This window comes from Lissotriton vulgaris, chromosome 9 (assembly GCF_964263255.1).
Source record: "Lissotriton vulgaris chromosome 9, aLisVul1.2, whole genome shotgun sequence".
Classification (NCBI taxonomy): domain Eukaryota; kingdom Metazoa; phylum Chordata; class Amphibia; order Caudata; family Salamandridae; genus Lissotriton; species Lissotriton vulgaris.
In genome coordinates, this window is record NC_141697.1 from 449,388,304 (window position 1) to 449,460,392 (window position 72,089).

Here is a 72,089-nt window from a genome sequence, read left to right on the forward strand (position 1 = left end):
ACATTATACCTGATGCAGGTATAATATGACTCAGGGCTTTACAACGTGACGCTTCTCCTCTAGATGCGTAATTTTGTAAATTTGTAGCAAGGTGGCGCATTGTTTACGATGACGCTGTCTCACAGAAGTGCCGTCCAGTGGTACAAATGTGTTGCAAGGGGCTTGTAAATCTTCTCCCCAGGTATATGGTATAACTTGAAAAGGGACTTATAAGTAAATATGATAGGTTGAAAAGATGTAACCCAATTATACCATGATTTAGGGAAGAGAGCACATGCATTTTAGCACTGATTAGCAGTGGTAAAGTGCTCAGAGTCCGAAAGTCAACAAAAAGAGGGTCTGAAAAATAGGCGGAGGAAGGTAAAACGTTTGGGGATAACCCTGCCAAAAGAGCCAGGTCCAACAGGCAGCTTAAAAATGTTTAGCTTTTACAATAATAACTGCATTTTTCGGGCATCGACAAAGCCCATGTTGTCGCATTTTAAACATGCTGCATAAAGAAGTGTCTGGCTTTTTCTCGAAGCGCACGCGATAATCCTGACTGAATGATGTTCGCTCACTGAATCTCTGTGGTCGCAATTTTCAGAAAACGTTGCCAACTCAAATTCCCCAGAACCAACACCTAGGGATTGTGATCATAAAACCCAACAGCTGTTACAAGCTGTTCTTTTTCCTTTGGTATTTATTCAGACTGTTTCTCTTGATCTGCCCAATTGAACACAAGGGGCCACCTGTCCGTCATAGGTAATGGTTGTAGGCTGAAGCAACCCGTGCTTTGAACTACAAACATGTCTCTGATTTATCAAAAACACAGTATAAACTAGCTGTTTTCTTTTGAAGTAGAATACATTATGTCACTAGAACAATCCATAGTGTAATAATGTTTCAAGTTTAATCATACAACTGAACTTTTTATTTCATGAATATAAAATCGTGTCCGCCCACACTGCTTTTCATTAAATTACACCATTTAATTTCATTTCTTTATTTATATCATTAAGTTTCACTCCTGCTAATTGCAATGCTATCATGTAGAGGAGCAAACTATTGGGTGAGTCATAAAATCATTTTTAACCAACGGAAATTACTTTTATGTCCCTTAGTGAGTTTTTTTTCAGATCGATTCCTAAAACTCCCACCTTCCCATTAATATTGAAAGTGCAAAGAGAGCACAGTCTTTGTTATTTGTATGAAATGCATATGAATGCTTTCAGAACACTCTTCCAAATTGTAATCTATTTTAGATGTTTAGAGGCCAACTCACAAAGCAACATAATAGAACAGGGCCCATATTAACCAATGGGCGTATTTGGACTGTTCGCACGACAGCTCATCTTAAAATAGATGTGCCAAGTACAAACAGGTAAAGTGCACCCTATTGTGGTGAATGCACAGCCCTCAGGGAAGCCACAAAATCACGCAGCCCTGGAGGCAGAGCATTCAAGTGAAGTTCGTAGCGGCTGCTTCAAAGCCGCTCTATGTTTCACAGTGCAGGCGGCACCTGCCTGCACTTTCAAGAGAGATTAGAGAGCCCTTTGCAGGCAGGTGCAGTGAGTAAATTTACCTCCCTAAATGGGAATGTCAGGGGAAGTCTATGTGGGTTCTATCTCCCCTCCAGAGGGCTGCCTTTAGGAGGCACACTTTCAGTGACCTCCTTGTCTCTGCGCCCGTGTCCATAATATGGCACAGATGCAGAGACAGAGTGATTCCCTCATTTGCGTATGGCCATGCCCCCATGCAAATGAGGGAATGCCCTTTCAAAATAATGCTGGAGCTACATGTGCGCCAGCACTATTAGTATTGTAGTAGGGGCCACACAAGCATCTGCTGATCCTCCTGTAATACCGTAGTACCCCAGTGTGCAACAGATACTTTCTGTAATATGGCCAGAGTATTAATGTATTACTCCAAAATATTGTTAACTTTCATAACCGCAGGCCACAGTCTTCAACGAGAAAAACTTGGGACCCTGGCTCTTTATCTTTTACAAATGAAGCACTGCCTGTATCGTGCATCATCCTCATTATCTCAGATATGCAGTGATTTGTGTCAAATTCTTCTGTGTGTATACTTGCATTTTATAAATAGCAGAATCCCACTCATTCCCAAAAGATGCTGAAAGTCTTACCAAAGCACATTGCCCCCATGATACACTACACAGTGGGTGGCAGGATGGTGGTTAGCAGAGCTACCTGCAGCCATGATGGAAGTACAATGAGGTAACTGCACTGCACATTCAGTCTGATCCTCTATTAATGCAAGCTCCCCTCAAGAACAGACCACATTGATGCACCACCTCTAAAAAGTGGGGCAACTAAATGTAGCAAATGGAAATTAGGAAACTGCCCAACAGTGAGAAGAAGGATCCAAACCAACCAGTATAAGGCAAGGTAACATGCCAACAATATAGAGCCAAGAAACTGGAATGGCATTCCTGACAGTGTTGAAAGGTGCTCACTAATAACCCACGGTCAGCTCTGCAGCACATCAGACATTCTTATGGGGTCATCTAGGGCAGCTACCAGGGGCTTATCCTACCCATGATAGGCTTAAATAAATCCCTAAATTACCTAAAGGTAAATTATTTATTTATTATGGGTAGATTAGTGGGGAAAGAAGGAAAAACATGGGGAGGACAGTGGAACTAAAGCTAGAGCCTCAGGCATCATGATTCTTAAGAGGGGTATCACATCCCTGCTAAGCACAGACTAAATTTCCCCGAGGAGAGTGAGCAAAATAGGAGTTGGCAAAATGGAGTAGACATATCACTTGTATGGCAAGTGGACCATTTTCCTCAATTATAGTTTTAACAAGAAAAGCATTGATCTCACGGAAAGTTGGATTCTATAGCTGAATCCTTTATTTCTAATATGTGAAAGAAATTAAAAGTTCATAGCATAGGTCAGAAGGATTACGGTTTAGACTGTGGATACATTCTCCTGTTTTCCTGCATTTGAGTTGGTTCCACACCTTCCATTATGTGGTTTAGATAGTATACCGATATCATGTACTTGCCTTGACTTTAGATCAGCATGTATGTTCATATTTAGAAGGTATTTGTGTAACACAAATCTAGCAGCGGAGTGTATACAGGATTTAAGGCAAAGTTACAGTCAATAAGTGACTGAAAGGGTAGCAGGTATTGAGGTTCTTCGGTTTTCCGACTTCGTCCCGTATTCGGCCCCCATTTTGTGCCCCGACGCCATTTTGTATTGCCCTCACTCAGGCAGCACGGCGAACGGAGTGTTTTTGCCTTTTCCAGCTGCTACGTGTCTCTTCTGTTAAAAAGTAACCCCCTGCTCTTGTTTACAAAACCAATGTCAGGGTCTGGCTGAGTTCACTAATCCATGTCTGGGTTGATTGATCCCCGTCTCAACTGGCTATTTGGCTTCCCCTATTCTTTCCTTACTTTATCTTATTTGACTGGCCTTTGCTAGTCTCTCCTTGTATTCTCTTGTTACATAACCATCCTTTGAGGCACACAAATACGTCCTGCCACCTGCAAATTGGATTGTAGGCACTAGTACTGATTAACTTGTGGGGAGGGGTGATACACAGGGTCTGAAAGAAGGGCGTATTTTGGACACCTGATAGTTTGTTTTCCAACTTTTACTATTGGCTAGCTTTTTATGCATTGGGAGTATACGATGTAAATATGTGTGCTATAAAAGATTGTGCGCCACGGAATAAAGTGGCAGTCTCCTGAGAACCTACTCTGTACTTCTGGGACAACTGTGCTTAGCTGCAGCTAATAAACCTGGTTTTCTACGCCTAACAGAGTGTCTCATGTCTCTGTCTGACAAGGCAGGTGAACTCGGGGATTTAAGGCGTACCCTGCACCGCCAGGCCCAGAAGGCCCAGTTCTCCAACTGGCGCCCAAAGTGAGGTTCCGTGACAATTGTAAGTGGTGTTTTCGACTCGCCCGAATATGGTCGAGTCTGGTATCTATGAACCGCAAATGACGAGTTTAGTGGGTGTACGCGTTTTCGCTGTGCTAGCCTAAACCGTTCGTTTGTTTCGTGGGTTTCTTCATTTGAACCCACGGGTTCCATTTTAGATACGGCATCCATTTTGTTTCTTGCCCTCAAGTAGCCAGCGAACGGACGCTGTCCGCTTCGTGCCCCTGGGATCCCCAAACTCTTGCGGAAGACACGTGTTCCTTTGAGGGTGTCTTTATGATGAGGGGGATGACACTGTAAGGCAGATGGCCCCGCTCGAGGCTCATCTTGCCGTGCCGGTCTATTGTCTCAGTTGTGCATTCATTAGGCACGTCTCTTTTGATCCCTGCAATCGTGTTTCCTGATACCACCCCTTTTATACTCTCTTCGATCTGTTCGCTATCCTCGTCTTCCTCTACACCTGTTTCTGTTTTTTCCTTGATTCGTTTACAGCCGAACGGAATGTACTAATGGTGGGAAGATGTACTTTTACAGTTGGGAACTGCCAAATGCTACTGTAATTATGTTCCGGGCTCTGAATACATGAAAGCGACCCCCTATGACATTTACTGTGGGAACCAGGTTGTAATCTTTTGTCCATCATGTTACCCTATGACAGAAAACTGCATAAAAAGAGCGATCCACAGATACAATTCGAAGCAGTCTCCTCGAACCTACACGTGTTGCACTTCTTGTGACTTCTGTGTTCCCTGCAGTAATAAACCTCGAATCTTTGACGCCGCTGGAAGTGTCCCGTCTCTCTGTTATTTGTACGCCGGAACAGGTTACCCACGAAGGTTTTAGGTGTTATCCCTGGCACCGCTGGGTCTTAGAAAAACCCAGTCCTTCAGTTGGCGCCCACAGTGGGGCTGCATCAGCGGTACTGGTCCAAAGCCCGACGATCGTGAGGAACTTCGTGTGAAATCTCCGAGGGAAGGTGCACCCCGCTTCATCGATCCTGTTGTCGAAACAAGTGGCCCGACGACTTTTTCCACGAAGATCCCCGCCTCCTGACGGCTGCGACGGACTGCTGCCCTGACTGTAGACCTGTTTTGGCGCCTGGCGTAGACCTTGGTACAGCGAGACGTTTGACGGGCTTTCCTGGTGACGCCATTGATCCTTGAGTTAAGTATTCGTGGGTCGCTCCCAGAGTCCTTTGTTGTTGTGGGTACTTAGTTGTTGCATGGTTCCATTGCATTTGTGGTTCTTGGTATTTTGTTCTTTGTTGTGCTATTTGACGTCTGCAGTCGCCAAAAACCGAGGGTTTTTGCACTTTTGCAGGGACATTGTAATCCTATAACCCTTGACGTTTGTGAAACTCAGTTAGTGTGCACGATGCCTGGCTGTAGTACTTTGTTCAGTTACTTTAGAGGTTGTGGTGCGGATTCCCGGCTGGAGGACTCGTGTCCGATACCTCCGGTTGGAACTCCAACTTACGAATTATATAGTCGACATGGTTTGGGTCCAATCACATTCAATGAGTGTTGGGTTCGCTACACCAAAAAAGACGGTGTCCTTAGTTGGCCACCTCATGGTAGTTTTGAGGCCCCGATTTTAGATAATCTTGAAGCTAAATTGTTCCAAAGAAAAGCAAGGCCGGCCATGTTTGATTCCTTTCGGTTGTGGCGTAAAGAAGCCAAGCAGAAGGAAATCAAGCAGCTTAAACGTAATAAGAGAGAAGGTATTGTTACAACAATGAGAAATGCAGAGCAGTTTCAGCGAGATAAGGAGGAGAAGGAAAAGGAAGTTTTAGATAGATTGCAGCGCATGACAGTCGATAAATGTTACCCCGCTTTACCGACGGGTACGGATAAGAAGAACCTCCATATGCACAGGATACCACAGTTCCTGTGGTTCCTCCTGTTCCTCAGCCTGTTCCTGTTCCTCAACCCGTTCTTGTTCCTCTACCTGCTCCTGTTCCTACTGCTCCCCCGTCTATACCTTCTCATACTCCTGTTCCCGATACTTCTACTGTTGTGGTTACTCCTGCTGTCCCTTCTGTTTCTGACTCTTCTATTGTTACCCCCTTGCTTCTCTCTTCTTCCTCGTCTGTTGGGCGACGCATTCCTCATATCGCTGCCAACTTTTTCTCTTCTCTTGGACCAGTACTTGGGTCCGCGGGTTCTGATGCTCCCCAAAGACGAAGTCAGCTCCCTGGTGGTAGGGAACGTGATACGCTATATAATATGGCGACAAATTGGATTCGATATCCCCTTAGGAATCCTCCACGCGTGGTTGCTGATACGTTTTCTCAATTCAATGAGCCGACACAACGATTCGTGTTCGAAGAAATGTGCAAGCTCTTACGTGATCAGATATCAGTTGATGCGGCTGATGATGTATTAGCTGCTTTAACTGACCTTCAGCTTCAGTTTGCGAGCGGAATACTTGTAGGTAGTAATGTTCGACGTGCAGTCGAGCAGCTACTGTCTTTTCGTCCCACTATGACACCTCGTGCATTGTTTTCAGATGAAACTGAGGGACTGATAGCAATGCCTGGTCAGTATCCCATGCGCGAGGTTCCACCAGTGTGCATGCCAGGTAATCCTGGTGGAAATCCTGCGGTCCTGCCACATTTCCAAAGAGTGTGGATACATCTTCTGTGGAAACGATCAAAAGTTTTGCAGGTGAAGCAATCTTTGCCCGACCCTCGCAAAAATCCTGCAGGGTACTATAAAGAATTGTCACAGCTAGTGGATGCTACGATAATGAATCTTGCCGACATCGATATGCTGTTCGGCAATGTCGTACTGCAACCGGTATGGGCAAAGATTCGTCAGCAGGATCATGCAGCAGAATTAGGTGGTGACTGGGCTGCACTTAGAGCCGCAGATGACTTGCAAGTCGGTGGGGCTAAGCCTGACCAGCTCATTTCCGATCTGCCACAGAGAATAATTACTCTTATGAAAACGCTTATGCCAGCTATGAAAGTTAATTGGGACAAATTGTCCGCTTGCAAGCAGAAGAAAGATGAGAGTGTCTGTTGGACTTGGCCCTTAAGGCAGGTTCACCCCTAATCTTTTTGCTTTTAATCTGTGAGATGCGTGGATGATTTTCTGGTCTGTGCGCACTTTTTCTCTGTGTCCCAGAGTAAAGTGCGTGCATGTAGTGAGGCTGGCCTGCTCTCCCATAGGGATGCATGGGGAATGACTGTGTCCCTAGTAATTCCTGATGTGTGGGGAGTGCATGCTCGAGTTTGGTATGTGCGTGTTCGTGGGAATGAATGCTTCGCAATGATGTATGTTGCGTGAGTGTGGCATGTGTAGAAATGCCATTTCTGGGACTTGGCATATTGCTGTAAAATATGCCTGCAGTGTGATTGGCTGGAGCCAGCTGGTGAGCCTGGCTCCAGGAAGGCTGGATGGGTCTGCCCAGTGGTGAGTGCGAGATCAGCATGCTTGATGGCTTGGGAGGAGTGCACTTGGTCCCTGATGGGCCTGGACTTTCCCCGGACAATGCTGGCTCCACCCCCTGTAGTGCGACTGATGGCCCTAGCCCTGCCAGTGAATAGAGAGGGTGGTTGGGGTAAACAGAGTACTTCAGAACCAGCTGCGACTGGTTTTCCCCCACCCTGCACCCTTGAGACAAAGGGTTTGTCTGTATAAGAAGGGGCTGTGTCCCCATACAATTTGTCCTGTTCTTGGTTCTGCCTAGGATCTTGCCAGAGGGGGCTGCTGCTGCTGCAGGGGCCAAGAGGACCGCCACTTGGCTGTCTCCCTGCCTGGAGACCCAGTGTGCTGGCTCTGGCCCTGCCTTGCCCCTCTGCCTGCCTCCAGACCCTGCTGGAGCTGTTCTTGTGCCTGGAGGCACCCTGATTGTGAATTATAGCGCTAGGCGCGCTTTACTTTCCTTGAAGCGCCGAGCGCGCTTCCCTTGGCGCTTGAGAGCGCTGTGCCTGGCTCCCAGAGCGCTGGGGAGCTCTTTACTTGCATTGCCGGTGCCCATCCGGCTTTGGAGCGATTCGCCGATTTTTAGGCGAGCGAGTGCCCACCTCACTTTATCTTTCATTTGAAGGCCGGTGCCACCCGGCATTGCCCCGTACTTTGATTTTATAATTACCACGAGGGAGCCCACTCCTCGGGTACTAGGAGCCAGCCTGCCTGCCTAAAACGGGCCGCCGCGCTGCCCGCGACGACCCGGAAGTCCCGCCTCCTGACCCCCAGGGCCGCGCTGCCATTGGCGGCCCCGGCGGAAGTCAGGCGGAGGGAGAGCGAGACAAGGCCAGGCGGGAGGCGAGAGGAGCAGCCGGCTCTGTCCTCGAGGCTCCCCGAGTGAAGGAGAGCCTCGCGCCGGCCGCCGAGGAGACGCCTCCAGCCAGCCGACACCCGGTGAGTGCCGAGGAGGGAGAGGGGCCGCGGGACACATTGTCGGTGTCCGCCCCTCCCCCGTAGCGCGATCTTGCGCGCATTGCTTTAGGAAGCCTGAGGGCTTCAGGGGGCATTGTATTCTTCGAGCCCTGAAAGGCTCGTGGGCATTTTTCCTGATCCTGAGTCCCCCGTGAGGGACTCCAACGCACCCATTGTGCTGTGCGAGCCTGCAAGGCTCTGAGGGGCCATTCTGTTCTTTGAGCCGGAGAGAGGCTCCCCCTGCCCAATTGATTTGTGAGCCCCGAGAGGCTCCAGAGGCCACAGTCAATCATTGCCCACGTCGAGTGAGAGCCCTGAGAGAGGCTCTGGGGCATTCTGATTACATTGATTTAGAGCGCTGAGCTCTATTGGCACATTTAGCTTGGTGAGCCCCTGAGAGGCTCCTTCCCCACCTTGTTCTTGAGCCCTCCTGGCTCCAACGTTGTGCATCTCTTATTTACAACTGTCCAGCACTTAGTGGACAGTTGCCACGTTTAGGCTTTGTGTTCTGTGCTGCCTGCACAGACCCCCTGACACTGAGACTCAGGGCATTCCGCCCCTTTCGAGGCCAGTTGGCCTGAGGGACCCTTTTGAGTGTTGTGCTTTGTGCACCCCGCGCATTGTAATTTCTGGTTATGTAATTCTTGCGCATGTGTTCTAACCTGTACCTTTTCTAAAAGTAACCTGATTAGGTATTCTTATGGTTATCCCTCTTTGCTAAAAGTAACCTGCATAGAGAAATGTTGATTCCGCTTACCTTTTCTAAAAGTGACCTGATTAGGTATTCTTATGGTTATCTCCTTTTGCTAAATGTGACCTGCATAGAGGATTGTTTATGTTTATCCATTATGCTAAATGTGACCTGCATAGTAGAGTGTTGATGGTTCATTTCATGTTAGGTTTCCTTCCCTTTGCTAAGAGTGAATTGCTTAGGTGTTGGTATTCCTTCCTTAGGTCCTAGTTACCTGCGTGATTTCCTACGGTGTTTTAGGGTTGCGTAGGAGGTCCTTAATGTTCCAGTGATTACTGGATGTGTGTTGCATTTATAATTTTGGTGCTACTCATTCTATGATTACTACATAAGTGTATATCTACTAGTATTATTTTCTAACAAGTGCCTACCCCTGACAGTGGTCCATGTGGCCCTGTCCTGTACATAATTCCCCTTGTAAATTCTGCCCGTGCCTCTGGCACATTGTACAGTTTGCGTGTGTTATCTAATGTGTTTTGTTTATTATAAATACAAAGGCTATTTTTGATATATATCCTTGTGTAGAGTCTTTCTTTGTGGTGGGCCTTGGGTGTTGTTGCTGGGGTGCGTGCGCAAATACTTAACTCATACCGCCTCCAAGTTTAGCCTAGACTGCTCGCGCCACGCTACCTAGAGGGCGAGTGGGGGTTGCCTTGGTGTGTGACTCCCCTGCCCTGACTTTAGAAATGGTGATCCCTGACTGACCTCGACGCGAGTCTTGGCTGGCCAGGGTCCAGTTTCTAACATTGGCGGCAAGCGGTGAGGATAAGGATTTGTGTTTGCGCTGTACCACAGTGGCGACAGGCCACACTTCAAAGCTCTGCATTTTTTAGATAACCACATTTTTGGGAATTATTGTTTTTTAGGGAAGTTCAGTTTTGCTTCTCCTGAAAGGTGTCATTTGTATTTTGTCCAGTACCTTGTTCCCCACCCTGCTCCCAGAGTTTGGTACCTGTGTCACTAGTGGTCAGGTTGAGAGAATCAGGGGTGGTAGAAACTGCCTTACCAGTCCGAGGGGAGGGTTGTGTGTGAATGAGTGTGTGTTACGCTGGACAGTGGAGTGCAAGTTCTCTGATAGGAATCTTGCTGAATTGTGATTGTAATCTCCTGTTTAGCTCAGACCCCCAGGTTCCCTGTGTCAAACTTTTCCCGAGAACGTCCGCCAAAATGGAGCCAGTTTTTGATCTCTGTAGTCTGTTTAGGTACAGTAGGTTAGAGCTGGTCAGATTCTGCGAAAAGGGAGGCATAGAGGTGAGTGAGTTGGATACTCAGTCCCAGCTTAGGGACAGCCTGATCCAGTGGCAAAAGGGTCAGTGGGATCTCGAGCACAGAGAGAGAGATAGGGCCCCGGCCGCACGCCATGAGGGTGGTGAGTCTGTGGGGAGCCCTGAAGATTTTGTTGATGAATGTGAGTTGGATGGTGATGACAGTGGATGGATGTCAGCAGAGAGTGATGACCCCATAGATAGGGAGTCCCTTGCTGAGTCCAGTGTCAGTACCAGCGCCCCATCCCTTTCCCTGTCCCCAGAGGAGTGGTTGGATAAGAAGGAAGAGAGGGAACATCAGCTAGCGATGGAACAGCTCAGGTTGGAGCTTGCCAAGCTAGAGGCTGAGAGGGCCTTGTTCAGGGAGAAGGTAGCCCAAGAGAGTAGGTTACCCCCTGAGTGCATGTGTAATTGTCTGGATTCCCCAGGGAGGGTGGAGTCCAGTGGTGGCAGCTTTTTAAATGTTGGTGTTGACAGTCCCACTCCCAGTTCCCCGAGTATGGTTCCTGGTTCCCCCGCAGAAGAGTTTGGGTTGAAGTTCAGGAGACTTAGGAAACTGCCTCATCAGTCTTGGGAAGACTTTGAGGATGAGTGTTGTGGAGCACTGTTTGATTGGGAAAAGGCTCACGTGAACGACAAGTCTGGCGGATTGTTTTGCATGGTTGTCACAGAGCACCTGCTCAGTTATTGTGTGCCAGAGTTGCGCCAGCACCTGTTGAAGTTTGGATCGTTTAGTGCATGTGAGCTTGCAGAGGAAGCAGACCGATGGGAAGGTGCAAGAGGTTCCTTAGCGCCGCTAGTGAGTAATTCCAATAATAGTGGGTCAGGTTTTCTCCAACCCAGCGTGGTGGAGGAGGGTGAGAGTAGCCCAGCTAGGTCTCAGTATAGTGAGGAGGGTGTAGGGGCTTGCTGTCTGTCTCAGTGGAGCGGAAGTGAGTGTGAGACCGAGAGTCCCCAGATGCCCGAAGCCCTGCCTCAGAGCCTGGATGGTTTCTTTAGGGAACACCAGGGTGGGGACCTATGCTTTCCTGTTAGTCAACTTGAGGGAGATCTCCTAGTGTGTGGGGGACCTGGAGCATCTGTGAGCGGAGCTTCTGTAGTTTTGGAGTCTAGCAGTACTGCTCCAGGAGGGAGAGTACAGAAGTCCAGTGAAAGGAGTGATTTGGGAGTGACCTGTGAGTCCTCAGAAGTCCTGGAGTGCCAGGCAGTGATTCCACCAAAGGTTCTAGACCGGAGGTTGGAGGTCCAGGTTCAGGGTTTACCTGACCTGAAGGGTGGGAATACTGTAAACAGTGTCCTAACCAGTTCTTTCTCCAGAGGTACCGCCCCGGTTGGGAGGGAGCAGGACTCTGGAAGGGGGTGCAGAGGGTGAGAAAGCCCACCTCTGACCCCGGTACCACCTGAGGGGTTAAACCCTAGGTTGGGAGAATGGTGTTTAGAGGGTACCCCTCGCAGGAGGAGGAGGAACCCTAGGAGAAGAGGTAAGGGGAGGAGAGCCTTCCCTGAGACTCCTGGTCCACCTAAGGTTGTAGACCCTAGGCTGGAGAACCAGTGGCAGTCTAGCCCTGTCTTGCAGACAGGAACAGTGGAAAATGGCTGTTATGTGCCAGGGGTTACTACCCCCCACTTGGTGAATTGGCAGGATCCAGTGGCACCTGGGTGGCCTAGGGCCTGGTCCTCGCCGAGGGCAGCTGGAGAGTACCAGTGGGGTAATCCAGTGAGTCCCTACAGTAGCTTTAGAAAGAACCCCAGGGGTTCACAGTGGCATAAAACAGGAGGGTGTCCCTGCAGTTGCGGGCCCGCGTCCGTGTTTTATCGCCCCAAGCAGGGAAGTCCATCACGGTGGTGATTGGTCTGCCCTGCGTTTTGGCTGGAAGGGGGTTGTGTTGGACTTGGCCCTTAAGGCAGGTTCACCCCTAATCTTTTTGCTTTTAATCTGTGAGATGCGTGGATGATTTTCTGGTCTGTGCGCACTTTTTCTCTGTGTCCCAGAGTAAAGTGCGTGCATGTAGTGAGGCTGGCCTGCTCTCCCATAGGGATGCATGGGGAATGACTGTGTCCCTAGTAATTCCTGATGTGTGGGGAGTGCATGCTCGAGTTTGGTATGTGCGTGTTCGTGGGAATGAATGCTTCGCAATGATGTATGTTGCGTGAGTGTGGCATGTGTAGAAATGCCATTTCTGGGACTTGGCATATTGCTGTAAAATATGCCTGCAGTGTGATTGGCTGGAGCCAGCTGGTGAGCCTGGCTCCAGGAAGGCTGGATGGGTCTGCCCGGTGGTGAGTGCGAGATCAGCATGCTTGATGGCTTGGAAGGGGTGCACTTGGTCCCTGATGGGCCTGGACTTTCCCCGGACAATGCTGGCTCCACCCCCTGTAGTGCGACTGATGGCCCTAGCCCTGCCAGTGAATAGAGAGGGTGGTTGGGGTAAACAGAGTACTTCAGAACCAGCTGCGACTGGTTTTCCTCCACCCTGCACCCTTGAGACAAAGGGTTTGTCTGTATAAGAAGGGGCTGTGTCCCCATACAATTTGTCCTGTTCTTGGTTCTGCCTAGGATCTTGCCAGAGGGGGCTGCTGCTGCTGCAGAGGCCAAGAGGACCGCCACTTGGCTGTCGCCCTGCCTGGAGACCCAGTGTGCTGGCTCTGGCCCTGCCTTGCCCCTCTGCCTGCCTCCAGACCCTGCTGGAGCTGTTCTTGTGCCTGGAGACACCCTGATTGTGAATTATAGCGCTAGGCGCCCTTTACTTTCCTTGAAGCGCTGAGCGCACTTCCCTTGGCGCTTGAGAGCGCTGTGCCTGGCTCCCAGAGCGCTGGGGAGCTCTTTACTTGCATTGCCGGTGCCCACCCGGCTTTGGAGCGATTCGCCGATTTTTAGGCGAGCGAGTGCCCACCTCGCTTTATCTTTCATTTGAAGGCCGGTGCCACCCGGCATTGCCCCGTACTTTGATTTAATAATTACCACGAGGGAGCCCACTCCTCGGGTACTAGGAGCCAGCCTGCCTGCCTAAAACGGGCCGCTGCGCTGCCCGCGACGACCCGGAAGTCCCGCCTCCTGACCCCCAGGGCCGCGCTGCCATTGGCGGCCCCGGCGGAAGTCAGGCGGAGGGAGAGCGAGACAAGGCCAGGCGGGAGGCGAGAGGAGCAGCCGGCTCTGTCCTCGAGGCTCCCCGAGTGAAGGAGAGCCTCGCGCCGGCCGCCGAGGAGACGCCTCCAGCCAGCCGACACCCGGTGAGTGCCGAGGAGGGAGAGGGGCCGCGGGACACATTGTCGGTGTCCGCCCCTCCCCCGTAGCGCGATCTTGCGCGCATTGCTTTAGGAAGCCTGAGGGCTTCAGGGGGCATTGTATTCTTCGAGCCCTGAAAGGCTCGTGGGCATTTTTCCTGATCCTGAGTCCCCCGTGAGGGACTCCAACGCGCCCATTGTGCTGTGCGAGCCTGCAAGGCTCTGATGGGCCATTCTGTTCTTTGAGCCGGAGAGAGGCTCCCCCTGCCCAATTGATTTGTGAGCCCCGAGAGGCTCCAGAGGCCACAGTCAATCATTGCCCACGTCGAGTGAGAGCCCTGAGAGAGGCTCTGGGGGCATTCTGATTACATTGATTTAGAGCGCTGAGCTCTATTGGCACATTTAGCTTGGTGAGCCCCTGAGAGGCTCCTTCCCCACCTTGTTCTTGAGCCCTCCTGGCTCCAACGTTGTGCATCTCTTATTTACAACTGTCCAGCACTTAGTGGACAGTTGCCACGTTTAGGCTTTGTGTTCTGTGCTGCCTGCACAGACCCCCTGACACTGAGACTCAGGGCATTCCGCCCCTTTCGAGGCCAGTTGGCCTGAGGGACCCTTTTGAGTGTTGTGCTTTGTGCACCCCGCGCATTGTAATTTCTGGTTATGTAATTCTTGCGCATGTGTTCTAACCTGTACCTTTTCTAAAAGTAACCTGATTAGGTATTCTTATGGTTATCCCTCTTTGCTAAAAGTAACCTGCATAGAGAAATGTTGATTCCGCTTACCTTTTCTAAAAGTGACCTGATTAGGTATTCTTATGGTTATCTCCTTTTGCTAAATGTGACCTGCATAGAGGATTGTTTATGTTTATCCATTATGCTAAATGTGACCTGCATAGTAGAGTGTTGATGGTTCATTTCATGTTAGGTTTCCTTCCCTTTGCTAAGAGTGAATTGCTTAGGTGTTGGTATTCCTTCCTTAGGTCCTAGTTACCTGCGTGATTTCCTACGGTGTTTTAGGGTTGCGTAGGAGGTCCTTAATGTTCCAGTGGTTACTGGATGTGTGTTGCATTTATAATTTTGGTGCTACTCATTCTATGATTACTACATAAGTGTATATCTACCAGTATTATTTTCTAACAAGTGCCTACCCCTGACAGTGGTCCATGTGGCCCTGTCCTGTACATAATTCCCCTTGTAAATTCTGCCCGTGCCTCTGGCACATTGTACAGTTTGCGTGTGTTATCTAATGTGTTTTGTTTATTATAAATACAAAGGCTATTTTTGATATATATCCTTGTGTAGAGTCTTTCTTTGTGGTGGGCCTTGGGTGTTGTTGCTGGGGTGCGTGCGCAAATACTTAACTCATACCGCCTCCAAGTTTAGCCTAGACTGCTCGGCCCACGCTACCTAGAGGGCGAGTGGGGGTTGCCTTGGTGTGTGACTCCCCTGCCCTGACTTTAGAAATGGTGATCCCTGACTGACCTCGACGCGAGTCTTGGCTGGCCAGGGTCCCGTTTCTAACAGTGTCCCTGATTTCTTTACGAGATTTGAGGAGGCATTCATTGATCATAGTGGTCAAGATATGGGAACTGAGGGAGGTCAGAGGTTGTTCGTGGACAAATTTGTGTCGAATTTGTTACCGGACCTAAGCAACAAATTAAAGAATTCAGAGAGTGCGTGGGCTTTTCCACCTCTGCTCAGATATTGGCTACGGCCCAATATTATGAGAATAGAGAGAAAGAGGAAAATGATCGTGCGGACAAAAAGACGAAAGAGCTCAAAACAAAAGTGTTGTTGCAACAAGCGTATCCCCGCATTCGAATCAGAATGATTCGCAGCAGCGGAATTGATCGCAGTCTCAGTCAAATAGGTCACAATCACGAAATGACTCTTCTTCGATGAGATCTATGCTTGGGTACAATCAGTGTGCCTATTGTAGAAACGAGGGTCATTTGAAATTTGATTGTCCAGTTTTGCGTGACCGAAATAGTGGTAAATCATCTAGAGGTGGTCGTAGTGGTCCTCAACAGGCTTCACGAGGTAGAGGTCGTGGTGTCACGCAAAATCAAAATGATCGTTCTAATAATTCTTCTGATTCTAATAATTGTTTTGATCAGCGTGGATCATCGCAAGGCAGATCCGCACAGTACAATGTGGACGATTATTACGTTGATCAGGAAACTGATGACGGTAATTACTAGGACAGCCATAGACAAGGAGAGGGAGTAGTATCAGTTCCGGTTGATCAGAGAGGGCCTTACGTCGCAGTTGCCACCTCGGGCGTAGTTGAGCCTTTTCTGTTGGACACTGGTGCAGCGAAAAGTTCCATCATGCATTCGAAACTCCCTGGCGCACCTTTGTCTGGCTTAACAAATGTTTCCGTTGGATTCTCTGGCGCCCCTGTTAGCAATCTGGTTTCACGCCCTTTGCCCCTTACAATTGGGCCTCGTAAGCTGCAAGCTCCTTTGATTTTGACTACTGGTTGTGGTGAAAATCTTTTGGGTCTGGATTTGCTGAAACGTCTGTATGCGACTCTGTATTGTTCTCCTGCGAGAGTAAAGCTTACATTGGGTGAGAGAGTTATCTCTCCTATGTACTTGTCCATTGATAAGCTCCCACCGGAATTGAGTTCTCTTCCTGCATCTTTGTGGGCAACAGGTCCCAATGACGTGGGCCTGCTTGACATCTCCCCTTATGTTGTTCACCTGAAATCCAATGTGCATTTACCACGTATTCCCCAGTATCGTATCTCCCTTGATGGTGAGCGAGCGTTGTTAGCGATCATCTACGATTTGATCGAAAAAGATGTTATCGAGGAGACTCGGGGAAACGTGTGTAATAGCCCTGTGCTGCCCTTTCTGAAACGCACTGATCCATCTAAGCCTCCTGTTTATCGTTTTGTCATCGATTTACGGGAGGTGAATAAAATTGTGATTCCTCAGTTCCCTGTGGTGCCTGACATTACGGCTTTACTGACTCTGATTCCAGCATCTGCGTCCTGGTTTTCGGTGATCGATCTGAAGAATGCTTTCTTTAGCATTCCGATTGCTGAGGAGAGTAGGGACCTTTTCGGTTTCTCTCTAGGTGGCCGCAGCTTTAGGTTTAAACGCGCTCCCCAGGGCTACTGTGAGAGCCCATCGATATACAGCCAAGCCTTGAAGAGCCAACTTGACGCGTTTGTGCTGCTGGCCGGTGCGGCCTTGATCCAATATGTCGACGACTTATTGGTGGCTGCGGACACACAGGACATTTGCAAAATTGCTACGGTGTCGTTGTTGCAGCATCTCTGTGACTTACATCACAAGGTGTCACCTTCTAAACTGCAATATTGTTGCCAAGAAGTAACCTATTTAGGTCACTTATTGTCAAAGGAGGGAAGAAGGTTGACCCCAGAGAGAATTGCAGCAATTGCTCGAATGACTGTGCCAACAACTCAGAGAGATGTGCGTGCCTTTTTAGGTATCACGTCATACTGCAGGCAATGGATTCCCAATTTTTCATTGCTAGCGAAACCATTGGTGGCTCTTACGTGCAAGGATGTTCCAACTCCTTTACCATGGACGGAAGAATGTCAGAAAAGTTTTTCTGAACTGCGTGATGCGTTGTGTTCGGCCCCTGTGTTAGGTTCTCCTGACTACAGTAAGCCGTTTACACTATACGTTCACGAGAGGGAAGGGTGTGCGTTGAGTGTTTTGACGCAACAATTCGGTGGTAAGCAACGTCCATGTGCATATTTTTCCTCGACCTTGGACCCAGTAGCTAGAGCATTGCCGAGTTGTTTGAGAGCAACAGCGGCAGCTGCGGTGTCCATCCGACAATCTGCAGGATTGGTCATGGATAATATGCTTACGGTGATGGTTCCGCACGCAGTTGACACTCTCTTGAATCGTACGAAAACCCAACACCTGATGAGCGCAAGGTTGTCTGGTTATGAGTTGACGCTTCTGGCAAGTCACATTCAAATAAAGCGCTGTAATGTCCTAAACCCGGCGACTTTGTTGCCAATCAATATGGAATCAGATGAAGTAGCACCCCATGACTGTTACCTACAAACTGAGGAGGAAACAAAAGGTCGTGTTGACCTGAAAAACACTCCTTTGGAAGACCCCGATGGTACCTTGTACGTGGATGGTTCATGTTTTAAGTTGCCGAATGGTGATGTGACGACTGCGTATGCTGTAGTAACGTTGAGTACGGTTGTGGAGACTGCGAGATTGAATCAGAATTCTGCACAGGCAGCAGAGCTGATTGCCTTGACCAGAGCGCTTGTTCTGTCGAAAGGGAAACGGGTGAATGTGTTTACGGACAGCCAGTATGCGTTTGGTGTTGCGCACAGTTTTGGACTTTGTGGCGTGAGAGAGGTTTTATGACATCGCATGGTACGAAGATTCAGCATGGACAGCTTGTGAATGATCTTTTGGATGCACTTACATTTCCCAAGCAGGTGGCGATTATTAAATGTAGTGCACACCGTAAGGTGACGGATGATGTTGGTCGTGGCAATGCGTTCGCTGATGAGATTGCTAAGGAGACTGCAAGGAATCTTACAACTAGAATGTATGTGACGAGTTCAGTAAGGTGGCCTGCAGAAACTGGTATGTGTGAAGACACTATTGAGAGTGTGAAAGCGATTCAGAATGAGGCCACCGAGACTGAAAAGACCAAGTGGAAAGAGAGTATGGGAAAGCTGGATGCGAATGGCTGTTGGATTGATTTGTCCGAAAATAAGAGGTGGATGTTGCCGGATGCGTATGTGCTAGCTGTTGTGACGATGGCACACGGCTTGTCACATATTAGTGCGAAAGGTATTTGTAAATTGTTGTCCCCTGTATGGAAGAATGATGGTATTGCTAAGTGTGCTGAGAGGTTGGTCAAAAATTGTATGATATGTATGATGTACAACCCTGGTAAGGGAACTCCTACACCCCCTGGCCATTTTGCTCCTCCTTTATGTCCCTTTGAGGTGATCCAGTTAGACTTCATCCATATGGAGCGATGCAATAACCTGAAATACGTTTTAGTTGTGGTTTGCGCATTCTCCCGATGGATCGAAGCCTATCCTCTTAAAGACAATACTGCCCTGTCCACTGCGAAAGTCCTGCTGAAGGAATACTTTCCTCGGTATGGAATGCCACGGATTGTATGGTCGGATAACGGAAGTGAGTTTGTGGGGAGTGTGATGAAGAGTGTGTGTAAGGGCCTTGGAATTACACAAAAATTCCACAGCGCCAATCATCCCCAGTCAGCAGGTTTGGTTGAGGGGTACAATGGTACCCTCAAATTGAAACTCGCAAAGATTCAGGCTACGACTGGTCTCTTGTGGCCTGACGCTTTGCCCTTAGCTCTTCTGTCAACTAGGGCGACTGTACACTCTCGAGTAGGGCTCAGCCCATATGAGATTGTGTTCGGCCGTCCTGCCAATGTTTGGGGGGTCCCTAGACCCAGTGTGTTTTCAGATCTTGAGTACCCAATGTTGATCGATTATCTTCATGATCTGACTGCTAAACTGAGGTTAATTCACCAACAGGTCTTTGAAGCACTACCGACGCAGACGGAGGGTCCAGGCCACCAGCTCCAGCCCGGAGACTGGGTGGTGACGAGGAATTTTGGCCGAAAAAGAAATCTTGAGCCAAGATTCACCGGACCCTATCAGGTGCTCCTTGCCACGAGGACTGCTGTTCGTTTGGAGGGGCGCAAGCACTGGGTGCATGCCACCTACACCAAGAAGGTACCTATACCTTTGCCAGCAGACTCGTGGGTGAGGAAGGGCATCGCCTCGTCTGAAGCTGAGGTTGTACCGAACTTTGTCCCATTCAGTGGCGCTCAGCTTGTCGGAGATACCTCAGTGCAGCCGGATGATACTATTGAACATTTGTCATTGGAGAACTCAAGATCTGAACAATTGTCTGGTCGACAGGATTCTGTTTTATCATCGGACCAACTGTTTGAAGATCAGACACGTCCTGGGAGAAGCAGATATTTTCTCCGTTCCAACACCAGAGACAAATAAAAAAAATATTCTTGCTTTCTCCCCTGACATTCACGTTACCCCATTATCACTCTTCACTTTGAAAATTTTTGAATAACTGTAATTCTCAAGCTCAAACTGGCAAAGATTCAAGCCAGCACGGGCCTTGCTTGGCCCGATGCATTTCCTTTGGCACTTTTATCTACGAGAACAGCTGTACATTCTCGTTTAGGACTCACCCCATACGAGGTCGTTTTCAGGGCGCCCAGCCAATGTCTGGGGAGTCCCTCGACCTAAAAAGTACTCTGACATTCCGTATCCTATGTTGATTGACTACTTACAGGTTCAAAACCCTTTGCCGGAGGCCTCCGCAGATCCAGGTCATTCCATCCAACACGGAGACTGGGTTTCCTGAAGAATTTTCAGAGGAAAAAGAATTTAGAACCTCGTTGGGGGCCGCCTCAGCAAGTTCTACTGGTAACATGTACAGCAGTAAAAGTCGTCGGAAAGAAGAATTGGGTTCATGGCGTGCACTGCAAAAGGGTACCTCTGCCTTTTAACCAGTGGGTCCGCAAGGGTATAGGTGATAGTGAGAGTGAAAGGGTCCCTCGGTTGGTACCTTTCAGTAGTGCACGTCTGGATCGAACGAGCTCTGAAAAAGAAGATGACGATGTGTTACAAGAAGCTGTACCATCACATTTGCGGTTGAATACAACAAATTCAGAGACTTTGTTTCAAGAGCAAATGGTACCTGATAAGACCCGGTACAACTTAAGACCCAGATCGATTAAGAACAATTGAACTTTTTCTTTTTCTGGTTATATTTTTTAGAGACATTTTCTTTTCACTATCCATCAAGTTGCAGGGTCACGGTAGGAGTCTTAGGCTGTGACCTGAGTAGTGACAGTAGGTCTGCAGGACTTGCAGTGTCATAGGACGGCTAAAAATCACAGCTAAGTGATCTAGGAAGATTACCGTGAGCAACGGTTTAGAGAATAGATATTAAAGTGGAAAAGAATGATAAAAAGCAAGAAATGAAAAGAAAATATAAGAAATTGTTGTTTAGTCCATGTGGCGTAACCTTATGTATCTTAATATGTTCATGTATTTTATTGGCTTGTGTGAGTTGAGTTGTTCACACTATGCAGCTGTTCCAACTTCTGTTTCCTTGTCTTTTCCTACTACTTCCTCCCCGCATCAGTTCCATACACTCCCAGAGCACGAGCACATTAGGAGAACAGAATACTTCAACAATTCATTTATTCAGTTGTTACATCAGCATCAAATGTTAGTCAATACTACTGACTGTTGGGTTTGTGGGCTCATGCCCCATAACACAGAGAGAGGGATGCCATATTTAGTCCTTCCGTTTTCTTACGAAGGTTCCGCTTGGGCCTATTTGGCCATGTTTTCTAATGTATATCAGAACCAACTTCGATATCCTCCTGGTGATCCATATGGTGGTGGAGCAGATTTTAGTCATAGTTCTTTGATAAAGGGAATAGTGGCCATGGCTAGAATTGCTGAAATTGGTAAGATTCCTATTGATAAGAGACAAGCTTATGATGGTTGGAACGTGACTCGTTATGTTACTAGCCTCACAGATAAGGCTAGACCAAGGAGATCCCCCCCAATTTGGACCGTACCTCATCGAGGTAATTTATGTCTGCAGATAAATGGCCAAAATATTAAAAACCAACAGGAATAGAGTGTTTGTTCGCATAAATACATCTCTTCTCCCCAGATTTCTTCACCGTTAGTGCCATCTCAAGGCAAATATTTTGTCTGTCATGACAGAGCCTACACGTGGCTTGCTACCTACTTTTCAGGAACTTGTTATGTGGCTTTTCTTCTCCCTCCGACAGACACTGCTCCTTCAGGTCATCATAGAAAAAGACATGGCAGAGGGGTTATCGATTCTATGGACATAGCAGGACAAGAAGGAGGTGACTTTATCAAAGGGTTACTTCCTTTCTGGGGCCCAATGGCCAATAGCAGAAACATTAGACAGTTCATGTTGTTGAGGCTACCATAAATGTAACTTCTGGAGCCTTGAGTAATCTAACAGCCGAACTTCATGCGGACCGCCTTATGACTTTGCAGAACAGGATGGTTTTAGACATTGTCCTTGCAGATTGTGGAGGAGTCTGTAAATTGATCGGGTCTAGTTGCTGCATTTAATATTCCTGATAATGCCCCTATGGTATACCAAGCCATCTCTAAATTGCACGTAATTTCCGAATCTAAACACCAGGACACAGGAGATTGGTCTGTGATAGGATGGTTTTGGGGACTACTGTCCACATGAGTATGGAAGGTATTAACCTTCCTTGGAATGGTTTTGGCCATCATTTTCTCTTGTTGTCTTTGTTTACAGTGTGGCCCTGCCATCTGCGGTCTTTGCGCCACCATGTGTGTCCCAAGGCCTGTTTCTCAGTAAACAGAGAACATTAAAATGATGTTGCAGCACCTCTTGACGATCTCATGACCATTGACATCGACTCAAACTAACTTGAGTCCTTTGTGTTTTGCATGAGTAATGGCAAAAGGAGGGTCTGAGGTTCTTCGGTTTCCGACTTCGTCCCGTATTCGGCAGCCATTTTGGGTCCTGACGCCATTTTGTGTTGCCCTCACTCAGGCAGCACGGCGAACAGAGTGTTTTTGCCTTTTCCAGCTGCTACGTGTCTCTTCTGTTAAAAAGTAACCCCCTGCCCTTGTTTACGAAACCGATGTCAGGGTCTGGCCGAGTTCACTAATCCATGTCTGGGTTGATTGACCCCGTCTCGACTGACTATTTGGCTTCCCCTATTCTTTCCTTACTTTATCTTATCCGACTGGCCTTCGCTATTCTCTCCTTGTATTCTCTTGTTACAAAACCATCCTTTGAGGCAAACAAATACGTCCTGCCACCTGCAAATTGGATTGTAGGCACTAGTATTGATTAACTTGTGGGGAGGGGTGATACGCAGGGTCTGAAAGAAGGGCGTATTTTGGACACCTGATAGTTTATTTTCCAACTTTTCCTATTGGCTAGCTTTGTATGCATTGTAAATATGTGTGCTATGAAAGATTGTGCGCCACAGAATAAAGTGGCAGTCTCCTGAGAACCTACTCTGTACTTCTGGGACAACTGTGCTTAGCTGCAGCTAATAAACCTGGTTTACTACGCCTAACAGAGTGTCTCGTGTCTCTGTGCGACAAGGTAGGTGAACTCGGGGATTTAAGGCGTACCCTGCGCCGCCAGGCCCATAAGGCCAGGTTCTCCAACATCCAAGAGTCAAGATGGACTGCTACTTGGTCACGATGGAGTGTTATTTAAAATGGAGTGTATAGGTCTTTAATGAATTATTATTATTATTATTATTATTATTATTATATTTAAACTTCTATGGCGCAACAGCATCCCGGAGGTTTCCCGACGCCTACGGACACATGCCAAGAAGAGGAATCACCACTGGAGCTCACTGATTGAATAACCATGTCTTGATGCCTTTCTGAAATCTGACATAGTTATGCTCATGACGGAGTCGGAGTGGTAAAGAATTCCACAATGCAGGGGCAAATTGAACAAAAGAGTGACCACACATCTGAGCCAGCCCTGAATCACAAACTTGGCCTGCTTGGACGAACGTAGATGACGACTGGGGATGTATTGTTTAACCAAAGCACTAAGGTAGCTGGGCGCCGTCCTGGCGTTGATTCTGTGCATAAAGCATAGTGCTTTGAACTTAGATCGATTTTCGATCTTTAACCAGTGTAGGTCACGAAGGGACCGGGTGCTAGGGGTCGTTCTGGGGAGCTGAAGTAGGAGTCTGGCTGCCATATTTTGGACCACTTGCAGCCTGTGAATGACATCCTTATTGGCCCCTAGGTATAAGACATTCCCATAGTCCAATCTTGACACAATCAAGGCCTGGACCACCGTCTTTTTTGGCCCCCCAGGCAGCATTCATAGAAGCTTTCGCAGCCATTTCAAAATGGCAAAGCATGTAGAAGTGGTCTTAGCTGCTTGTTGGCGCATCTATAGTTGGTCATCAATAATGATGCCTATGTTGCGAACAGATTGTGATGGCTGGGGAGGGGGACTCATTTGGAGCGGCCAATGCTGTTGGCCCTAAAGTTCTTTACTACCACCAAGGATGAGGAGCTCCGTTTTTCCTCCATTCAACTTCAGTTTGTTAGAATGCATCCATTTGGTTATGTTTTGTAGGTCTATTTGAAGAGATGACACCATAAGCTTATCTTCTGTGGATAAAGAAAAGATAAGCTGAGTGTCGTCTGCGTAGGATTATATTGTAAGCTCAGCATCTTTTGCTATGGCTGCCAGGCGACTAATGTAGACATTAAAAAGCAAAGAGCTCAAAATAGAGCCCTGCGGAACTCCATGAAGGGAGACATGAGAACTGGAGAGATTGGTCTTTGAGAAAACCTGGAATGTGCGATTGAATAGAAAGCTCTTCAACCATTTCAGGACAGTACCACCGACACCCTTAGATATAAGTATTTCAACAGGGATTTCATGGGATATGGTATCAAAAGCAGCACTCAAATCCAACAGGATGAGTGCCACTGTGTTGCCCTTGTCTAACCGCTGACGGGTGGTTTTCGTAACTCCCAGGAGTGTTGACTCGGTTGAGAAACCTGTTCTGAAACCGGATTGAGACGAATGCAAAATGTTCTGGGAGTTCACAAATTGAGTCAGTTGGTTATTGACGTGCTTTTAAAATATTTTGGAAAATGCGGGAAGCAGGGAGACCGGCCGGAAGTTGGAGAAGACTTCAGGATCAGCGTTAGCCTTCTTCAGCAACGGAATATTCATTGCATGTTTCCAAATGGCAGGCACTATTGCTTCCTCAATAGAGGCATTAACCCCTTCGCTGCGGCGGCTATTTTGGCGAAGCGCTAAGGGGGCGGGGCGGCCGCGCGGCGGGTCCATGCTGGTGACGGAACCGCTCCGTCACCAGCCGCGGTTGAGCTGTGCTGATGACGGAGCGGTTCCGTCATGGCCCCGCCCGCTCAATAGAACGCCCAGCACAGGCGCGGAATCTGCGCCATGCAGGCGCGTCGGGCGGGCCAAGACGGAACCGCTCCGTCATCAGCACAGCGCCACCGCGGCTGATGACGGAGCGGTTCTGTCATCAGCATGGAAAAGGTTAAGAATTTCCAAAATCTCTTTCAGATCAGAGGGTCTAATATTTTTTTAAAACGTGAACTGAGAAAGGATCCTTCGGGGAGCCTGACTTATTGCTATTCAGTATGTCCAAAAAAGAATACATATCTTAAGGTAGCCATCTATTAAGTGTGCTCTCCAAAGATTCTGATAACCCACTATGAGGGGTGAGCTTTGCTGTCAATTGATTAGTCTTAAGATGCTGTTCTCCATTTAAATTAAGTTATCAATTTTCTCATTGAAATACATTGCTAGATGGTCGTATTGCATTTTTGTTATCTTTGGGCGTTCTGATTGATGTGCGGCACCCGACAATTCTTGCACCACCTTGAACAGTAGTTTAGGATTATTTGAGATGATAAGATATTATTATTAATATGCTCAACTCGAGCCTGATAGACTTTAAAGCTTGTTTGTAAGTCCGCCTTTCGGCCGGTGCATAGTGTTTTCTCCACTGCCTCTCAAGCCACTTACCTTTTGTTTTTTTCAATTTTGAGTTTTTCTGAAAATCATGGGGCTGAAAACCCCAGGTTTGGTGCAGACCTGATGGATACTGGGATGTTGTTTCCAGTGGGGGTTGGTATTTGAGGACTGGGGGGTCACGGAGTGGGGGTGGAGGGAAGTAATAAAAAATTAAAATACTCACTTACCTGTCTGCCGCAGCTGCCCGCTGTCACCGCCGCCTCCTCTGGGTCCTCTTCTGCCTTCTTCCTCGGCAGGAAGCAGGAAGCACCCACAGTGTTGTGATTGGTCTGAGCGCCGTGGATCAACGCTCAGCCAGAGAATGGGAGGTCTGGCATGTTCTCCATACAGGCTGTAATGCAGCCTACATGGAGAACTATCAATGTTAGTGTGACGGTTTAACCGGCCCAAGAAGGCGGGCCAAAGCGTCCTGTATACTTGGAGTGGGGAAACAACTCCTACCCTGCACTGTGAGCAGAGCAGCTCCACCCCTACCCAGTTAAGCAAGAGTAAGAATAAAACGATAATAAGAATGAGTTATCATTGTTTTATTTTTTCCTTTTTCGACCTGCTCAGTGGGGCGACGCTCCTCCGCCTTAGCCGAGGAGTTGACACTGTTTTTTCAGATCCTGGTTAAATAGATGACGGATAGGGTTGGACTGTTTTACAAATGTTAGACTTCTAAGGTTGGCTCTTTACGTAGTGATAGAGTGAGGAAAATAACTTGTCAGAGTAGTTATAGAAAAAATAAATACTTTTTGCTCTCTAACCAAACTGCAAAACATTATTCCTAAAAACCTATAGGACAAGAGCTCCTTGAAAAACGGGTACTCTCCCCTCCTAAACATCATGGAATGATTTTCAAGATGTAACAATAGCAGAAGTGCCTGGGGAAGTGTGACTCAACAATGCAATGCACCAAGACATAACAACATAAAGCTCAGCCGACGATAGATGTATAAGCTTTGACAAAGCCAATAGGTCTGCCTAATTTTTAAGAAGCTTCTTAATTGTTTTTTAAGTTTGTGTGGAGGGGTGAGTGTGTGACTGTGAGAAAGCGTGAGTTCTTGGATGAATGAATGAGTCATCAAGTTAATTTATAAATAGTGGGAAGGTAAGAGAGTTGATGGATGGAAGTTGTATAGGTGGGTTAATAGTTAAATGAATAAAGGATTTCTAAACAGATGAATGGATGGATGGATAGGGACAGTTTACGCTAATTTTAGAAGCTGATGTTTCAAACAGCAGTAGTGATGTTATCCAAATGCCAAATTGTCATATAGTATCCCAGTAAAACATTATGTGATGGCTGGGCGCAGAAAGATGCAAATGCAAAATGCAAATATAACATCTCTTACAGGACAGCGGTCGTTAATAAAGGATGCAGCTCCACTAAATGAACCCTCCATCTTTCTAAGTGTGATGTGTATGTCTAGATGCCGGTCCCATCCTCGCTGGGCATCAGGACTCAAGCTATTACTCGCTGATGAGGCCCAAGGAGGCCGAAACCAGACTGAGGTTGCTGTGTTTCCAAATGGAGGGGCCTTTCCTGTCAGTCGACCTGGACTGTTCCCATTGCAACAGGATTAAGATGGATTTGCATATGACATCTGTCGAGAAAGGAATCGTGGGAGAAAAACAATGGTCTGAAATGCTCCCCAAATGATTGCCCATGGCTGTAATTAATTCAATATCTCGTTCTATCACATTGCAGATTGCTCAAAGTTCTAATGAGAGCATTGTGTGTCCTTTGCAAGAACCATCCCAATTAATGAAAATGTTATGAGAAATATAGTATAGCAATGAATTAGTTTCTCTTGCGGTTGCGTGCTCCATAATGAGTACAAGACATAGAGGGGCTTATTTACAAGCCCCTTGCGCCACTTTTGCGTCGTTTTTCCAATGTTAGAAATGACGAAAAAGTGGAGCAAAGGGCTTGTAAATAAGCCCCAGAGTATATTAGAATATCTTTTTAGTGATAAATGTTTCTATACTTGACTTTGGAACAATAAATTGTAATACGATGTTCTATGTTTTGCTTGTTTTTTTAGCTTCTAAACATTACAGACAGATTTTTGTGTTTCAAGATTGTCAAAAAGCTCACATACTTTCTTTCCTCGAAGTTTTATTTTATAGAGAGAGAACTTGACCCGAAATGAGGTATCTGAGCGCTTTACATGATAACATATTCATTTTTGTTAGGCAGGGGAGAATAAGTGATCTGTTCCGAATCACTGACTGTTGGGCATAGTTGCCGAGACTCGAACTCGGTTCTTTAGATTTGAAGTCCTCCGCCCTAACCAGTAGGCTACATCCTCCCCCGAGCTTCCACTCACCTTCACCCTCGTCAGTGAGGCAAATATTGCGACCAAAAAACATCACGGATGCAAGTCCGGTGCCAAAATGCCATAAATGTCCATGCAGATATGGAGACCATGTGATGCAATTACACAACATCTTCCAGTTCCCTGGAAAGTGGCGTGTGGTTTTTTGTGGTGGCGGCGAGCGACTAGCTCCTTTGCCATTTGATGCTTAAACACCCATCTGCAGACTCAGCAAGGAAAGGGGCCGAGCGCCATTGTTCATGATGCCTGACACTCCAACTGGACGCACTATGGGTTGGTCTAAGTTGTGAATGACACTTCCAAAAAAGCAATGGCTGAAGTCCACCTTCATGTCCAATTATTATCTTCATTATGTGAGCTCTGTTGGATGTAAACATGTTAATGATTCCTGAAAAGGCTGAGAGCTATTGAGCTCCACGGTCAACGGCCACTGATACCTAAGACAGGAAACTTTTAGTATGCCAATATGATTAGCATATTTTGTTCTGCTTCTATGTTTTTGAAGTGGAAAGTGGATGCCAGATCAAAAATCCTGCGGAATGCTGACAATTTAATTATGTGCGCCTATCATCTAAGGCCCAATTCAAACGTTATTGCTGAATGATATGTGTATCTAACGAAATTATAAATATTTACAATCACAAAATATTGAGAATATACAGACCAATATTCTCATACAATGCTAAACGTCTTCCTCTGCCTTATAGGCACTGTTAATTCTCATGACAATCAGTATATTGAGCTGCATCAATGAGGCCTGTACTTAAGGATTGCGTTTTGCCATAGAGTTGTAATGTGAAATTGCCAGGTACTAGAGCGTGTGTTCTTGATTTAGATTTTTACAGTTTGAGAGGAGAGTGGTCACATATGTGTGTAGTTGTGCAGGTGTATTTTTTGCGTTTATTATTTTCTTCCACCCGTCCGCCTCTTTTTTCTGCCTATTAAATATGTGTAATTTTCCGATGTATGATGTCCAAATATTTAAAATGTCATTTTCAATTGTAGGTGTTCTGCTGCAGACGTGTCCATGCCTTCTAAATCCATCAAGGATACATGTTTCATATGCATTCAATCAGTGTCTCTATCGATACCTGAAGCGTTTGTTTATTCCAACATTTCAGTGTGATATTTTACAAAGATTCTCCGTGATGCTGTGGAGACCTGCTCAGGAGCAGATTGCATGTCCCATACTTCTTTTCCCATATTTACCTGACAGCTGCAGGGTCGAAGGAGGCGGGGGAATGCCAGTTGGCCTCAACAAAAAGCAGCTTTTCCTCTTGCTGCACTGGATGCTGTAGAGACCCGCTCAGGGGCGGACTGCATGCACTATAATGCTTTGCCCACATTTGCTTTATTAGCTGCAGGGGAGAAGGGGGTGGGGGACTGCCAATCAGATGCTACAAAAGGACGCTTCTCATCCTGCTGCACTGGTCGCTGTTGAGACCTTATTTAGGGTGGGACAGCATGCCCCATACTGCTTTGTCCACATTTGCCTGACAGCTGCAGGGGAGAAAGTGGTGGGGAAATGCCAGTCGGGTCCTACATAAGGCTGCTTTTTCTCCTGCTGCATGGGACGGACCCAGACAAATGCTTGGGCATAGACAGGGCCAATCTGGCCCAACCACCACATGTAGAGGTTGGGCTGGGCCAGCCCTCTGAGTCCTGCTTTAATGAGGTAAGACTCTGGTCTCCCCTCTTACCAGCAGGCTGCTCGCTCAAGCAGCAGGACTTATCCCTCAGGAGGTCACCTGCCTGCATGTTGGTCCTGACAGCAACTCCTGCAAGCCCCTGGGGTCTTTTCATTGAGCGCCAGATTGCCTTGGAAGTATGTCCAAATGAAAACAAGAACTGAGAATGAGGGGATCTTTGGCCAAAGGAAAGACCACTATGCTTGATGGCTACATTGAAAAGGTCGTGGGAAAAACTGATAAAGAAATATTCTCTGTGGAAAGAATGTTCTCTTTTGTTCCTGCTGCCAACTGCGATGATGTGGTCACTACACACAACTTTCCCCCTGAGTCCATTCCTTAGCTAGAAATTGATGCAGTTGGGGATGAGGCTAGTAATGTGGGACTCACCCATGCACTTTTGTTCCATCGCTTGTGGTTTCATCCACTTCTTGTGCCTTTCGCCTGTCAAGTCACCTTATAAACCTTATAATCCTCCAAGTTGCAAATAAGAAAAAGCCAACACCCACAAAGCAAATAATTCCAGATCCCACCTTGCACATCAGGGGAGTGATTCCACTAGATGTGATGGACCCCTTACATACAGTCTCAATGTGAGGTTGTCCAGTTTGGGTAAAATGATTGAAACAATCTTGCATGCTAAGCTGCAAGCTTTGATTGATTGCCTTGAATCTATTTAGGCAACACTAATAAATCTACTCCCTAATTAAGCTTCTGGGCACCCCAGCTCGGTCTGTATATCCACCCATATTGCCACTGTAAGGGGACAACAAGAGAACCATAACAACAAAGAGGGACTCAAGAGCTTGTTAACGGGGTCCAGCATACGTGCCCAAACAATGTTCAACAAGAAAAATATGCTGTTCCCCAATCGGACAACAAGATAAGGTGATAGAAGGAGGAAAGTCCTCCTTGTTGGAACTAGAGTCCTCAAACACCCAGCAAGCTAGGTGTCATGCTTCTTCATATGGATTTGCTCCTCATTGGGTCGGCGCTGCAATAACTTACGGGCACCCATACAGGGGCATTCAGCGGAGATCTTTTGTTCCTGCCAGTAGGTGCATGGGTGTGAGGGTCCTAAAGAACAGTGTAGATGTGGTGCAGGTGAGTGACGTTAAAAAAGGTTTGATAGTCCACATAAACTCTTTATTCGACTGGTAAGCCACGTTCTTAAAAAGAAATTGAGTGGCGCTCTCTGGCGCTATGTCCAGTGGAGCTTAGCTCATCTCATATTGTGTGGTTGACATGTTTCATACATCGTGGTCAATACTGATCCATTGCATTTCATCAGGACCTTGTGATACAATACTATCTACACGTGGTGGTGGTGGAAATGGGGCTCCTACCTACCACACTTCTTGGAAGTAACCTAGTTAGTGAATAATACTCACCCCATTCAGTTTTTGGGCTATAGACACCAAATTTGTGGTGTCCTGTCTTCAATGAGACGTGCGCGAAATCCTAGAGTAGAAGGAAACCTGCTTAGGAATTTCTCTCAATGCTGGCATAAGCCCAGTAACACCAAAATGCTACCACTTGGCTATTTTTTATAGGCTAATGCCCTCCCTACATACTGTCTCAGACACCTTGGAATGTATCCAAGGCCCTGTGTAAGCCCACTCCTATAACATCCGCATGCAGAATTTCTTTGTCAAAGCAACTGTTCTCTGCTTAGAGCAAGCAAGAGCAAAATGCTCTTGTTTGCTCAAAGTTGAGAACAGTTTGCTATGGCTTGGCTTGGTGGGAGCAGTAAAGGTCCTGCCAAGCCATCGTAAACAGCTATGTCCGGGGGGTGGTCTCCCCAGGGCATTCCAGTAGCCGGCCCTGGTATGGTCATCTCCAGGCCCATCTATGGCTCCAGGAGAGGGATGTGCAGCCCCCCTCCTTTGCACTACCTAGCCCCAGGGAGGTGGTGGTCCCCAGGACTGCGGGGGCTGTGTGCCACCATCTTTAATTATAAAGAGTTTCCACTGGGAGGTGGCAGTCACCAGGGCTGCAGGTGGTGCCCCATAGATCCCCTGCACTCATTTCATTTTAGTCGCAGGGAGGAGGTGGTCCCCAGGGCTGTGTTGAGGATATGCAGCCTCACTATATTAATGTTAATACCCTGGGAAGCAGTCCCCGGAGCTGCAGCGGGGCCTCATGGGCCCCCCCATTAACTTCACATTTTGTCCTGGGAAGTCGGCGGTCCCCAGGGCAATGAGGTTACTGAACAGGCAACACCTGCATTTTTTTCAAAGGAAGCCCCGGGAGGTGCTGGTTCCCAGGGCATACTAAGACCCAGGGGGTGGCTTCTGTGCCCTCCCACCATTATTTCAATAATGCTCCTGGGACCTGGCCCACAGGGGGGGGGGCGCGATTAATAACGAAGCACAGGTAGTTATAGTTAGGATCTAGTTTCCATTGGAAGAGCGTTCTTTCATTTGCAAATAACTTTAGCGTTGTTTGACGAATTCTCTTGAAATTCTCCAAACTAATATGCCAGTCACTGCAGCTGCTGTCCTGAAAATTTCATGGTGATCTGTCAAGCGGGCTGAGAAAAACGGGGGTCCCAAAATGTGGAAGAAGTCCGGGACTAAAGGCAGAAACTTTTACTGTCTCCCTGGAGGTTTGTAGAATGCACTGTCAGGACACAGAACAAAACCTACAGCTGCAACATAGAGAAAGACAAGGAGGTATATATATACTAAATGGTGTGTAAAGAACCTGTAAGATTCAGACTGCATTCCACCATCTCTGCGCAACGCTGTTAAACATTAAGTGACTTCAATTATGTGAGGGCCAGAGAGCTAAGACACTGTTGAGCCAGCTGTTACACCCTCTAGAGTGTGAAGGCCAAGTGCTTTGCTGGCCCAGCTGCATCTGTGTTGCACCGAATGGCTCTGAGAATACATGGGGTCTCACAGCCTATGCAACTATGATTCCTTGTATGGAATGCAAATCTGTTCTTGAGAAGGCACAGGATTACAGTACCAAAGATACTTACAACAAGGTATACAATGCTACAAAACTTTGTTAGCAAGTTCATTTGTCTGGGCATAATACATATTTTAATTTAATTTAATTTTAATTTAATAGCGATTTCTAAAGCGCCTGGTGACCCAAGGGTATCCCCGCTCTGTAAATTTGTAATCCTGTTGAGGGGAGGGGGGGGGGGGAGAGGTACTCGTATGGGGACACTATTTAGGGAAAAGGTGTGTTTTAAGTTTCTTGCGGAAAGCCAGGTAGTTGGGTTCGAGTCTGAGGGTCCGTGGAAGGGCGTTCCATCCAGCAGCCGCCTGTACGGAGAATTGCCGTCCTCCTGTGCGGGTCTTTTTAAATCTAGGTATGCTGGCCAGGTTCTCAACACTGGTTGGACATTGAATCTTTTGTAAACAGTACAATATATGTGCCAGCTTCAACCCCATTGAACCCTCCATGAGTAAACTTGAAATTTCATCTGCACTTCACTTTTGAAATCAAAGTCAGAGGAAAGGTACTATACGGCTCAGTTAGCTCAATGTAGTACCTTACAACTTAGGTTCCAAGACCATTGGCAATACTTTTAGCAAAGACTGGCTAATTTCCTTTGAATATCACTAGCCGACAGAGAATTGGCCTGGCAGGGACCCTTGTTATCATGGAAGATCTGGAGGTTAGCTCTGCTAATACAATAAGTAATGGTACAGTTTAAAATGGTTGGGAACTACTTCATTATGTATATCAGGATGTGAATTTTTGGGGGAGAGATATCAATGTTTGTCAGACAATTGTACAGACCCCCGCACGCGTGCACAGAGTAAAACACAGAGCTCATCCAAATGTTTTAGAGTTTGTTTACAGAGTTCACCACCGGGCACAGCATTGCCCTTGTCTGTTATTAGACACACTGATGCTGCCTAATAGTGCCATCGGCCCAGATATCGACTTCTCGCAAATGATCTTAAATAAATGGTCTAGAGAGAGAGTTTTTACACAGTTTACCGGCTGTGATTTGACAGGTAAAAATGCCTGTTCTTTCTGTCTGATGTCGATGACTGACATTCGGACCTCTCTCTTTCAGCTTGCTTTTGAAGTGCCTGTGCTGTTGTCAGTACTTATTCAGGTGCATGCATCAAGGAAAGATTTTGCAAGTACTTAATTGGGATTATTAAGGAATTGCAATTAATGAGTCGCAAAAGCCTATGCATGTAGGAATCGGTAGAAAAATAGAAATTCCTAAAGATTCCTTAATTGCGACTTGCAAATTGGGAGTCGCATTTAAGGAATGACTCCCCATTAATTCCTATGGGCCTACAGTCCCATTAGAATGAATAGGAAATTGCATGCGCAATTTGCGACTTCCAATAGGTACTCGTAAATTGCACATTCAATTTCAAGGGTGCAAGGGTGTCAAAAGGACACCCTGTTGCAGCCCTGAAATTGTGATGTGCACCCATGTTGAGCACACACATGCCCCAAGGGCATGTGTGTGTGCAACATATAACTTTGAAAAATTCACTTTAGTGCATTTTTCGAAGTTTTAGCAAATTACCGAACAATTTAAATGCTCTGTAATTTGCGCCCCAAATAGCGAAATCGCTATTTAAAAGCGATTCTTACATTGCATTTAAGGAATCGCAAATTGTGATTGGAGAGCAGCGCTCCTACTTGTGAGTGGCAGCATGGAGCTGCGATCCTTTTCAGGTGGGGATCCCCCTACCTTTGTGCCCGAGTGGGTGCCTACCCCGCGTTTGTGGAGACTGGCTGATCGAGTTCAGCACGGGTGCCCACCCCGTATCTTTGACATTTTTTTATATATCCCTAGCGGGAGCCCAACCCACCAAGGACGCCTGCGTATTCAGGAGGGAGCCTATCCCTCATCTGCGCCGCATCACCGCCGTGGCCCGGGACAGCCGAGAAACGCCTCCGCAACCCAGGAAACTCAAAAAATCAGGCGGCTGCAGAGAAGACATGGGAGGAGCTTGATGAGGAAGCAGGAAGCAGCGGGAACCTACCCCGTGCTCCTGCATGTGCCCATAAAAACAGACAGCGAGGACAAGTCTGGAGTTTGCCCCAGGGGCCCCCGAGAGTGAGGGAGATCCCCGTTGTGCCGAGTAAGGAAAAAGGAGGAGCAGCGAGTGACTTGAGGTGCAGGCGGGGCTTCCGTGTACAAGGGCAAGCCCTGCGGTGTGGTGCCTGCCCCCGCCGTCTTTCCGATGAGAGAGCCCCCGAGGAGTGGGAGCTCTCCGGTAACTGCTGTTCTACCCGAGGAGTCTGGAGGTGGAGGGACCGCGCTGGTAGGAGCAGCGAGGAGCAGAGACCTCCCCCTGGAGCCCCGGTGAGTGGGACTACTTTTAAAGAATATTTTCGTTGTTGTTCGTGGGGGCACAGTGGGTCCGAGAGCTTCTGCCTTTAGCGGCCCACCAGCCAGAGGGTCGCTCCAACTTTGGCAGGTGTTGCTAGGTTCCCAGTGGGGGACTAACAGGGCACAGTGGTGCCCATGCTATCTCCAGCTGCCCTGTGAGAGCGCAGGCAGCTGCAACGGTTGGGGACACTTTTGTGGCTAATTATTTACCTCCCATCTGTACCGCAGTTAGCGGGCAGCTGCAACGAGTGGGAGGTTTTGTAAAGGGGCCCAGAGGAGGGCTCCAAAGGCACGCTGGTGCCCATGCTCAGTTCCACAGCTGCCCAGCAAGTAGTGGGCAGCTGCATCATTTAGGACTGACCTTTTGGTGTACTCTACGCCTGCCGCCTGCGCAGTGAGCCCAGACATTCTGGACATTGGGCATTTGAGCCGCCTGGAAGGCCAGTTGGCCTGGGGTCAGTACCTGATGTGACTGGCGCAAGATGATGGTATACTATGCTTGTAATGGTGATTACCTAATGCAAAATGTGATTTAGGTGTAATGTGCAATACCTTTATGCCTGTGATACCTCTAAATGTGTTTTCATGCTTAGGAGGTTGTTTTGCCTAGTATAGTTTGTACTAGTGAGTTTATGTGTGCCTGCATGATCTATACCTATGGTGATTAGTATTGCGTAGTGTATACCTACCTGTTACCAGTGGTTACTGGTTGTGTTCTACAATTGTTATTTGGTGCTACAAGTATGCTATGTTCTAGGAGTGCTATTTCTACTAAGTGCTGATTCTGACAGTGGCCCACGTGGCCCTGTCATGCATATATAATCCCCTGTAAATACTGCCTAGTGCCAGTTGGCACAGTGTATATGTGTGATTATGATCTAAGGTGTTTATTGTAATACAAAGGCTATATTTATATATAACCTTGTGTGGAGTTCTTTTTTGTGGTGTTCCTAGTGTGTCGCTGCTGTGTGTGTATGTTGCACAAACGTTGTACACATTGCCTCCGGGATAAGCCTGACTGCTCGTGCCAAGCTACCAAGCGGGTGAGCAGGGGTTATCTTTGGCGTGTAACTCCCTTGCCCTGACTAGAGTTGTGGTTTCTGCCTGGCTTTGGCGCAAGCCTTAGCCAACCAGAAATCCCATTTCTAACACGCAGTCACTAAACCTGAGAGCACCAAATTTCACCTTGTCACTTGTTATGTCTCACTATTTGACAACCTTGCAAATGCAAATTGGTTAATTATGAATGATGCAATTTATAAAAGCTCGTAAAAATTACCCTATATGGTTTCAATGTTTGTGTTTGTGTTTATTGTGATCGATCCATTTCTATTTTTGAATAATGCCTAGATTGATACAAATTGCCTGAAGAAATACCTACCCGATAGAACCGATTGTATCTTTATATATGACTGCCCAGGTTCTGACGGATACTGGGTTACCCCATTGTTACTGAAGTTAAAACTTACCTAGGCATAGTATTATGTACTGGAAGTACCAAACCTATGCTAGACTCACCCACACACCTTAGCACTATGGCACAGAGTTGTGTACGTGGCGCATGGCATGCACCGGCGCTAGGCAGAGGGTAGGAGAGCACCATATCTCTGTGGATATGGTCCTCTCCTGCAACCTCCTTGTCACGCAACAAAGCGCAGCATTTTTGGCTGCTGCTCTGCGTTCCGTGATATGTTGGAAAATCTGACCCCATGTGTTGGCAGGTATGTGAGTGTGTTATCAATTGACCTAATTGGGATACAAATGCATAAACATATGCACATTTTTTTAAAGTAGTTCAGCTGGTTAAAAAAGGGGATTCTTTGTGTGGACATTAGTTTCTTCGAAGTGAAGTGTTTCAATGTGTTCTCCTTGGCAGTGGATCTTGTGGTACTTAAAGACTGCAAGTGGTGCTTAGGTTTTTCGCCAATAAATGTACATCTGAACGATGGCATTTTTCTAGAAAGCTTTGTTTATAGTTTCTCTGTTGTTTCTATGGCAGGTAGTTTAAGTTGGAAAACTGCGTCCTTTTCTACATTTCTTTTGACTGCCTGCTCTCAATACACTTTAGAAATGCCTGAACCACTCAGGATAGACACGGCACGTTAAACATGTTTTCTCACCAAGTTCATAAAAGTCACCATAAAGTGAGGACATTTTACGTTATGAGAGCATGCACGCTTGGCTCAGTCCCTGCTATGCGCAGTTGTAATTTTATGATTGATATTCCCACATGCGCTCCCTGGACAATCTTTAATCCAAACTGAGAGGCACTTTCATTTTATAGCTGCAGTGTCTCCTATGAATAGAGCACATTTATACAGTGCATATGTCATCCCTGCCTCTAATAGTTTTCCATACTGTGCCTGTGGCCCTAGAAACACTTTAATACATGCTTGCGCAGTAGCATTTTCCCTCATGTCGAGCCTTTCCCGTACAATTTTCACTGCACACAGTTCCATCAACAGCAAATCACAATAGTTTATAACTTTTTGTGCTTTTGGAAATAAATTCCCACAGTGGGAGTTTGTTTCTGAAACAAAAGTAATAACAATAACACCCTGTGTTCTGCCATTTTGTGGAGTCATTATTTGCATTCTTCTGTCCTTCACCAACAGGTTTTACCTGTCTGTTTTCTTGAGGATCTCCATGCCAAAGTTAGCTTCTGGCATTTGCAGCACCAAAGATCTCAGTGCCTGATTGGCAACTGCCAATATGCCCCAGCATACTTCAAGAAGTGTGTTATCACTGCTATAGCCTTGCACCTGAAGCAGAGGACGACAAACCATCTCAACCCGTTAGACTCCAGCACAACAGACATAAACTCACCAGGGTATGGAATCAGGCAGCCCAACTCTCAATACCTACCTATGACAACTGGCCACCGGACCCACAAAGAGGTCAAACATCCAAAGCACATGCCCATGCCACAGCCTCCAGAGAGTAGCCTTGTGACTGGCAGCCATACATCTGAAGCATGACTGCTGTATGGCATGCACCCTAGTTCCATTCACTGTAGGTGAACTCAGCACTACACCAGAACGAAATAGGTAAGGGAATATCTGGGCTAAAGAGTACCACAGACATTTTACGCTAAGAGGGATGGGGGGGGGGGGGTGAGGCAGTGCTGCATCTAAAGCTAATGGCTATGTCACAAGAAACACTAAGACACCTAGTACAGAGGGAAGAGGGAAGGAAGTGTGCCTAGATTGGGATCCCACTGTGAAGCAAATGTCCTTCAAATGCATGGCAGGTATCTAATGTGATTGAGTGTGTAGTATTGTACTTTTTGAGTATGGTATGGTTTGTCTTTTTTAAATAATTATTTTATTTGGTAGACGGGTGTAGTGTTGAATGCTGGGCCCAGAGAAGTGTGGCTCACTGGTTAGAGGAGGCAGACCCTGATGCAGAGGTCAGACCTGGGACCAGGGTTCAATTCCTGACGCGGCGGGGTCTTGAGCTCAAAAATGTCAACGGACTCGATAATTCTCACCTCGGTGCCTACTCAAATCATGGGTTCACACTCTGCAACTTTGGACAATAGCTTGCTAAATCTCCACTACGGCCCCACCGCGATGGGATGCCTGGTCTTCACCTTGGGGAGGCCCAGTAGGGGTTATCTCGCAGGGAAAGCCAGGATGGGTTCCCAAAGCAAGCGCTAAGAGACCTGTTGGTGATGTGGCGCTATATAAATCGAAATTAACCTAACCTAACCAATTACCTCCATGCTAACCTCCCTGAAAATCCTGTTAATGCACCATGGTGCACACTAAAAGTCAAGTGATGAATGGGTTGTACTTAGCCTAGTTAGTAGTGCCATAGTTGGATGGGCCCCAGAAGAATAGAGGCAAAAGACCTCAACCATAATGGCTGTAACCCCTGACTGCCCCCCTGGCCTCCTGATTGTGGTCTAACACATAGATAATCCACTAAATTCCTTCATGAATTATACCTACCTAAATACATGTTCAGGATATTTAAGATAAATCTATTTTGTTTGCTATAATGTGGACTCTTCTGCCCTAGTCATTGTCTTCCCCTTACTATGTATGTTGTACCCAACAGCTCATTTTCATTGGAACCTGATTTAAAGAACACACCTTAGACATTCTAGAGGTTAACCTAACATATAGCAATCATATTATAACTTCGGGCACTTTGATATGGTGTCAACTGTGCCTACCAAGTTAAGGCTTTATTTGTAGTTTGGCAGATAGGTTACTCCATCACAGATGTGGTCCATATTCTGTCGGCCTTATCTCAAGAGCATTATATGCTATAGCACTTGTGATAAGGTGGACAGGATATCTATCAGGATTAAGATAGAGCAAGACTCTAAATCAGGCTCTTAGTGGCTGATTAGAATGACAGGAGGACTTTCAACCTCCCACCACTCTATCGGAAACAGGACCACCCGACAGGCTGTTGGCGGGCCCGACACAGTCATTAGGATTCGACGGCCATCAGGGCGGTCACAATGTCTATATTTGTACTAAGGCGTGTGCTGCTGGCTGCAGCACATGCTGCAAAAGAAAAAGGGGACACTGGACAAACCTCTGCCCTATGTGGCAGGCACCATGCGGTGCCTACCACATTGTGCAGGGATATGTAGAGGCACCATAGGTGTCCCCTAGGTCCCATGTCTCGGTACCAGGGGGGAAGTGGGGCCCGCCATGGGCCCTCAAAGTCCCTTTCCGCCTGCCTTTTCATGGCAGGTTACCCGCCATGAAAAGGCAGGCAGAAAGGGATTTTGTAATCCCCACAACGGTGCCTGGCAGGTACCGCCACCATTGTAGGTAATACAATTACCTCCGATGTACCTGCTGGCTCATGGATCCCGTCTGATGTGTGGTGGTCGGTCTTTCCTACCGCTAAAACATCTCCTGCCATCCTTATTGTGGCTGGTGGGGATATTGCTTAGTATGGTGGTGAGACCTCCACTGACGGAACGTCGGTGGCAGTCTCACTGTTATCCTAATCAGCCCATTTGTTTGTTGAACAATGTTAATTTCATGATCATTTGACTTAGTGGCCCTGTCTGAAGAGCTAGTCATCTAGTCAGTGAATTATTTATTACATTTTGATAATATAGTCACTTAAAGCATTCCCTGCCCAGAGTATGGTGGTCTCTATATCAACTCAAGACAATTTCCAATAATATGAACAGACTGCTTTATTATTCTAAATAACTTATGGCCCTTGTGTGAGTAATAAAATCAAGATTCAGAGCAAGCTATAGCTATTCTCAAAGGAGCTCAATTTGATTCTAAGTCACTCTGTGGAATGTACATTGTTGGACATTGGGTACTGGTTGAGTGGGATGAAAACCTTCTCATGCAGCAACCACAATCTCTGTCAGCAAACCCTAAATTAAGCTGTTCCTAATGTTTTGGTAGCTTGGCATGAAGCATTCATACTTAACTTAGATTGACTGTGTGAAGTATTTGTGCAGCATTTCAAACAGTAATACACTGAAAACAGAACGCAAGAAACATTCCACACCAATTTAGATAAATAGAGCAAAATTAAATACATTATTTAACAAAAAAAGACAAAAATCCAATCAGTAGGACCGGAAATATGCTATTTTAAAGATGTAAGTGAAAACAATGCTTAGTAGCAGAAAAGCGCCACCTGGGCTAACCTCCTTATGTTAGACGGGGATAAAATCACAAATTTATGCCGACCTCAATGAAATATGGGCCAGATACAGGGACCAAGTTAGGCCCTCTGAACAAAGTACCTTAAGTTCTGGTTTGCAAAACTTTGCAAGATCCCACGTCGAGGAAGCATTGTACAGTGGTGGTTCGGAGGAGCTGCGGGGCTGTGAATCAGAGTCCTTAATCACTGCAGAGGATGCCCATCTCTGCCTCCATCCTGCCAGTGGATGGTCCATTCAGGCACACTTAATCCCTCTATTGTTTGGCTATCTGGGAGGAACAAACAAAGTCCAACTGACATGGGAGGAATTAACAAGTCCAAATGACAAGTGCTCCCAGTCAGGTGACCCAGGGACAGGCTGCAGGCACCAAATGGTTAGGGCAGGAAATCACATTTTTTAAATGTGGCATTTTCAAACTTTCGACATAAAATAAAACTTTGCCTTTAAAGAGGATTTTAATTAACATTTCTTATGCACTGAGCATGGCATGTTTACCTGTTCCCAATCTAAACGTTAGCACCTCTTAAATGTAGTAAAAGATTATTGTAGGTGATTTTCACTCTGGTGCTTGTAAAACAATTACAATGCACCCCGCTCATTGGGCTACCAAGGGCCTACTTTAGGGTGACTTATATGCAGTAGAAGGGGAGGTTAAGGCTTGAGAAGGAGGTTGTATTTCCAAGTCTCATTGGCAGCTTAAACTGCATTCAGGCAGCAATGTCAGACCTGTGACATGTTTTAAGGGGCTACTTTAGTGGATGGCATAATAAGTGCTGTAGGTCTACTAATAGCATTTAATGTACAGTCCTTGGGTGTATAGTATAGCACTCTACAAGGGTCTTATAAGTAGATTAAATATGCAAAACAAGTGTGAGTCAATTTTACCATTATTAAAAGGGAGGGCACAAGCAACTTAGCAATGGTAAAGTGCACAGAGTCCTAAAGCCAGCAAAAACTAATTCAGCCAAGTCAGGAGGCTGGAAGGCAAAATGTTCAGGGAAAGCCACACCAAGAATATCAGGTTCAACACACATGCTTGAGTAATCAACTCGTGGAAACCCAATGCGCCTGCGAACATTTCACATAGCCAACAAGAACATTCCCATTTTATTATGATTTTTATTGTGTTCTGCACTTATTAGCAATTCCACCCTCTCATCCCCAGGATGTTCTTTAGCTTCTAATGTGAGTGTTTTGTCAATTCAGTGATTTCATCACAGCAAAATATTGTATCAAGATAATCAATTTGTTAGAACATCAGAAAATGTGTCACATGCACTCTACTTGGTTGTAAATATGAGCTTTATTTGAGAATGTGAAATCTATTTCTTTTGTTTAGGTTTTAAACATACTTTTTGTCAGTTATCAACATACACAGCAGAGAATTCCAATAAATGATACATAATTAATCTGTTAGATAATCCAGACCAAACTGCCTTGATACCAGTTACATTTCATGGTCAGCCTGACAATAGCTTGTTAGCAGCAAATATAAAGACAATAGCATACAAATATTAATTCATATTACTAATATATAGTAGCAGCAGATATGTAGAGCCATTACTTCCCTCATTATTATAAAAAACATAGCTCCAGCCATGATTGCAGATTCCTGAACGTGACTCTCTAAAGTGCTTATTCATTATCATAAAATGCAAAATCATAAAGGCTCAAGTATATCTCAGTACAAACAACAATTCCACCATTCCTTTGAATGCCAGTAAATCTTTAAAGTGCACATGCATACTAGGAAATTGTATTTAACACCAGCACTTATTAGCAATTCCACCCTCTCATCCCCAGGATGTTCTTTAGCTTCTAATGTGAGTGTTTTGTCAATTCAGTGATTTCATCACAGCAAAATATTGTATCAAGATAATCAATTTGTTAGAACATCAGAAAATGTGTCACATGCACTCTACTTGGTTGTAAATATGAGCTTTATTTGAGAATGTGAAATCTATTTCTTTTGTTTAGGTTTTAAACATACTTTTTGTCAGTTATCAACATACACAGCAGAGAATTCCAATAAATGATACATAATTAATCTGTTAGATAATCCAGACCAAACTGCCTTGATACCAGTCACATTTCATGGTCAGCCTGACAATAGCTTGTTAGCAGCAAATATAAAGACAATAGCATACAAATATTAATTCATATTACTAATATATAGTAGCAGCAGATATGTAGAGCCATTACTTCCCTCATTATTATAAAAAACATAGCTCCAGCCATGATTGCAGATTCCTGAACGTGACTCTCTAAAGTGCTTATTCATTATCATAAAATGCAAAATCATAAAGGCTCAAGTATATCTCAGTACAAACAACAATTCCACCATTCCTTTGAATGCCAGTAAATCTTTAAAGTGCACATGCATACTAGGAAATTGTATTTAACACCAGTAATCTACCAGTACAAACAAAGCCCCAAGAAAGCCTAAAAGCTATCTATCCTACCTACCTCCTAGCCCCCTCTTCCAGGTGGTAATTGGGGCCTATATGCTGGGCCCCCATTGCTGTTTCTTGCACCATTTATATTAATACAGAGAGGTTTCCATTCAGTATATTGCTAATAGCCTTGATCGCCACATTGCAAAGGTTGGGGGGTCATGGCTTAACCAATGTGATGCAATACATAGGCAGGCAACTGCTATAGCCACAAACACTAGGTATGCCTCTTGCCTTAAAGCATTGTTATCCACCATGCTATTGATCACACCTAGAATCATCAGCACAGATGTATTTTGAACCTTCCCTCCAACAATTTGCCCAGTAAACCTCCCATTCTCCTGCAAAAGTACATCTACTTTGGTGCATGAAAAGAACATGTGGACAATATCAGCAAGCTTGAGACCACACCTATTGCATTTACCACCAAACCTACCCCCACTTTGCTGGAATATGATATAAATTGAAAAATATCTTAAAATGCTGGCTTTTTACACTGGCCATTAAAAGCACTGTGCTACCTAGGTCCGGTGACTCCTGAATATATAATCCCTGCATACCCAATCGAATCTCCCACTTGGAGTTTTGCAATTCTAAATAATCTGGCAAAATTTGTCTCAATAGCTCATCATTATACCAGTGTTATCCCTTTGCTGCATTACGTCGATCCTTTCCACTGCCTTTACATCTTTCATGTTCTTAAAAAGAATGTCTCAGAGATGGAGAAACTTAAAAAAAAACACGGACAATCCGAACATCTCTTACAGCTCAGCAAAAGAGCAGAGATATCCATTTGGGTACACATCTCCCAAACCTGTTAGCCCCTTTGTACCCATCTGGATGTTATTGCATTTTGAAACACAGATGTAAGAATTGACAAGACCATCTGTGGTGTATATAGACTGATCTTGGGGATACCCAGGTTTTGTTTAACTTGAACCCAGACCTTGTATGCTGCCATTGTGAACTTGTGACCTGGTTTTCTTAAAATAGTTAGGTTCCACATTTCTATCAAGGCAACCTTTAACTTCACTCCCCAGAATTAGCTCACATATTTTTGGAGTTTTTGTTGTACTATGCAAATCCCACCTGAGCTATCTGAAACTATTATACCCATATGTTGCAGCATGCATGACAAAAAATAAAACATAAAATTAGGAACTGGCCAACCTCCACGTTGCTTTGGCAAAATCATGTATTTTACCGCCCTCTTGGTCTCCGATAACCCATTAAAAATCTTGACCAGGCACTCTCCGGCCTATATAAGCAGGAATTACTAATTTCCAGGGGGACAGTCCTGAAGATACAAAGTAACTTTAGTATGATGGCCATTTTTAACAAATTACCACTTCCATGAAGTGGCATAAGTGCAGATGATCTATTCTTCAAGATCTTTATTTATGTTATCTAGCATTGGTGCTAAATTAATTCCAACCAGCTTATCCAAGGTTACCATATTACTGACACCAAGATACAACACGTTGGTTACTACCCCTGGGTCAGAAAACTCTGTACCTCTGAGCATAAAATCTGGGTGTTGTTCTCATTCAATTTCTATCGAGAACTCACCCCAAAATGCCAAACTAAAGCTTCAATTTTGGGAATCTCAGAAGATGGGTCAGTAGATGCCACTGAAATGGTGTCTGAGTATGCGAGGACCTTATATTCTACCTGATTGACAATAGGTTTAATACATTAACTCAGCTCCAGTTTCCCTATAAGAGGGTCGATATATAGTGCACACAGCAATGGCGAGCAAGGGGCATCTTTTTCCCATACCCCTTGCAATTCTTATACCCTCAGATTCTTGCCCCATTATCCGCACAATAGCCCTCAGTGTCTTATATAAGGCCTTCATTGCCTGAATATAGTTGTTGCCAGGATACTTCCTCTCTAGCACTGCCCACTGTACACCCATTATATGCAGTCAAACTCCTTCTCAGTGTCTCATAAGGTTAAGCCAAGCAGTGACTCTGAGGCTTCAGCCATATTGAAAAGGTGATGAGCCTCCAAACATGGTCTACTGTGCTGCTCCCCAGAATAAAACTGTGTTGCCAGAGTGAAACTAATGGTACAATAACTTTCCCCAACCAATTTGTCAGTACTTTGGCATATATCCTCACATCACCTATATGAGCCTAGCACCGTAGTTGGTTTACCTGTCTTTTTAAACACAATTATACTTGTAGTCTCCAAAAGATACTGAGATCATCACAGCTTGTGCCTGCAAAAAAGTCTTTAACATATCTTGCCGTATCTCTTTAAAAAGAGTCTTAAATATTTCAACCGTAGAATATTTGGACCCGCGGCCTTCCCAGTTGCTAAAGACTGCATTGCCTCATACCTCCTCCAGAGGTAATGGGGCATTCAGAATGGCTTCTTCCTCCTCCTTCTTTAACTTAGCTGCATCTAAGCCCATAAAAAATATCTGTACCCATCAGCCGGGGGTTCTACCTCTTCAATATATAATGCTTTTTAAAATCCCAAAAGATTGTTAGGATATTGGTTGGCGACTGAAACATCTGCTCTGCCTGATCCTCTATAGTCTATATCCTATTTTCAACCTCCTTTTGTCTGATCCTTTGGGATAAAAGCTTCCCAGTATTTTCACCAAATTCATAACATTCAGACCTATACGGATGATATTTAGCTTCCACCTCAATGCCAACATTTTCACACATTTTTTATTTCAAAATTGCTATTACTTGCTAGTGTTCCTGAACATCCAGTCCCTTAAACACCCTCCAGGTAAGCTATCCTGCCTCTAAGGACAGCTGATCATATAACATCATAATCTAACCCTGCTACAACTTCTGTTGATTCAGGCAAAATATGAGGGTCCCCCTAACCCCAGCCTAAAAAGCATCCCATACCATACCTACTGAGGCCGACCCCTGTTAGTCCCTAGAAACACTTGAATCCATTTAGACAAGTGGTCCCTATATGGTATTGCTAGCAGGTGCTTCCTGTCAAAGGTCCAAGTCATCTTAAGGCTAGCTGTGCCCACAATTGTAATTTCCAGTACCAGAGAATTATGGTCCTACACGGTTCTTGGAAAAATCTCTATCCCAACTTGGCCTGCAAGAGCAGTTGATACAAAAATGGTTTGGAGCTAGGCTAATTTATTATGCAGGCTTTAATGGAATTTAAAACCTAGGTATGGAGCTTTACATTTAGCCCATACATCTGCGAGGCCATGATCTTTCACCAATTGCCACAAAGCACTATACACTCCAGGTTTCCTCCCTAAAAATGGTTGGCTCCCATTTAAATCATTCTGTAGATCAAAGTGCACATTTAAATCCCCACAGAGGATATGGGGATGTGGCCATGAAGCCAGCTCTATATTAAAAAATCAACACTCCTGCCTCAACAGTATTAGAAACATATATTGAGCAGACCCTAAAATGAGCACCACCAATGCCACGATTGACAATCGCGTCTACCTTTACCCGATTGCAGGAACAGAGAGAATTGCTAGCTAACACTGCCACACTCTAAATGTCTACCTTTACCGTGTACCTGCTAACAGTGACAGACCTAGATCTTTCAGCCGCCACCCCTTCTTGTCCAATGGAGTATTGCCTCCTGTTTGCAGACCATGTCTGACTTTATAACCATCAAACCAAGGGCAGCATTACCTCTCTTGTCCCTATCATTAAGGCCACACAGTTTAATACTACTAATGCATAATTTGCAACCTGCCATTTCAGTCCCATGCAGATAACTTCCTACTGCTGCTATTGTTGGTACTCAATAAAATTCTATCTATTGTACGGCACACCTTATGTGTTAGCTGATCTTGTCTGGTGTGACATTTTACCAAAATATTCCTCAGGCCTTGCAGAAACTCCTTTGTCTGAATTTCAGATGTTAAAAAACTGAAATGTGCCTTGCCGGACCAACTTAAGCTTAGCCGGGTTAATTAAACTGGCCTGCAATCCTGTTGAAAGAGTTGTATTAATTGACACAGTCGCCAGCAACGGTACACAGTGGAATGATAAAAGTCCGGCCTGACGAAAAATGTACATCCCTTCAATTACTATTTTCAATCTGGACGAGCCAGATTTTATTCTGCCTGGCTTAACATGAAATTTCCAAGATAAAGCAATATTGCTCTGGATGTTGTCACTTCCTGGATAGTCCATGTGTTCTGCCTAAAGGGAACCCATTGGCCAGTTGTACCTCCTGGTCCCAGTCCCAATTGGATTATGCTGGAAAGGCTGCCCTAAAGAGCCCCACTATATATTTGCAAACATCCTCTCCCTCCAGACCTTCTGGAATGCCCAGAACTCAGAGAGTATTTTGCCTGAGCCTGTTCTCAAAATCTTCCAATTTCCTCTGGGTATCAACCATTTGAGCTTCTAGAGTTTCAGTTGCTTTCTTGTGGGTCAGTGCCTTGCTCTCCAGTGTCACAATCTTATTCTTTGCTACCCCATTCTTTCAGAAAATTAAGTACAGGTCTTAGCAACTCTTGGAGTGGGCCCTTGCAGCTTGCGACAGGCAGACTGGGTTATGCGGCACTCTGTGCGTGTTTCTTCACAATGTGCCATTATACTTGGACTTATTGACTCCAGTGATACCGCCTCAGAGGCTCCCTGTGCGAGGTTTCCACCTCCTAGGGAATCCCCCTCTAGGCAAGGCAGAATAGAGCACTCCCAGAGAATTTACTTTGTCTCCATTTTAGACCTTTCCTTTTGAGGTAACTTTTTCTTCCTAACAGGCCCCCTAACTCTCATCCTGACTGCTTATATCGCTCAGTACACTATCTTTTTCCTGACTCTCACCATCCAACCAGTCAGAATGAACTGAAAGTGAGGAAAATGTATCCCCCGAGTCCATGTTCAGACATACTTTAGTGAGAGCATCAGAGGCCAATTGCTGAAGCTGCTGCTGTCGTATAGTGTCCTCATCTAATTTGCCATCCACCATAATTTCTATCGTCGGGTTTTGGAGTATAGCCTGCCCCTCCACTACACCATGCATATTTGCCCCAGTTACAGAAATTTCCGCCATACCTTCTCTAGTCACTGGCTCTGTCTGTTTCTCTGGGCTAGTACGGGCTGCTTTTCTGGTGTGGAGGGCTCCTTGCCCCTCCAGAGGATTTTGATTCACCATTTCACATTCCCTGCTCAAGGTGGGGGCAGACCCACTGTTATGTCAGAAGCAGCAGCTGAGCTGTCTGACAAGCTTGTATTTGAGCCTGTGCTTACAGCTGTGGTCTTTAAAGTAATCCACCCTGCAAAGCCTGCGGCAACTGCCACCTTTGCCAAGTTTTTCTCCCGTCTTCGCTTCTCCCCGGCAATTTGGCCTAGGATTGATCTGAGCACTGCTGGCCTGCCTAAAAAAATTATTCCCAACAAAAGTAAAGCAAAATATATATTTGGTAATAATTATTAAGAGTTATGTAGATAAATAATTAAAAGTAACGTATTTCTGTTATTAAAATGTAGTGACATCCATTTTTAAATTTAAAAAAGGTTACTTAACTATTATATAGTTAAATATTGCACATTTTTATTTTTATATATTTGTAATATTAAATTACATTTATTTAGAATGTTAACTCTCTAAAATAAATCAAATCTAATTTAACATTATTTGCAAATTGGTTTTATTTTAAGTTCTTACCTCCAGTGATTCTTATAGGAGGGTGTTGCAGCAACAGTGATTGGCAATGTGTGGTGCTAGACTTACTTAAGCTCTGAGCTCAAGTACTTTATAAATATATTGGATCACTTTTTGGAGAGGTTTTAACTTTAGAAGCGTTGTTAGTGAATAACAATTGGCTTACTCTTTCTTAATTCCTCCTTACTCCTCTCTAATTCCCTCCCTATTATTTATAAGTGTTCCCGATTTTCCCTCACATATTTACTACTAAAAAAAACCTATGTATGCAGAAACCTTGCTGTCGGGTGGAGATCTCCACACATCTCTCTACATACATTTGTGAATAGCATTTTGTAGTACTATTGTAGTATTAAAATCATGCTACAAAATGCAGTTTGTCAATATGCCCCATAGTTGAAACAGTATATGAATGAGGCATCCATCAGTAGTGTAGTTCCTATATTCCCAATAGGCTCTGTGCATTGGAATAATATATCCTATAGATCCACCCGGACCACTAGAGTCAATGGCCAAGCAGAGAAATAGCTCGTGAGTAAGTATTAGAAGGGAACGCCTAAATAAATAGGAAATTCCACAGTCCAAGGCAAGGCAGGAAAGAAGGAAATCTGTTTTAAAATTGTGAACATTAGCAAACAAGAGCACTATACAAAAATACATCAAACCAACAGAAATTCAGAGTTTTCCCACTAAACTAGAAAAACTAAAAAGGATCATAAAAGGGAGATGTGTACTGTGTAAAACTCACACCATGCAGCACTAATCAACAACATTGTGTGCAAAGAATAGAAAACAATTTTAGGCATTTCAAATTTCTCTTCCTGTCAAAACATAGTGCCTGAAAGCAGATATGTAACCGCATTTACCATGCTGGGCTCCCAAAAACAAATCTTTCAACTCCAACAGAGGTATGAAAACAGCCCTGGCTTGTTGTCTGCCAGTGTAACAGGACTGTTTCAAAGGATTGACCAGGAAGCTTTGCCCAATGTTGATGACATATACCTTATGGATGAAGACGTAGTAACACCAGGCTGGAATAGATTGCATTGTTGTGGGATTTGCTCAAATAAGCCACACATTTATTTCCAGAGATCAAAAATTGTTTTTCTCAGTGTCTTATTCTTGGGATACATTCTTCCTAATGAAGGCAAGAGCTTAGGGTCGAATTTCCTTGAAAAGTGTGCTCTCTTACAACCACCCAACACAATAAAAAAATTCAAATCCAAGTTATACTTACTACATTTTGGTAGAACATACATACCAGATTATGCCCAATGGGTAAAACCATTCTATGAACTAATCCATTCAGACTTCTCAATCACACATTAGACACCAGACAATACACAGATCTAACATTCAGAACATACTAATATGTTAGCATCAAAGCACTTACACACCTGTGTATACACCACAAACGTGATGATTGCATAATTGCGAGTACCACATGCAATACATATGTTACTTTCAATGAGGGTGACACTACTGATTGCATATAAATCATATTTATATTCCACTGACTGCAGGGATGCGTTATGCACCTAGAGAAAAAATACTGATGGCTGTACAGACAGCTGTTGTAAAGAAAAGATCATTGGCCCAGGGTGAAGGTATCATTGTTGTGACTCTCACATCAGCTGGAGAGGCTGTCACAAAAGCCAGCATCCTAGATGGATATAGTGAACTAGTTCATTAACAGCAACAGACATAGACTATATCTCCGAGTCAGCATTACAAACAAAGGAGTACCTAATATATGAACAAGAATACCCTGTGCCCGGTGAAATAATGCCTCTAGATCAGTCTGATTTTAGAGTTTACACTGATAGATCTGCCCAGCCCACAGCTGTAACAAAACATCTATACTCGCCGCAAGGGGTAAAATGAAGGATGGATTTTTCTAACCTCTCAAAACATTTACGCAGTCACTAGGTGATTGCATTGCAAAGCTGGCTGACCTGAATGCTCTAATTCCAGCATTAAAATATACAGATCCAGAATTCACCTCACTTATAGTGTGCAATTCATATTATTGTGTCTAGTCTTTCAATGAGTATTTATACTATTGGAACAAAAATGGATTCAGAGACTCTTATGCTATCAAGCACAACTTGCTTTGGGAAAGATGGCAAATCTAAAAACAAGTTTGCCACTGGCTCATGTAATCCACTGTTGGACTTGGCCCTTTTTGCAGGGTCATCCCTGAACTTTTTGCCTTTCTCCTAGCCTTTTATTCTGACCTGGTGTTGGTGGTTCTAAGACTCTGGGCACTTTAGCACTGCTGTCCAGTGTAAAGTGCGTGTGCTCTCTGTGTTACATATGGTAAGATTGGTCTACACCTGTTTGGCCTATTTAATTTACCTGTCAGTCCCTTGTAAAGTGATATATCACATACCCAGGGCTGGTAAATTAAATGCTACTGGCAGGCTTGCGGTGCTGATTGCGCCACCCACCAAAGTAGCCTTTCATACCAAATACCAGGCCTCTGCCATTGCAGGGCCTGTGCGCGCATTGTTACTGCCGCTGTGACGTGGCCACTGAAGTGTGTGTCATGTCTGTGACCTCCCTTTTTCTACATGTCAGTCACCCCTAAGTTAGGCCCTAGATAACCCTATGGGCAGGGTGCATTGTAGATAAATGGTAGGACATGTACCTTAAGTGTGTGACATGTCCTTGTAGTGAAAAACATTCATTTTGGTTTCTCACTACTGTGAGCATGCCATCCCATAGGAATGCATTGGGGATTCCCTGATAAGTGTTTCAGTGGTAATTCCTGATATGAGAGGAGCTGCATGGTCAAGTTTGGTGTATTTGGAATGGTAATAATAAATGTTGTGCAATGGTGTGCGCAGATTATTACTATTTTAGAAATGCCACTTTTAGAAGTTGGCATTTATGTGTGCTATGAGTCTGCCTGTCTGATGTGAATTGCATGCTTTGAGTGACAGGGACTGGTGAGGTGTGTGTGGCTCCAGGAGGGGCAGGGTGAGTCAGCACTAGGCTGAATGGGACATCTGCATTTGGAGTAGTGGGAGGAGAAGCCCCTGGTCCCTGAATAGGCCTGTGCCTAGCATGTACAATGCTGGCTCCGTCCCGCTGTGGTGTGTCTGAGCATTGTAAACAAAGTGCTCCAATTCCCTCCAGAACTAGTTTTGGCTGGTTCCCCCAAGCCCTGTACCAGGGCAGACAAAGCAAATATGCAGTATGAATTTAGGGGCTGTGACCCCAAGAATGTTGTGCTTTTTGGCGCTGTTCCTGTACTTGCTGGTGCTTGCTGCTGCTGGGGGCTCAGGAGGAACTTCTATAAGGGCTTGCCTCCTTGCTGGAGGGCCCTGTGTGGCGGCCTCCCTGGGCCCAGCTATGCCCCCTCGACCCTGAAGGACTCTTGCGCCATGTGAGCGCTTTACTTTTTCTAAAAGAGGGGCATGCTTGTCTGGATTTGCAGCATGAAGCTGCAGCCCATTTAGAGGGAATCGTGACGTGGGGATTAACCCGCATTTCTGCTGAACCGAGTGGGAGCCCACCCTGCTCTCATGCACCTTTGGCAAGCGGGTGCCCACCCCACATTTGGTGTTTTTCTGGTGGGTGCCCACCCCGCTCATATGCTTGTTTGGAGAGCGGGTGCCCACCCTGCTTTCATGCTTGTTTAATGGTGGTCTCAATTTAAGATGGGTGCTCACCCGCTGTGATAACTTCAGAGCGAGAGCCCACTCCGCATTGTGGCCGAAGAGGAGAAGTCGCTGAGTCCGGCTAAACCAGAAGTCAGATGCATCCGCCTGACTGTGGGCAGAGCCGCGGTAGAGGGCCGTACGGAGCCTCAGTGCTCCACTTTGAAGTCCCTTGTCGGTGGAGAGGGATGGGGTGAACACAAGTGAAGTTTGAGCCTCGCAGGCTCCTCTTGTTCCACGACCCACCTTCCACCGCCTGGCAGAAGGGGAGGCAGGCCGCCGCGACCACGATTGGGAGAGGAGCAGAGACACCGAGCAGAACCCAGTTGAGGGAGCTCCCTGAGGTATTTGTCGGTGCCTGAGCGATCCCGTAGGAGAGCCGGTCACTCCAACAGTGGGGTCATTTTCTCTCGAGTCCCAGTGGAGACCCACTACGCACTGCGGTGCCAGGGCTGATTTCCTTTTAGGGGCTTTCACAGCACATTGGTGCCAGTGCCCATTTCTGGTCTATATTTTGACACAGCTGCACCTCACCAGCGCGGGCAACTACAACGTGGGGCACATTTGATTGCAAAGTCCCAGTGGGGACCCTGGAGGCACAGTAGTGCCAGCGCCTTCATTTCATTGGGGGCATTTTGATAAGAAAGTAGTGAGAAACACCCCTGCCCTGCCCCAGCGCAGTGCGTGCCCTGTGATGTTGCTGCATTGGCAGTCAAGTCCTGACAATTTGAACATGAGACGTTTGAGCCACAGAGCCACAGAGCACCAGAGTAGGCCATGATTTATGCCTTTGATGTCTATGAACATGGAGTTATTGCATACTGTGTTTATGCTGGTGCTGCTTATTGTCTAATGTGATTTATACTTATGAGGTTGGCGAATAATGTGTTTTACACCTAAGGTGATGCTGATTGCATAATGTATTTGTGCTTTGTGACGGTTCCGACAGTGGCCCAATTGGCCCTGTCATGTGTATATAATCCCCTGTAAATATTGCCTAGTGCCAGTTGGCACAGTGCAAATGTTGTGATTACTATTCTAATGTGTTTTGGATAATACAAAGGCTATTGTTATATATAATCTTGCGTGCAGTTTCTTTTGTAGTATGCCTGGTGTGTTGCTGCAGTATGTGTGTTGCACAAACGCTTTCCACATTGCCTCTGGGATAAGCCTGACTGTGCTTGCCAAGTTACCAAGGGGGTGAGCAGGGATTATCCTAAGGGTGTACCTCCCTTGCCCTGACTAGAGTGGTGGTTTCTGCCTGGCTTAGGCGCAAGTCCTAGCCAACCAGAAATCCCATTTCCAACATCCACACACTGAGCTACCAATGTGTAGGATTACACGTTGCAGGGAATTCACTGTCTGATGATACTGCAAAGGCAGCAGTGCAAACTAATGTCATAGCTGCAATAATTCATTCACATACAAGGGCAGATAAACCCCTTTATGGTGGCTGTCACATCTTTGTGCTTTGAAACCCCAATGCTAAAGTCGTATCCAGCAAAATTCTCCTACCTATTGAGTGCACAAAACATTCCATTCCTGGAATGGGGGACAGAGTAATTCCAAGTTCAGATTGCAGTCCAGATTTGATCTTGGTAGTGCTTGAGGAGTTAGCCTCTGCCCATTCAGGCGTGGCAGCTACAGTTTCACTGCTACAGCAGCGTTACTGGAGGGCAGGTATATATATAAATGGGAAACAACCTTTAAAACGAAGGCTGAATCCTGTATAACTGTACAACAAAAGCTTTACCACAAATGCGTCTTTAAGACGCAAGCCTTTATCCCGCAGTGTTTTGTAACGAATGTGCATGCACCAATCATACCTTTACAACAAAATTTCTATTGTAAAGACATAAATTCCAAAGGCATATTCCAATATGTAAATAAAAATTAGCCTACGTTGTGTTCTCAGGCAGCTTTGCGTTAGAACACAAAGTATTCTAATTGCTATTTCAATAATTCAAAACGTAATAATATTTGTCATAATTCTCACTGAAATTGTAATCTATCTCCGTATTCTGCCCAGAAATCAGGCTGCCATTCTCTCGAAATACATCAGAGCCTGCTTCTCTGTTCATGGGTGTGGCCTTCCTTTAGGCAACTTCGCCAAAATTCGATAGAGGATTCCACAGGATACTCATGCCCATTCTCCCCATGGAGAGGGGAGACTGTTCAACTTAAAAAAAACAATGTATCCCCTTCCAGTCACTAGGCATAACCAGATGCTCAAGCAGAATATTGAGATAAATTACAATTACAGTGAGAACTATGAAAATTATTATTACGTTTTGAAATATTAAAATAAAAATTAGCCTACTTTATGTTCTCATGCAGTGTAGCGTTTGCTGATTTGCTTTTTCCCTGTTTGCTGGAAGTTTCGATTTATTGCTGTAACAATCGGGCAGCATTTATCTCAAGCATGCTTCTCTGTCGCTGTTTCATAGAATTCCTCCCTCCCATGGGCGTGGTCTTACTTCAGGCAACTTCACAAAAAGTCAATAGAGGATTCCATGGGAAAATCACACCCAAGGGGATTGGCTACTGATCAATGACCAAAGCATTAAAAATGAATTAAAACTTATACACAGCAAAAAAATATTTGCAGAGCATATGTCACAACCAAGCATGCCTTTACAATGAAACAATCGGTGCAAAAGCAGGCTTGGTAAAAACATATGAACGGTAAAAGTAACCATTTAGAAGGCAAGCGTGATAAAGACTCATTTGTGATATACACAGCATTGAAAACGCATTTGATGAGTTAGAAAGCGTAATTCCGTCATACATTCATATAACCAGACTAAAGAACTTGGCCCATATGTCCAAAGTTTTGTATTTGCGATTCCCAAATTGTGAATCCTTAGGAATCGCTATTTGGGAAACACAAAATAGTATGTATAACCAGCAATTCCACAAATAGAAATTCCTATGGATTCGCATTTACAATTAGGAAATTGCAAAATTATAATTTCCAAATAGGAAATCACAAAATAGAAAACGAAGCTTTCTAGATAACGAATGATAATGTCAGACCAGGAATTTTACAAATATAGGGTGTGGTCTCAACCCAGAGGCCTAGGCTGTTAGTAATGAGTCTTCCTGCATCACTACTGGCACTGAATAATACCATCCCAGAAGAAGACCAAGGCCACAGAAGATAGGAACAAGGACTCATGGTCCAAAAAGAGGAAAGTAAAATTTACTGAGAGGAAGCTGGAGCTCTTAACAGGGGAATGTGTCGCCAATATGGAACAACTGTTCCGAGAGACCTCCTTTTCTGTGCCAGAGAGCCAAAAGACCAGGATATGGACCAGTATCATCGAGAAGGTGAACTCCCTGGACCAGAGGACCATTCCTGAGATCCGCAAAAGGTCGAATGACCTGAGGTCCCATAAAAAGGATAAGGTGGCCAGCAGGATGGCCGAGGGATGTGGAACCATTGCAGGACCCTCAAAACAACCCCCTTCAACTTCTATGGCAACACTCATAGAGGGGACCCTTGAACCAGACAGTGTGGTGGGAGCAGCTGACATCAACACCTCCAATCCAGCAGGCGCCATCCAGGGTAAGTCACCTTCCCTTTACCTGCCTACAAAACATAATGTTAGCATATTCATATATCATACATCACACCTTGAATAGCTCCAGTAACATGCTTGCCCCACCCTGGCAATGGATCATGGGAGTTGTAATACACATAATTTGAGTGCTCAACTGTGTGTTGATGACTACACAAAACATATTTGTACATCATAAACACATGAAACAGAGTCACAACAATATTGTGGGTAAACATTAACCATTTTTTTAACCTAACTATTTACATGCATTTACACAAATCTCAGCCCGGAAGTGCCAGGAACCCTTGCAGTGGAAGGCCCTACTGACAACGATATGGCCATTCAGGACACAACACCAGCAACCCCTCCACCAATCATTTCAACTCCAACTTTCAGGAAAGCAACCATCTCACCTCTGCCAGAATTTGTGGACAGTGATGAGGGGCAATTGCAGAGCAGGGACCAGCAATCTGTACTGAGAACATGTCAGATTACAAGTTGGAGAGTGCTCCTGTGTTTGGTGGGATGGATAGGTACATCATCTCTGTACAGCCCCTGCAGACAAAACAGGTACAAACTGTCAGTAGGTAGCTACAATGTATGTCCAAGACATTGCAGAACTTGGTGAAAGGGCATGACCAGTGGCTTGTGGCAATTGAGAGGGAGCACCATGGACGGCACAGGCAGAAACTGGCAAGGTTTGATTCCTTCACCTGGTCCATCAACTTCCTGGCAGTAGCCACAACAATGTTAGCAAGGCGAACTGTGAACATTCAGACTGACAAGGGGCACATCTGTCAGGACATTGTATGTGGGCTCGTCAACTGACCACAACCCTAGAGAACATCCAGGCACACAATCTCTGTGTCCCCAACATCCTGCCCCCATCTGTGAGCAAAGAGGGCTCTAGATTCAGTACCACATATGCTCAGGAGGCATGCAGTGGTAAACAGTCATAATATCGATTCCAAAATATAGAATGGACATAATATCGAAGTAAAAATATAGAATGGACAAAATATCGAATGGACACAATATAGTGGTTAAAAATATCGAATTTAAGGTAAGTAATATCGATTTTCAAAATATAGAAGTCAAAATATCGAAGTATACAATATAGGCATTAAATATATCGATTTTTTAATAATATCAATTTTTTTAAAGTGTTTTGTATGTTAGTATATGTGTGAAAAGTGTATATTAGTTTTTGTAATGTATGTTTAATGTATTTTAAGTAATGAATTTTATGTTATTTAATTTTTGCATAATTTAATTCTGTAGCGGGTTGTGGGTTTATAGGGGAATAGGGTGGGAAGTAATGTAATTATATTAAATTAAATATTAATTTTTAGCAATTATTATTAATTTTTAATTAAATTTTGCTATTTAGTTCTGTAGCGGGTTGTGGGTTTATAGGGGAATAGGGTGGGAAGTAATTTAATTGTAATTAATTAAATATTTTTATTTATTTATTGGTATTCATTTTGAATTTATTGTTATTTTTTAATTGGTAATTAATTTTTATTAATTGCCAATTAATTTGTATCAATTGATTAATTCTTAATTATGTTAATTTTCTACATTTATTTTCTGTAGCGGGTTTTGGGTTTATAGGGGAATAGGGTGGGAAGTAATTTAATTGTAATTAAGTAAATAATTTTTTTCATTCATTGGTATTGATTTTACATTTATTGTTAATTAATTTTTAATTGGTAATTAATTTCTATTAATTGGCAATTAATTTTTATTAATTGGTAATTATTTTGTATTAATTAAATATTTGATAATTATGATAATTGTATTAATGTATTTTCTGTAGTGGGATGTGGGTTTATAGGGGAATAGGGTGGGAAGTAATGTACTTGTAATTAATTACATGTTAAAAATACTTTTTGTGTATTGATAATTAATTTACTGTTAATTTTTAATTGGTATTAATTTGTATTATTAATTAGTTTTTGTTATTGAAAATGAATTAGTTGTTAAATAATTATGAATATGTTATTAATTTTTAATAACTAATATGTAGTTGTATTTCTAATTAATTATTACATAATATTAAATTGGTTATTATTTCAATTAATGTTTTATTGGGAATGATATTTAATTTATTTTTAATAATATATTAAATCATTACTTTCCCTACTGTTAAACTCACTGGAGTGGGAATAGTAATTTTCACCCTCCCGCTATCCAACACTTTCCCTACTGTTGCACTCTCTGGAGTGGGAATAGTATTTTTTACCCCTACGCTATCCAACGCTATCCCTACTGTTGCACTCTCTGGAGTGGGAATAGTAATTTTTACCCCTACGCTATCCAACGCTTTCCCTACTGTTGCACTATCTGGAGTGGGAATAGTAATTTTCACACTCCCGCTATCCAACGCTTTCCCTACTGCTGAACTCTCTGGAGTAGGAAAAGTATTTTTTACCCCTACGCTATCCAACGCTTTCTCTACTGTTGCACTCTCTGGAGTGGGAATAGTAATTTTTACCCCTACGCTATCCAATGCTTTCCCTACTGTTGTACTCTCTGGAGTGGAAATAGTATTTTTTACCCTTTGAATATCCAACGCTTTCCCTACTGTTGCACTGTCTGGAGTGGGAATAGTAATTTTTACCCTCCCGCTATCCAACGCTTTCCCTACTGTTGCACTCACTGGAGTGGGAATAGTATTTTTTACCCTCCCGCTATCCAACGCTTTCCCTACTGTGGCACTCTCTGGAGTGGGAATAGTAATTTTTACCCTTACGCTATTCAACGCTTTCCCTACTGTTGCACTCACTGGAGTAGGAATAGTATTTTTTACCCCTACACTATCCAACGCTTTCCCTACTGTTGCAATCTTTTGAGTGGGAATAGTAATTTTTACCCCTACGCTATCCAAGGCTTTCCCTACTGTTGCACTCTCTGGAGTGGGAATAGTATTTTTACCCTACGCTATCCAACGCTTTCCCTACTGTTGCACTCACTGGAGTGGGAATAGTATTTTTTACCCCTACGCTATCCAATGCTTTCCCTACTGTTGCACTCACTGGAGTGGTAATATTAAATGTTACCCTCCTGCTATCCAACGGTAAAATATTGCAAATTTTTTATTAATAACTTACATTCATTATATCTTAATTTTAAGGTTATTTGAGTATTTTTAAGTATGTTTTAGTTAATTATTTTTATTATTTCATTAATTTTAAATTACTTTTAAGACATTTTAAAAAATTCGATATTTTGACTGACTATATTTTTTGCAAACTATATTTTGGATTCGATATTTTTGTACTTACCTGTTTGTAGATAGGAATTCGATATTTTGGCATTCTATATTTTGGTGACTATATTTTGGTAAGTCTATATTTTGTCATTCTATATTATGTCAGTGATCCGCATGCAGTACCAGGTGTTCAAGCAGACACACTTCTGGGACTGACATGTCACCAGTCCAACAGCCCAATGCTGCTGCTAAGCAACCAACACCAGAGGCTGAAAGAAGTGAAGTGATGTACACTCAGAGGAATGAGTAACCGTTGTTTTTTTTGCCATCAGTTACTTTGTTGTTTTTTAATAATGTTACGTTGTTACAACCACAAGGATACAGTTGATCCTTGAGTGAAAAAATGTTGTTGCTACCTGAATAAAAGGTAGTGTCTAAGTTATGTACGAAGTATTACAATCAAGTGTGATGTCTCATAATTTGATACTCTAATTTCTCTTACCTCAAAAATGGTTGTTAGTGATCTGTGTGTGTCATGCTCGTCCCTCTCCTGCACGTGCGCCTTCCTTCTGCACCTGTAGTAGTGGTAACTCATTATCAGAATCAGTCTCTAAGGGGATATCATGCAGACCCTTCCTCATTGTAATATTGTGAAGTATGGCACAAGTGGAGATTATCTTGCAGCATATATCTGGTCTATACAGTAGTGCCCTGCCAGTCTTATGAAGGAGGCGAAAGCGGGACTTACAGATCCCAATGGCCCTCCTAATGATTAAGCTTGTTGCCCTGTTGTATTGCCCAGAGTAAGGTTCGGTGTGGGTAGCCACGGACATACGGCATATGCATTGTCACCTTAAGAGCAGGAGAAGGAAAAGCATTAGGTCACATTGCACATTCTGTCCTGGCCACTGTATTAATTGAGTCAGTGATTCTCTTACCAAGTAGGAAACCACTGCCAAATTCACCCAGTGCTAGTTGTTTTGTATTCCACTGTGGCAGAACATGAATGAGTTTTGTGTGCTGCCTGGGAATCTGGCCACAAGATCTGTTAGGATACAGGAGGTGTCACACACTGGTGAACGCCCAAAATATTGAATCCAAAATATAGACAGGTCAGAATATCGACTCCTAAATATAGATCGGTCAGAATATCGTATCACCAAAGTATAGTTAGTCAGAATATCGAAATTGGGGTAGGAAATATCGATTTCAATAATATCGAATTTTTTGTGTGTTATGTATGGTAATATATGGGTTAAAATTATGTTTTATTTTTGTAATGTATGTTTAATTTTTTTAAAGTAATGTATGTTATGTAATTTAATTTTTGCGTCATTTTAAATCCGTAGCGGGTTGTGGGTTTAAAGGGTAATAGGGTGGGAAAAAATTTAATTATAGTAAATTAAATATTAATTTTTATGTATATGTATTGATAAATAATTGATTGATAATTAATTATTAATTGGTAATTAATTTGCATTCATTGGTAATACATTTTTATTAATTGGTAGTTAATTCATATTAATTGGTAATTAATTTTTATTAATTGATTAATTGATAATTTTGTTAATTGTATTATTTATTATTTGGAGCGTGTTGTGGGTTTATAGGGGAATAGGGCGGAAAGTAATTTAATTGTAATAAAGTAAATATTTACTTTTATTCGTATGTATTGATAATTAATTGCTGGATAATTAATTATTAATTGGTAATTAATTTTTTTTAATTAGTAATAAGTTTTTATTAATTGATTATTTGATAATTATGTTAATTGTATTTTGTATTATTTGGAGCCGGTTGTGGGTTTATAGGGGAAAAGGGTGGGAAGTAATTTAATTGTAATACATTAAATATTTATATTTATTTATATGTATTGATAATTAATTGATAATTAATATTAATTGGCAAATAATTTTTATTAATGGGTAATTAATTTTTTTAATCGGCGTTTATTTTTAATTAATTTCCTATTGATAATTAATGTAATCTTATTTTAATATTAAATCATCACTTTCCCTACTGTTGTACTGTTTCTCTATGCTATCCAACGCTTTCCCTATTGTTGCACTCTCTGGAGTGGGATTAGTAATTTTTACCCTCCCGCTATCCAATGCTTTCCCTACTGTTGCACTCTCTGGAGTGGGAATAGAATTTTTACCCTTCTGCTATACAACACTTTCCCTACCGTTGCACTCTTTGGAGTGGGAATAGTAAGTTTTACCCCTACGCCATCCAGTGTTTTCCCTACTGTTGCACTTACTGAGGTGGCAATAGTAATTTTTATCCCTACGCTATCCAACGCTTTCCCTACTGTTGCACTCACTGGAGTGGGAATAGTAATTTTTACCCTCCCGCTATCCAACGCTTTCCCTACTGTTGCACTCTTTGGAGTGGGAATAGTAATTTTTACCCCTACGCTATCCAGCGTTTTCCCTATTGATGCACTCACTGGAGTGGGAATAGTAATTTTTGCCCCTACGCTATCCAACGCGTTCCCTACTGTTGCACTCACTGGAGTGTGAATAGTAATTTTTAACCTCCAGCTATCCAACTGTTTCCCTACTGTTGCACTCTTTGGCTTGGGAATAGTAATTTTTATCCCTACGCTATCAGACGTTTTTCCTACTGTTTCACTCACTGGAGTGGGAATATTATTTTTTACCCTCCTGCTTTTCAACGCTTTCCCTACTGTTGCACTCACTGGAGTGGTAATAGTAATTTTTACCCCTACGCTATACAACATTTTCCCTGCTGTTGCACTCACTGGAGTGGGTATAGTTATTTTTACCCTCTCACTATCCAAAAAAATCTAAACTTTTTTACATTACATTTATTATTTTTACATTTGAAGCTTTTTTACATTATTTTAAGTAAGTTTTATTTGCTTTTAATATTTAATTACCTTTATATTATTTTTAATACATTTAAAAAATTCGATATTTTAGTTAACTATATTTTAACAATTTATATTTTGGATTGGATATTTTAGTACTTACCTGTGTGTAGATAGAGATTCTATATTCTGTACATCGATATTTTGGAGTCGATATTTTGGGCATTCCATAATATGTCCCTAGATATTTAGTCACTGAACCGTCACACACTACCTGCACATTGAGTGAGTGTGGGCTTTTCCTGTTTCTGTATATGTATTAAGTTTCTGGAGGGGGTCATATAGCAATACATGTGCCATCTACACAGCCAAGGATGTTGGGGAACTGTGCTACCCTTTATAATATTAATTTGGTTTGCTGCAATGATTGGGGGTTATTGGGAATGATATATATTGGTTGACCATGCTCACCATGATGTCAAGGAACCTACACAAGTACCAGGAAAAGGTACTTTGTTACACCCCCTGCCAATACTATGACCACCTGGTAACTGCCCGAAGCTAAGAGGTGTAGGCAACATGAAACCTGCAGATGTGGTGGTTTTGCATTGCTTCTGAGTATTGGTGCCTGTAGATGAGGTCTTAACTCAGCAATTAAATCAAATATTACTGTACCTGTGCACTATTTCTCTCCCTATCATCCTGGGGGAAATTTAAGAGTGGAGAGGAAAAACAGTAACTTAAAGCAGTCTTTAACAACTAGAGTATTAGGTTCAGGTAGCAGCAGGATTCACCACCAGTATCAGGTTCAAAGAGCTTTAAACAATCTGCCTAGAAATGCCTAAGCGGTAGCACTCCCTATGAAATCCTGTTTGGAGTCCAGGTGTGGGATTCGGAACTTGACAATCTTAGCATAGTGGCAGCAGAGACGCCTTTTGATATTAATTTACATTTGGCTATCTAACGGGATCTGAAAGACTTCCAGGACAAGCAATCGAATGTGCTCAAGCAACGTTCTGCCACTGAAGTAGTGAAAGTCCAACCAGCAACTCCTGGCTGGATCTCAAAGATTGGGGATCTGGGCTGAGGGAAGATTGTGGACAAGAAGGAGTTTAGCCCATCGTACAGAGCAACAGTGCCAGTCCTAGCAGTTGAAGGTACCAGAAATTAAATTTTATTGCCCCTTGCTGGTTGTGTCGATTGACCTTATCAAAGCACATTATGTGGCCAGTCCTGCACCGTAGGCTATGAGGGCTTCTTGGTAGTTACCTGCCTCCTCTCACTAACATACAGGAGATACCTTTACAAGTGTAAACCAAAACAGAGGTTTCTGGTCCCCGGCAGTGGATATCGGACACTGCAGTGATGTACTTCCTTTTACATCTAAAACTACCATACAAACACAGTATGTGAATTCTAAACCACATGCTAACAATGGAGTTTTTTTTATTATGATTTGATATTGGAGTTAACTACCAGTTCCAAACTGCCCAGTGGGGCCCCTGTTTTTGCACAGACTCACTCTAGTTATGTTCCTGACATTATTGACTTTATCTCGGATTCATTAGAACTATCATTGCATGGAACGTGTGCATTTATAATTTGGCTCAAACTGACATATTTTGTTCAACCCTGGCTTTGCATTTGGATTTCAGTTATGTTGATTTTTCTTTTCATCTGGGTTGGTTTTCCGACAGCATTCTTTTTGGTTTTAAATGGACATTATCTCCCAGAACGCTATGCAGTTGAACTGGTAGCTGAAGTATTGAAGCCTTGTTCTTCATAACACAAAGGGCAAAGAGACTTGTCCCTGATGAACATTTCAATGGTTCTGATAATTGGTGGAACTGTTTGGGATGGGGTACCATTTTACATTTTTGGTCCCGCAGAATCTTTACAAATACTGCATGCATTCAATATATCACTCTATGATGTAATTGCTTCTGGCAGCATCACTGATGATTGAAAAATTAACATTGTAAGACATATGCTTTCTGAGCATGAGTATTATACTGTATTTAAGATAGGAGATGTGAAGATATGTATACTGGTACATTTAAATATGATCCCTGAGAGCTGGTTGGAGGTAGCGTCCCCTTTCTCCACCACTCTGCAAATGTCACTACTAGATAAAATAACCATAAAATTTACTTAAGACAACAAAGGTTACAGTGATGGTATTTGGGAAATAGCATTTGAAAAACCTTAGACATTCACTGAAAAACCAAAGGTTACAGGGACTTTATAGTTAGAAAATAGAAGGACTTCATTCCCCAAGCAGCACTGCAACAGGAGGCACATTTGCAGAGTGGTCGAAAAGGAGGCGTAGCCTCCGAAGTCCTATCAGCAAACAGACTGTCTGAAACATACTGTAGGTAACAGGATGGCTTCTTGGACCCCAAGGACCCTCGACAGCCAAGGAAACGTAATCCCCAATCAGCAGTGCTTCAGGAGGCACATTTGCACAGTGGTTGAGAAAGGAGGTGTAGCCTCCAAAGACCACTCAGCAATCCCACTGTGTGGGACTTACTACAGGTACAGTGAAGGCATTTTGACGCCCATTGTGAGAAGTTGGCTTGGCATAAGATGTCCACTATTCTAGTGGGCACCTTGCACCAGTCCAAATGACCCTTATTGATAGTAGGTTTAAAGTCAACCTTTATAGAAAGCTATCCTAGTGGTAGCTGTGGAGAGCAGCCTTCAGGCTAAGACTTAGACTTAGAGGCGAGTTAAGCAAGTTGTTTTACCAATTATAATCTCTTGAATGATCGAACGAAAGCACACCACACACGGTATATATCAAATATATATGTATTTAATCTAAACACAACCCCTTTTTGAAGTCAGAGGTAAATGTACAATACAAGGAACTTAATTAGCATACAATAAGTTGCACAGTATACGTAATGCCCTAGGGGCCTCTCAAACCATATACTAAAATAGTGGTCTAAGAACCATGTGTGGGTTAGAAAGCAGTCCTAGGGCCTGTAGAACTGCTGGGGCTACCAGGAACCACCCAAGGTGGGGACACAGGATGCCCACGGGGGATGCCTGCCGTGTCTAAACACAGCCGCGGATCACCATTGACTTTTGATGGAGAACAAACAAGTTACAATTTTAAAGATTAAAGGCACTTAGAGGTGAACTACGATGGAACCCTTTTAGACTAGGACACTTCGAGAGTCAAGACCCACGGGAGCACCAGAGTACTCATGTTACCTTACCCAGGGAAGCCGGGTGCATAGGTGTCTTTTGGTGTCGGGTTTCGTTGTCGATTCCTAAGAAGAGCTGCGAAGAAATGCTGCAGGCGACCAGAGGAAAAATGTCTGGGTGGATCCAAGGGTGGATCCGAGATGTGAAGAACCTGAAAGCAGAGGGGACAGAGTCTGGGTCACTAGCCAGTGAGCAGGATGGCGCTAGGAAGATGCCAACCAATGTTGGGTGTTTTCAGGTGAAAGAGGTGAAGCTTGACTCTTCAGCCACGAGGACCAGTAGGCATCAACGACAACCAGGAGCTGGATTGGAGCTGTCCCACAAAGGGTGTCCAGTACTGCAGTGTCAGAATCTGGATTGGAAACAACAATCATTGGCAACGGCAACCCACACAAGATAATAAGATTGGCTTCGGTTCAGACCAGCAAGGTCTGGGGGACTCCTCCTTTGGAGGGAAGTCAGAGCACCTCAGGAGCAACCAGAAAAGCACAAATAATAAAGGATTGGCCTTTGTGGGAGCACACTAGCAAACAGACTAGGAAACGTGAAGAAGCATCAAGCTGCAGTGAAGAAAGGAGACTTACAGGTCACTCGTGGAGTGCTGGCCTCTGTACCACGGTGTAAAAGGTGCTCGGGACAGGGGCTTCAAATACCCCAATGCACAATTTTAGAATACCTCGGGAAGTAGGTGTTGTTGCAAAAATGCAGGATGTCCCGGAGTTCCGGTCCCATGTCTCTCGTGTTGGCTATGGGTTTCAGCTTTGCTGGGATCTCTGATCAGCTTCAGAGATGTCTGGAAGTCCATGCCCTGGGTCACAGATTCTTCAGGATTCGGCAGGAGCCTAGAAACTGCAGACTGGCAAAAATGCTTTTATTGCCTGTTTGACCAAGGTGGTCACTCCTTGACCACAAGGGAGATTTCTTCCATCTTCCAGTCGATATGGAATGTTGAAGGTCCAAGATATATGTTGAAGAGTTTCGTCCAGGGTAATCTAAAGTCCTATGGACTGGGTTCCTATTCTTATAGTAAGTTTAGCGGTTGGACTAACTCTAAGGTTCCACCTATGGGTGGACCTGGGGAGGGTGTGGTTACACCCCTTCCCCTTTGTGCAGTTTCACACTAGAGGTGGGGCTGAGTGCCCCAGCAACCAGTCTGAACTGGGAAATGCATGGAGCACCTTGTGTGCCCCAGGCAGTGTCTGAAAAACATTCACTGAATGCAACTCACCCTGCACCAATACACTAAAGCCTGTCTGGGGACGTGCCAGCAAAACCTATTGTCCAGGCATCCTCTGCCGAGTTTCGTCTAGTAGCAGGAGGGCAGACTCATGTCTGTGGCAGCAGCATTCATTTTGTGATGCTGGGGCTCTGTTTAACTTTAACCGGGTATACCAGTGTGTACATGTCTTCTCCCTCTAGAAGGATGGAATGCTACCCCCACCACCAGACCTGGTGGGGGGTTGTATTCCAAAGTGTTTGACACCAAACATGACATGTTTTGATAAAGCCAAACCAAAGTTAACATTAACCGCGAGGATTATAATGCACTTAAGTATGTGATATGGCTATATCATAGAACAGCTGTAAGGAGATATTTCCAAAAGCTGCAGAGGGGCTCAGCTCATGCTAGGGCACCCTCTCACACAAAACCAAGCACTCTGCCTTCAGGATTTTCAAGGCCTGCCATAGGAGTGACTTATGGATTAATATGTGTCTATATGTAAAGGTAGATATAGATATACTATACCTAAGTGAGGGATGCTTACACCACCTTATCCAGGCTGCAAGTGCAGACCTATGTCGTCAGTTTAGAAGGCTAACTAGGGGTGCCACAATACATGCTTCAGCCCCTGGTAGGCTTCTGGGGTACCTATGCCCTGGGTACCTACAGTACCATATACTCATAAGGGTGACCCAGTAACCAATCGTGTATGTACCTAAAGTACATGGTATCAATTTAGGGAGAGAACAGCCAGGCTGTGGTCCTGATTAGCAGGGCCACAGCCATACTAAAGTTGAAAAACCAGTGAAACACAGCAAAAAGTGGGGGTAACCATAGGAAGCAGACCCTACTCTCCTACACAACCCCCCCCAAACGCAGGGACATTAAACTAACCTTGACCAGTTTAGTCTTCATGTTCTAAGTGAAAATATCTGGAGAGTCCATCTGCATTGGCATGGTTACTCCCAGGTCTATGTTCCACTGTATAGTCCATCCCCTGTAGCGAAATGGACCACCGGAGCAGTTTGGGATTTTCACCCTTCATCTGTTTCAGCCATAAGAGGGGCTTATGGTCTGTCTGAACTGTGAAGTGAGTACCAAACAAGCATGGCCTCAGCTTCTTAAGAGCCCAAACCACAGCAAAGGCCTCCCTCTCAATAGCTGACCAACGTTTCTCTCTAGGGGTCAGCCTTCTGCTAATAAAAGCTACTGGCTGGTCCTGACCTTCATCATTCAATTGTGATAGCACAGCTCTACCCCCAACTCAGAAGCATCTGTTTGTATAATGAATTTGTTGGAGTAGTTAGGACTTTGCAGAATTGGTGCAATGCACATGGCCTTCTTCAGGTCATCAAATGCCTTTTGACAGCTGACTGTCCACTGAACTTTCTTAGGCATTCTTTTAGAAGTTGTCATTCAGGGTGTCACTATGGAACTATGCCCCTTGACAAATATCCTATAGTACTCAGTCAGGCCCAAGAAAGCTCTGACCTGAGTCTGGGTGGTTGGAGCAACCCAGTCCATTATAGTCTGGATTTTGTTCTGCAATGGTTGAACTTGGCCTCTACCTACAAGGTGACCCAGGTACACAACCTGACTCTGCCCTATCTGGCACTTAGTAGCCTTGATAATTAGGCCTGCTTTTTGCAGGGCCTCCAAAACATTTTTCAGGTGGATCAGGTGATCTTTCCTGGTGGAGCTAAAGATAGCAATATCATCAAGATAAGCTGCACAGTAGTCTTCCAGGCCTGTGAGGACTTTATTCTCCAACCTTTGAAATGTGGCAGGTGCATTTTTCAGACCAAAAGGGCATCACCACAAATTGATAATGCCCACTAGGGGTTAAACATGCTGTTTTTGGCTTTGCATCATCAGCTAGTCTGATCTGCCAGTAGCCAGCTGTTAAATCAAATGTGCTCAGAAATTAGGCAGATGCCAACTTTTCTATGAGCTCATCTGCTCTTGGTATTGCATAGGCATCAGTCTTAGTAACTGCATTGAGACTGTTGTAGACTATACACAAAACTTCATCTCTCGCTTACCACCCTGGGTGTGAGGTTTAGGTACTAGGACTACTGGACTAGCCCAAGGGCTATCTGAAGGTTCAATCACGCCCAATTCCAACATTTTCTGGACTTCAGTCCTGATACAGTCCCTGACATGATCAGGTTGCCTGTAAATCTTATTTTTAACAGGCAGACTGTCCCCAGTGTCCACTTCATGAGTGTACCAGGTGGTCTGACTTGGAGTCAGTGAAAACATATGTCTCTACTGCTGTAGAACTTGTCTGAAGTCAGTTTGCTGCTGATCAGTGAGGCTGCCTGCCAAGGCTACTCCATCAACTGTTCCATCATCAGGGTTCTGAGTGAGCAGGTCTGGGAGAGGGTCACTCTCTTCCTCCTGTCCTTCATCAGTTGCCATGAGCAAGCCCAAGTCTGCCCTGTCAACATATGGTTTCATTCTGTTGACATGAAGCACCCTATGGGGGCTCCTGGGAGTTCAAAGATATACCAAATAGGTAACCTCTCCCTTCTGTTCAACAATACTGTGGGATTCACTCCAGTTGCCTTGGAGAGCTGCTGGGGCCACAGGCTCTAACACCCACACTTTCTGTCCTGGCTGGTAAACTGTCAGTACGGCCTTTTAGTCTTGCCAGGCTTTCTGTAGTTCCTGGCTAGCCTCAAGGTTTTTGGTTGCCTTTTTCATGTACTCTGCCATCCTGGAGTGGAGACCAAGTACATATTCCACAATATCCTGTTTAGGGGGTTTGAGAGGTAACTCCCATCCCTCCTTCACCGGACAAAGTGGTCATCTAACAGGATGTCCAAACAAAAGTTCAAATGGGCTGTAGCCAACCCCCTTCTGTGGAACCTCCCTGTATGCAAACAAAAGGCAGGGTAGCAGGATATCCCATCTCCGCCTGAGCTTTTATGGGAGACCCGTGATCATACCTTTTAAGGTCTTGTTAAATCTTTCAACTAGATCATTGCACTGTGGATGCTAGTGTGTGGTGAACTTGTAGTTCACTCCACACTCCTTCCACGTTGCAGTTAAGTAATTTGACATAAAGTTTGCACCTCTGTCAGAAATTACCTCCTTAGGGAAACCCACTCTTGAGAAAACTCCCAAGAGGGCTCTTGCCACAACAGGTGCTGTTGTAGTTCTAAGGGGAATTGCCTCTGGGTACTGGTGGCATGATTCACTATCACCAGGATAAACCTGTGCTCAGATGCAGTTTGGGGATCCATTGGTCCAATGTCAATCCCTACACGTTCAAAGGGAACCCCCACCACAGGAGTGGTATAAGGGGGACCTTTGTAGTGCCACCTGATTTGCCTCTGGCTTGGCAGGTGACACAGGATCAACAAAACTCCTTGGTGTTTTCAGACTTGTGGGGCGAATGAAAGTGAGGGACAATTCTGTCCTAAGTCTTGTTCTGGCCCAGGTGTCCTGCTAGGGGAATATCATGGGCTAGTCACAAAAGGAAGCCCCTGGAGGCCAAAGGTATGACCAACTTCCTGGAAGCACCAGGCTTGGGGTCTCTACTCTCTGAATACAGGAGCTCTTCATCCCAATAGATTCTATGGGTACCACTAACATTCGCAGCAGCCTCAGCAGCAGCTTGCTGTCTGAGGGGTTCAAGAGAAGGGCAGTCCAACTGTGCCTGACTCTGATCTGCCCTGGAAGTGCCCCCTGTCCCGAAGAACTCAACCTGATTAGGTTCAAGCTCCTCTGGGACAGTTCCTTCTTCTGGCTCACAATCAGCTTCCTCAGAAGGATGATCTTCACTCTGAGTCAGGGGGAAAGGCACTGCCTTAACCCTGCTGCTCATTTTCTTGGTAGGCAACTTGTCCATTATTTCAGAATCCAGTACCTGTTCAATGTTAGACTTTTTGACCTGTGACCTAGTCACTGCAAGGACATGTGCTAAGATTCCTAACATTTCTGCGTGAGTCCTAAACTCCAATTCAGACCAGGCTGAAGTCTCTAGGTCATTTCCAAGCAAACATTCTACAGGGAGGTCTGCACTACTCACAACCTTCTTAAGGCCAGTTACCCCTCCCCAGGAGAAATTAACAACTGCCATACTACTGGTAGTACTGACATTGCTGGCATTGGTCACTTGGTAGGTTTCACCAAGTATGACTTGTCCAGGGTCCACAAAGACAGGTATCACCATTGTGACACTCGCACTTTTGTCCCTGTAGGCCTGAGCCTTTTTCTTATTGATTAAAGGAGTTTGTCTGTACTTGCCCAGGTTACTTGGACTCACACCGGAGGTCATATCCATGCCTCTATCACAGATCAAAACAGCTTGAGTTGGCACTCTGACTAGGCCAGAGTCCATCTCAGTTCCCAGGGTTAACCCTACAACACCCTTCTGTTGAGAACCACCACTTGGAGATGAACTAGGGGGAAAAGTTGCCTTAGGGGCGATGGTGGCTGGAGCTGTCTCCTTCTTGGTGCACTCACTAGCCCAATGAGTATTATTCTTACAATTCTTGCACCTTGCTTTTCTTGGACCGTCTTTTTTTTGGATTAAGGACCCCACCATTAGAAGCTTCATGGGGACCTTGTGAAGACTCCTGGTCATTACCTTTTTCCCCACCCTTTTGGTCTTGCTTCTATTGATCACCACCTTGGTTCTGTACCTTCTGCTTCACCCTGGTTCTGACCGATTTGTCTTCCTTCTTTCCCAATTCTTGGGGAGAGGTCAGATCAGAGTCAACCAAGTGCTGATGCACCAACTGGTTCTGACAGTTATTAAGAATCTGGTCTCTCATGATTAGATTATACAATCCTGTATAGTCGCACACTTTACTGCCCAGTAACCAGCCCTCCAGAGCCTTAGTGGCACAATCTACAAAGTAAGTCCAGTCCGGGGTCTGTGTCTTCTAGGTATCTCTGAACTGCAACTTATTCTGTTCAGTGGTTAGGCCAAACCCATCCATCAGAGCAATCTTCAGGACATTGTAATTGTCAGCATCCTCTTCTCTTACAGTGAGGAGCTTGTCTCTACCTTTGTCTGCAAAGTAGAGCCACAAGCTTGCTGCCCACTGCCCTGATGGTACCTGATGTACTTTGCAGGCCCTTTCCAGTGCAGTTATCCATTTGTGGATGTCATCCCCAGTCTGATAGGGAGGGGCAATCTTGCTTAGGTTTCTATGGTCATAAGACCTATCCCTACCACTAGGGATATTGCTGCCACCATGGGACTCTAGTCCCATCCTTTTTTCTTTCTCTCTCAAGAGCTAGGGTCTCTTTTTCTAAGGCTACTTCTTGTCTCCTTATCCCAAGCTTGGCTTTTCTCATCCTAGCTTCATGTTCCCTCTTCTCAGGAGAAGTTCTCCTCCTATGAGCAGAGGCAGAGGACCATACAGATGGGCCAGAATGGTTGGATTCCACTGAAGGTAATCTGTTCCTTCTAGGCACACCTACAGGTCTACATAGGGGGACAGAGGGGGACGGAGGGAGGTCCATTTTGGCCCACTTCATCCCCTGGTCACCCTGTGTTTCCCAGGTTGAGTCTACTGACATTATCCTGGTCTGCATCCACATTATCAGAGTTCTGGTGGGTCACCCCACTAGGATCCTCTTCTGATGATGGCTGCACCCCATCCCCATTACCTAGTCTATCAGGATTTGATGCTTTTTCCAAGTCATCTAACACTAATATTTATGTGAGGTGTTGGGTGGTGGGACTCAGTCCTTGCTTTAATTTTCTTATGGCACACAGACCCCTTAACTTTTGAAGGGTGAATGTGTCATACTTAGATGTCTGCCCCTGGCTGACATCTGGCATAGACCCACTAGGTTCTGCCTTTAAAGCCATGACTAGTGAGGTTTGGTGTGTGCACCTACCTACACTATTTGGTTTCCTACTAAACCTCTCTAGTAGATGTAGTCAGGGTGTGCTAGGCCCTTAACACCTACAACTGCTAAGTTCTGTATTTTAAGCTTGATGTATATGTACCTACTGGTACCTTAATGTAATTTTCCAAATGATATTCTCAAGATTATTTGGTAAAACAATGCAAGCTCTAATCCCACACGCTGCACACCAATGTGAGAAGTTGGCCTGGCATAGATGTCCACTATTCTAGTGGGCACCTTGCATCAGACCAAACAACCCTTATTGATGGTAGGCTTAAAGTA